Raw genomic sequence first — 72089 nt, 5'->3', positions numbered from 1 at the left:
TCTGAACTGAAATGTCTTATCCTCTCAAAAAGATTCCTTGGTCAACCACTTGCTTATTCAATAAGGAATTTTTGATTGATCTTCATTTTACAATCTACCTCTTTTACGAGAGACCTCTTCTTCTCTTCTTCTTATTTCTGAAAAGGGATTAAGAGACCGTGGGTCTCTTGTTGTAGAGGATTCCTGAACACAAGGGAAGGGTTATCCCTGTGTGCATTGTTAATCCGAAAAGAGAGATTGATAGTTCAATTGGGGAATAGTCTTTGCATCTTAATTCAACCCCCCTTTTTCTTAAGGTAACTGAGGCCATTTGTCCAACATCCTATTCTTGATAACTCACTTCTCTCTAAAAAGACAAAATGAGGTCACATGAACGTCTATATTTTTACTTGAAAACACAGTCAATCAAATGCCTTTTTATTTTTTTATTTTGAAACTTATTTTTTTGAACTTTGCTCGTTGTTTTACGGCACCCCCACCAACGTGCAAGATGAGTAATCTCTGATTGAACAGTCTTGGAAGTCAACACTCAGGAGCGCAGGTTGCTTGAGCAAACAGACCAATGGCTTACACCCACATTCCGGTGAAAGTTGAAAATCCTGGTGAGTCATTAGAGACATCTAACAACAGCTTTCAAAATTGCCCCATGTGTGGCATCTCTTGTCAATGTCAGGATTTACACACAATTCTCCTCAAATTTCAGCCGGCATCAATTAGACCTCGCACCTTACGCTTCAGAGCCCTACCATGCTCAATGGAACGCCCCGGGGCTTCTCCGTGACAAGCACACGTTGCGTTCGAGTTGTATTCTCGGAGAAATGGAGGTTGATGAACCTTGGCTAGGGTTATGGCTACCATTGAATTATCAAGTAGATATGGGAGCAAGTCAGCATAGGACACTGGAATTGGGGTGAATTCTACAGGCTTTCTCGCTGCAAAATTCACTTCTTGGTTGGTGTTTTTGGTTTGTGCTAAAGGTGGTGTTCGTCATTGGAAGTGCGGTAGACAGACTTTGTGGTAGATTTAGGGATGGCCTTTGTGGATAACTGGGTGGTGGGTAAGGAGGAGGTTTGTTATTGGCTGAGTAATGACATTGTTGGGTTGGTGGGAAACTTGGCCGTATAGGAATGGCAGTCACAGCATGGGTTTCTCCCTCATCCTCACCCTCTTTATTTGCCCTAGTTTTCTAGTCGTCCTAGTAGGATGATCAAATTTGCCTCTTTTCGGACCCACATTGATCCTTTCACTGGCGAAGACCAAATCTGCAAAGCTTTGAGGGTGCGCAGCCCACCATTTCTTTCATAGTAGAACACCGGTCACGTGTCTACTATCATTGTGATAATCTCTTTCTCTGTTTTTGGGGGTGCTACTTGAGTTTCCAAGTCCCTCCATCTTTGGGCGTATTCTTTGAAAGATTCGTGCCCCCTTTTTGCACACTTTTTGTAGTTGCATCCTATCCGGAGCCATATCAGAATTGTACTGACACTGCTTAACACAGGCAACCATTAGGTCCTTCCAAGAATGGACTCGGGAAGGTTCCAAGTTAGTGTACCAGGTAACAGCTACCCCAGTAAGACTTTCTTGGAAGGAATGTATCAGCAATTCCTCATCTTTTGCGTATTCCCCCATCTTCTGACAATACATCTTTAGATGGTTCTTGAGACAAGTAGTCCCCTTGTACTTGTCAAAGTCCAGCACCTTGAACTTGGGAATGACCATGTTTGGGTATTAGGAACAACTTTCCTAGGTTAGCAAAGGCATAATCTTCACCTCCTTCAATGGCCCTGAGCCTTTCCTTTAGATGATCCAACTTTCCCATTCCTGCCATAGTCATGAGGGTTTTTAACCGCTGTGGAATGCAAGAGGTGCAGTTGTGGGTGATACTGAAGGCCCTCCAAAGGGTTTTGTAGGGGTATACCACCAACTGCTTGCCCTTCAGTGGTATATCCGAGCCAAGGCTCGAAGTCAGCTAGATTGTGGTGGGGAATTTCATGTGTCTCCCCCATGGTTTGAGAGATATGTGCCTGATGAGGTTATTGGTTCTCAATGAGTATCGGAGTGGAGTTATTGAGATTTTCATTGAGAGTGTATGCCACATTGGGTGGTGTATAGTTGGGAGGCAAGCCATACTCGTTTTGAATTTGCACATCATGGGGTCATCCGTACTTCCCAAATCTTTGCCTACCATATTTGAGGTCGGATGATTCATTTGCTTGAGGCCAGATGGGAGCATCGGGTTCACCTTAGCGACAGCGCTAATAGCGGCAACTATAACCGCATTGGCTTCCATTATCTTCTTCATGCTCATCATGGCCTTCATCATTGTGGTCATTTGCTCTTTTATGGCCTCCATTTTCGGCCTTCATCTTCTCTTGCACCTCCTCTGCTTCACCCATTACTCTAGCTCTAGCACGAGTTCGGTAAGGGCGCCGTAAAGCGTGTCCTTTTCTTTTTTATAACAATGATTAAGTTCATTTTATTTTATTTTTCAAGGAAAGAATGCAACGAGCAATGCAACCAATGAAAAGCATGGATGCATGCGAATGATGTACAGTTGAAGTATTGCGAATTTTTACGCAAGATATGGGGTTGAATCAATTTAGATTTTCAACATGGTCCATGACATCTTTGTCAAGGTGAAACTGGAAGTAACAAGGACATCAATAATCCTAAATATGTTTGGCAGTAGACGAAGCAGTGATGTGACTCGATTCATCTTTTGCCCCAATTTTGCAAGACGGTTACTTCCATATTTCAACTTGACTTGATGAACCTTTTTGTAAAAGCATGAGCTTGGTTCAACCCTATAATCCAAGGAATGGCAATTCTGATCGCCAATACTTCAACAACATCTCATAGGGATGAATGACTCGGGCATACTTTAAGCTTATGCACGGAAAATGTAATTATGAAATTGAGATGCCCGAAGAAACACCATTTCCTAGTTAACCATGCATTAGGTACCATGTTCAATTATTTTGTTTTTAAGTGAAATGGGTTTATGATCCCAACATGGTTGGCTCATGGTGCCTAACACATGAAACTAAGAATGTAGTGTGAAGTTTCACGCTTCCCCCTTTTTTGTTTTTGTTTTGTAGAGGAAAACGCAAGGATGAGCAAACATGAAAACAAATGGTATGCAATTTTGCAGATCAAAAAGTTTGTTGAACGCATATGCATGATGATGCCATGACTCATGCAAAATGTGAGGCTGGAATATGATAACGGACAAATGCAGGAACGATATGTTCATTATGATGTTATGAAGAGATGCTTATGCGATGCATGATATGAATGCATTTTACGGACACGAGAGCCCGGAAAATTATCTCTTCTTACTTGCGCATTTGGGGGCGCAGTGCCCCATGTGTACAATTAAGAAGGTGATATGGACCTTCCGGCTTCCCGTGACAAAGGACGAGACCAACATACAATGCATGCTAGAGATAAAATGCGGGAGTGACTTGATTCGCACTGATTTTGGAGTAAAAACGTGGGATAAACTCATTTTATTCAAAAAAGTTATAACTAGTCAAGATCTGAGCGACAATACAAACTTTCTAGCGATTTCTAATCATATGGTCCATTAAGTCTATCATATGCTGACAATAGCTGAGAAGTCCGTGGATCTCCTTGGGGGTGGAGTAGGTGTCCGCCATTGCTTTGGCTTTGGCTAGCAATCGGGGAAGTTCTTGACTCCTGTTCAAAGTAAGAGCAAATCGGTCCGTCCACCTTGCTGCCTCTTGGTGCCATGAATCAATTACCCTCTCCCTTGCTTCGCTTTCTGCTGATATCTTGGCGTACTCATCCTCTAGCCTTTGCTCGTGAGTCGCCGCTAGATTTAGCTTCTCTTTGCACTCATCGATGACGGCCCACATATTCCCTTCAGTCTCGCTTAACTGTTGGGACAAATTTCTTTTCGACCTAAGGTAAGCCTTTAGCTCGTCCTTCAAGATCATGCCTTTGACCCGTGATGATTCCTTTCACCTCTTCGGAGCTTGAGCTTACTTTGCTTTGGTCGTGTTCTTCCTTTCGGGCCTTCTTGGTTTCTCATTCCAAGGCTTCATCGGTGGCCATATTGACATCCCTTAGTTCATCATACTCTTTTCAGACTTTGATGGCTATGGACTTGAACTTCTCTTCGACTACCCAGGCTCTTTCAAGCTCTGCCTTTAGGGCTTGTACCTCATTACTTTCTTCCAAAGCTTTAACCTCATCGTCTCTCACAGTCTTTAGATTTGGGAGCCAATCCGGTCCTTGTGTTCGGACTCTCAGCCACTTATGATAGCCGCCGATGATCCCATTACTGCTTCCCCTAAGCTCTTTGTCCTTTCTTCACGCCGCATCCCATGCCTTGCGAACTCCTTGGAGTACCCTAAGGCGTGATGCTTTCGTCTGATGGCACTCCTCTCATGGGACATCCTTCGCATGAAGATAGAATCCTGATTCTTCCTTCCTTCTAGCGAGGGAACCATTTAACAGGCGCCCCTCCATGCTAGCCAAGAGTTGGTGCACAACAAACAATTCTTGCGCCGCTCTTTTCACATCCCCGGTCGAACGTGTCATACATGGCCAAAATGGCGACGACCGGGCTTTCCTTGCCATGATGAAAGGCGAGGAAAGCGTCAATCGCTGCTAGGTCCACTAACCCTTCCATATTCGGAAAGAGGACAACTCCAAAGATCAAAAGCGCCAAGATGTCAATAAAAGAAAGCCCATTCGCCTTGATTTGCCAAGGCCTTTGCCCTTTCCTCCAAACACTTCCTTGGTACTCCGACTACCCCATTCCTGTTTTGCTTTACACGGTCCAACTCTTGTGCTGAGATTTTCACCACCTTGGCAACTCTTGTCGTGGAGGGATAGAACCCAGAGAAAAGATATGGCTTCCTTCCTCCCAGTGGGCATCCCAGGATTTCTTCAAACTCTTTCACAGTCGGCACTAGCTGGAAGTCCTCAAATGTGAAGCACCTTAGGGGCTGGTCATAATACTGGGAAAGGGATGCAATCGGTTCCATGGAGACTTCTACCCTAGCTAGGTCCCAAATCTTACCATAGGCTTTGCGGAAGGATTGCCGTTGAAGTTGACCCATTAATTGCCCCAACTTTCGTAAACTGGTGACCTCTAAGCTCTTGATTTTGACTTGATAAAACCTCTTTTTAAGCGAAGGCTTTTGACTTGATCCCATGTTTTACTAAAGTGAAATAAAATCTAGTGCGAATCAAAACTCCGACATCTATCATGGGTGGAATGGATGAATGCATGAAGGAATGCATATGACACGGATGCAATTTATGAATACGAGAGCTCGGGAAATTGTCTCCTTCTTAGATACAACATCTTGGGGTAGCAAAGTGCCCAACGTATGTATTTAAGAAGGTGACACGGACCCTCCGTTGGTTTGCCCAAGAGAGGGGATTAAGACGGAACCCACACATGATGCACATGCGAAAGGTACAATACGGGGATGTACATAGTATGATAATATTCACTGAACATAAGCAAACGGGTATATGATACTTATGCATGGCAGTGTGAAAAATGGCACGCAGCGTGTTTGCTCCGTGCCCCTATTTAAGGGACCTATAAGGGAGAGAACTAACTAGGCTTTTAGCAATAATCCCCAAGGTAGTCATATCTCTCTTGATGGTTTCTAGAGGTATCATCCCCTTCGAAGAACATATTGCAGCAGTAGGGACTACTAGCAATAATAAGTTTTTCAAAGAGAAAAGCTCTAGATGAGGGTTCACTGTAATCAAGCAAGTCGGAGACCTAGCATGATCACAGATTCACCTTGTTAGACAAGTGGCCTCAGATATCTTAAGAAGGGGGGGTTGAATTAAGATATTCCAAACTTTTTCTCCTAATTAAAAATCTATCTTACTTTTTACTTAAGTTATGAATTCCCTTAATGACAATCTTCTTAAATATTAATTCAAATGAAGCAACTTGAATATGAATATAAAACAATAATAAATAAAGGAGATTAAGGGAAGAGAAAATGCAAACTCAGTTTTATACTGGTTCGGCCACACCCTTGTGCCTACGTCCAGTCCCCAAGCAACCCGCTTGAGAGTTCCACTAACTTGTAAATTCCTTTTACAAGTTCTAAACACACAAGGACAACCCTTCCTTTGTGTTTAGAGATCTTTTACAACAAGAGACTCACAGTCTCTTAATCCCTTAGAGAATGAGAAGAAGAAGAGGAACAAATCTCTCTAGAAAGAGATGGATTTTACAGATTGAGCACTCAATTAATTCCTTAATGAATTGCAATTGAATTGGCCAAGGAATTCTTAAGAGGATAAAATGAAATTGCTTTTTGAGAGGATAAACACTTTGTTTTTCTGAAAAATCTCTGAGCAATTTCGTGTTTAAGTCACATATATATAGACCATTGGTGGTCATGAGTAAAGCCTTTGAAAAGTTGTGACTCTTGAAATTATTTTTCTAAAATTCCTGTCTGGTAATCGATTACAGTAATTGTGTAATCGATTACAGCTTTTAAAATTTGAATTAAAACGTTTACTAACTGCTGGTAATCGATTACCAAAATTGTGTAATCGATTACACAGTCTAAAATTTCGAATTCAAATTTTTATAGCTGTTATAAAACGTATTTGGCCACTGGTAATCGATTACATCCTCTGGTAATCGATTACCAGAGAGTAAAACCTTTGAAAAACACTTTTTATTTTAAATCACTTGGCCAAACCTTTGCTAATTCAATTAGGAATTCCCTTCCTAATATTCTAGTGATCATCTTGATGTTGTGCCTTGTAATCTTGAAGTATTGTCTTGAATTTTAATTGCAACACATAATCATGATCATCATCAAAACATCAAAGCCAATTGCATCTACAATCTCCCCCTTTTTGATGATGACAATACAATACCTGAAATCAAGATTCAAGCAAGCAACAAACAATTGTATATAGATAAAAGGTGCATCCGTTTTCTCCCCCTATATTTCGGAATACATGATCACTTGATTTCTAAGTTTGTTAAGCTTTTTCTTAAGCTTTTTCTTTGCTACAACCTTTTTCTCCCCCTTTGGCAACATCAAAAAGCCAAAGAACTCGGAAATCAACATAGTTACAACAATGGAGTAGCAAGATATAAGCATCAGAGTATTAAATACAATAAGCCAAACTCACAAACAAGAAATAATCAAACCAGAATCCAAATAACTGAAAATGTCAACAACCACAAAACATCCAAGACTGAAATTTAAAATCCACAAGATAAATAAGCAAAGTACTTAGCATAATAATGTAAATTCTAAGAAACTAAAAGCCAAAATACACGGCTTATAAAAGATAAATAATCAGAATCTAAAAGCTAAGAAGACGGAGGAGGTGGTGGAAGATCGAAACTCTGACGAATGTATCCGACATCCTCTTCAAGCTGTGTAAGACGAATGTCCATACCGGCAAAGCGTGAATCTAACGAGTCAAAGCGGTCACCAACATACGAACGAAGACCCCGTAATTCGGAGAGGACTTCATTCATGAGAGCGGAATCCTCACGTTGAGGAGGAGGTGAAGGAGTACGTTCATCTTGAGGAGGGAGTGCATCCTTCTTCAGCCATTGTCCATTCCGATCTTTACGATACCCAAAGGAGGTCACTGCTCCAGCACCAATTGCAAAGGAACGCTTGACTTGAACAAAGGGTTCATCATCAAGCGGAATTTGAAAATGACGCAAAAATAGAGTAATCAAATGTGGATAAGGAAGAGGTGCATTGGCCCGTAATGCCTTATGCATTCGGTACCGAACCAAATGGGCCCAGTCGATCTGACGACCGGTTAGAAAAGCCCACATAAGAATCAAATCCTCCTCAGAGGCTTGTGCTAAATTTGAAGACCGAGGAAGCAAAATTCTAACAATGATATAATGCATGATGCGATTATCAAAAGTTAATGACCCGGCCAACAATCTACCGGTCATGTCAGCTTGATCATTGCAGACCATGCGACGAGCATCATGACTCGAATAATCGAATTTCCAGTCATCAACAATGGTGCCCTCAAAAGGTGCACCTTGACTGGGTAAATGAGTCAAAGAAAAGAAAAGTGACTGATCAATGACCATAGAAGTACCATGCACCTCAGACATAATAATACCATCCTGAATTTTTAAATTGCAGTAGAAGACCTTTACAAGTTCAGGATAATATGGCAATTTAAATGACATGAAATCAACAAGACCAGAATTTTGAAACACTTGATAGCAATCAAACGTTTCATCATTAAAGAACTCTACGTCTAGGTACTTAGGGTCTAAGATTATTCTAGAAGAAAACTGAGAAAGGTACCGTAGACGTTGATCATCGGATGAAAACAGTGTTGATGATCTTGGAGATGACAAAGAAGGAGGAATAGGTGCTGTGGGTGCTCCGGATGGGCCGTGACGGCGATGGGCAGCAGCGGTGGCGGTGGAAGATGATCCCTTTCTCTTCTTTGATGGCTCTGCCATTTGATGAAGTTTTTCTGGATTTTGATCGGTGGAAGTGAAAGAGGAGTGAAAAAGAGGAAGATTGGGCTTTACGGGACGTGATTTGGTGAAGAATCGAGTGAGAATCGAAGGTTTGAAGTTCTAGGTATGGAGGAAAACGTGGAGGAAGCTTTGGCTGCGCACGAGCTCCGATTTCGTGAGTATTTATAGAAGATGACGCATTGTAATCGATTACAGGTATTGGTAATCGATTACAGGCCCAATAAGCCTTCTGGTAATCGATTACAGGATGTTGTAATCGATTACAGGCTGCCTGTTCAAGTGTAATCGATTACATTGAGTGGTAATCGATTACCAGAGCCTATCCTAGGCTAGTTTCTAAGAGAATATCTATATTTATGCTCAAATACATCTTATATGACTAATTTTCACTACTAATACACTAAATTCAATCATTCAATTACTATATACACAAGAAATCATAAATTCTATCATAAAAACAAGAATTCAAACAAGATCAAACAAAATAATCTACAATCAAAAGGTAAAAAGTAAATCAACCAATCAATCAACTAATCAATCAACCAATCAATTCCTATTTTTCTAAATCTCTTACATCTAAGAGACCTAATTCTCTTCTAATAGAGAAAAACACTTCCTTGGGGAGAGGTTTAGTGAAAATATCAGCAAGTTGATTCTTAGTATCAACAAATTCTAATACACAATCTCCCTTTAAGACATGATCTCTAAGAAAGTGGTGTCTAATCTCTATATGTTTAGTTCTTGAATGTTTAACTGGGTTTTTGGATAGATTTATGGCACTAGTATTATCACACTTAATAGGTATGCGATCAAGAATGATGCCATAGTCAGATAATTGTTGCTTCATCCATAAAATTTGTGCACAACAACTACCGGCAGAGATATACTCCGCTTCAGCAGTAGATAAAGCAACACTGTTTTGTTTCTTACTATGCCATGAGACAAGAGCCGATCCAATAAATTGACAAGTTCCACTTGTACTTTTTCTATCAGTTTTAGACCCGGCAAAATCAGAATCAGAATATCCTATTAAGTTACATGTTGAATTCTTAGGATACCATAATCCTAAATTGATTGTTCCTAATAGATATCTCATGATTCTCTTTACTGCACTTAGATGTGATTGTTTGGGGTTGGATTGAAACCTAGCACACATGCATACACTAAACATAATATCAGGTCTACTAGCAGATAAATAAAGAAGAGATCCGATCATACCTCGATATTGTTTTATGTCTATAGACTGACCAGATTCATCTTTATCTAAGTAACAATTAGTGCTCATCGGTGTAGACATGTGTTTTGCACTATCCATCCCAAATCTTTTGATCAATTCCTTGCAGTATTTGGATTGATTGATGAATATACCTTCTTGAGTTTGCTTGATTTGTAATCCCAGAAAGTACTTTAGTTCTCCCATCATTGACATTTCAAATTCACTTTGCATATCAAGGGAAAACTCCTTGCACAATGAATCATTAGTGGATCCAAAAATTATATCATCAACATATATTTGAACCAACAAAATATCATTATGCTTTCTCTTTATGAATAATGTGGTATCCACTTTACCTCTGGAGAATTCTTTTTCAAGAAGAAAATTACTTAATCGTTCATACCATGCCCTAGGGGCTTGTTTCAAACCATAAAGAGCCTTTTGTAATTTATAAACATGGTTTGGTTTATCAGAAATTTCAAAACCAGGGGGTTGTTCAACATATACCTCTTCTTGAATTAAGCCATTTAGAAAGGCACTCTTAACATCCATTTGATAAAGTTTAAAGTTCATTATGGATGCATATGCCAAAAGCATTCTAATGGCTTCTAATCTTGCAACAGGAGCATATGTTTCTTCATAGTCTATTCCCTCTTCTTGATTATACCCTTTTGCTACTAACCTGGCTTTATTTCTAATAATAATACCATGTTCATCTAGTTTATTTCTAAAAACCCATTTTGTTCCAATGACAGGATAATTTTCAGGTTTTTCTACTAATTTCCATACATTGTTTCTTTCAAATTGGTTTAGTTCTTCTTGCATGGCAATGATCCAATTATCATCTACTATGGCTTCTTTTATATTTTTAGGTTCAATCATAGATACAAAAGCCATATTATTGCATAAATCTTTAAGAGAATGTCTAGTTGTTACCCCTTTTGAGATATCACCAATTATGTTGTCGAGGGGATGATCTCTTGAAGTTTTCCATTCTCTTGGGAGTACATCATTGGATTTGCCTTCTTCTGAAGGATCTTCATTGTTTCCTTTGTCATTTCCTTTGGAATCTTGTTCATGAATGTTCATATGTTCTAAAGAATCTGCAATGTCATCTAGCATATTCTTTGTTGATAATATAGCATTAGATTCATCAAAGGTAACATGAATGGATTCCTCTATATTCATAGTTCTCTTATTATATATTCTATATGCTTTGCTTTGTAAAGAATATCCAAGAAAAATGCCTTCATCAGATTTTGCATCGAATTTTCCTAGATTATCTTTACCATTATTAAGTACAAAGCACTTGCAACCAAAAACATGTAGATGAGAAATATTAGGTTTTCTACCGTTAAATAACTCATATGGGGTTTTCTTTAAAATAGGTCTTATCAAGGCTCTATTCATGATGTAACATGCAGTATTGACAGCTTCAGCCCAAAAATACTTTGGAAGAGAAGTATCATTTAATAAAGTTCTTGCAATTTCTTCCAATGACCTATTTTTCCTCTCAACAACTCCATTTTGTTGAGGAGTTCTTGGTGCAGAAAAATTATGTTCAATACCATGTTCATCACAAAATAATTCAAAATCTTTATTTTCAAATTCACCCCCATGATCACTTCTAATGGATGCAATCTTGAGATTTTTCTTGTTTTGTATGACTTTAGCAAGTTTCCTAAATGCATGGAATGAATCACTTTTATGTGTAATAAATAATGTCCAAGTATATCTAGAGAAATCATCAACTATAACTAAGGCATAGTAATTTCCTCCAAAACTCATGGTTCTAGATGGACCAAATAGATCCATATGCAATAACTGTAATGGTCGAGTGGTTGAAACAACATTTTTAGATTTGAATGAGACTCTTGTTTGTTTGCCTTTTTGACATGCATCACATAATTTATCTTTTTCAAATTTCAATTTAGGCAAACCAACTACTAAATCTTTTGAAATTAATTTATTTAAGTGATCCATGTTTATGTGAGCAATTCTTTTATGCCATAACCATGGATCATCATCTTTACTAAGAAAGCAATGATTGTTTTCTTGTTTTATACTTAAGTCTATCATGTAAACATTATTGACTCTATGTCCTACATGCTTTATATTACTGTCATGCTTATGTTCTATAAGACATTTTTGAGAATCAAATGATACTAGATAGCCTTTGTCACATAGTTGACTAACGCTAAGCAGGCTATGCTTAAGACCTTCAACAAGTAGAACATTTTCAATGGAGTTTGAAGAATTTGTACCTATTTTACCCACTCCAAGAATTCTACCTTTGTTGTTGTCACCATATGTTACATGCCCGCTTTTCTTTGGAGATATGTGTGTAAAATTTGATGCATCTCCAGTCATATGTTTTGAGCATCCGCTATCTATGTACCACTTCTTTCTCAAAGATACCTGCATAATCAAGTTTTTTACTTAGGTACCCAAATTTTATTGGGTCCTTGCATGTTAGTATAAACTGAGGATCCTTTTGGGACCCATATCATTTTAATATTACTGTAATTTTTCTTGAAGTAGCAAGTTGATATGCCATGTCCTCTTCTTCCACAGTAAAAACAAGTGATGGAATTAGAATTACATTTTTGTGTGGAAGTGGAAAAGTTTTTATAAACCTTTTGTAGTTTTTCAGATTTATACCCTAGTCCATTTTTATTTGACACATATCTTTGTTTACTTAATATAACATCTAAATTATTTCTACTATATGAAAATTTTGCAAGTGAATTTTTTAACTCTTTAATTTCTTTTACATATTTATCACAACAACTACAAGAATCTGTTATTTTCTTGTCATTAATAGTGGAGATATTAACTTTTTCATTTGTTTTAGAGATTGAAACTTCATTTCTAAGAAGATCTAATTCTTTGTTTAATTTTGAAATTTCATTTTCTAAATTTGAAATTGTTTTCTTTGATGATGAAACTAATTTTGCAAGTTTAATTGATTCTTTATGCAAATCAGCAAATGCATCTTGCAATTCATCAAAAGAAATAGATAAGTTGTTTGAAGATGTTACCTCTTCATCACTTTCGTAACTTTTTGCCATAAGGCAAAGATTTATCTCTTCATTTTCAGAATCATCAGAGGATTCCAAATCATTTTCATCCCATGTGATGTATGCTTTCTTTAGTTTCTTCTCACTATGATTTTTCTTTTCAGATTTTTCCATCTTTTTCTTGAAGATGGGACAATCAACCCTCAGATGTCCAGGTTGATTGCATTCAAAGCATTTTAGAGTAGAGGATGAATTTTCTGTCCTTCTCTTTGATTTAAAATTTGGTCGCCTCTGATTTCCTCTTACTTTAAGAAATTTGTTGAATCTTTTTACAAAGAAACTTAGATCATCATCATCATCTGCATCATTATCCTGATCACTTTCTTCTTGAATTGAGGATGATGCTTTAAGAGCAATTCCTTTCTTTTTCTTGTCATTTTCTTCATTTTGGTGCAATCTCAATAGTTCCATCTCGTGTTCCTGCAACTTACCAAATAAAGTGGCAAGAGACATGTTAGACAAATCTCTTGATTCAGAAATAGCCGTTACTTTGGGTTGCCATTCTCTACTTAAACATCTTAGCACCTTGTTTATAAGATCTTCATTTTGAAATTCTTTGCCTAAGGCTGCTAGATGATTTACTATATGTGTAAATCTCTTTTGCATACTCTGAATATTTTCATTTGTATTCATTCTAAATAATTCATACTCATGAGTTAGTGCATTTATCCTAGATCTTTTAACATCTGTAGTTCCTTCATGTGTTAATCGAAGAGTGTCCCACATTTCCTTAGCACTCTTGCAATTTGAAACTCTGAAATATTCATCCATTCCTAGGGCAGATGTTATTATGTTTTTGGCTTTTAGGTTGTATTGTACTCGTTTTCTATCCTCTTCAGACCATCTATCTCTAGGTTTTTCTATGGTTATGCTTTCACTTGATGAACTACCATCTATTGAAACTCTTTCTACTGTGGTGGGTATATAAGGCCCTATTTCAATGGCTTCCCAGATATTTAGATCTATTGCCTCGATAAAAATTTGCATTCGGGTTTTCCAGTAGTGGTAACCCTCTCCATTAAAGATTGGAGGTCTATTTATAGAATTCCCTTCTGGAAACAAGGAATTTGCTGAGGCCATCTTTTTCTTGAAGCTTCTAAACTTTGTACAAGAATGAAGCTCTGATACCACTTGTTAGACAAGTGGCCTCAGATATCTTAAGAAGGGGGGGTTGAATTAAGATATTCCAAACTTTTTCTCCTAATTAAAAATCTATCTTACTTTTTACTTAAGTTATGAATTCCCTTAATGACAATCTTCTTAAATATTAATTCAAATGAAGCAACTTGAATATGAATATAAAACAATAATAAATAAAGGAGATTAAGGGAAGAGAAAATGCAAACTCAGTTTTATACTGGTTCGGCCACACCCTTGTGCCTACGTCCAGTCCCCAAGCAACCCGCTTGAGAGTTCCACTAACTTGTAAATTCCTTTTACAAGTTCTAAACACACAAGGACAACCCTTCCTTTGTGTTTAGAGATCTTTTACAACAAGAGACTCACAGTCTCTTAATCCCTTAGAGAATGAGAAGAAGAAGAGGAACAAATCTCTCTAGAAAGAGATGGATTTTACAGATTGAGCACTCAATTAATTCCTTAATGAATTGCAATTGAATTGGCCAAGGAATTCTTAAGAGGATAAAATGAAATTGCTTTTTGAGAGGATAAACACTTTGTTTTTCTGAAAAATCTCTGAGCAATTTCGTGTTTAAGTCACATATATATAGACCATTGGTGGTCATGAGTAAAGCCTTTGAAAAGTTGTGACTCTTGAAATTATTTTTCTAAAATTCCTGTCTGGTAATCGATTACAGTAATTGTGTAATCGATTACAGCTTTTAAAATTTGAATTAAAACGTTTACTAACTGCTGGTAATCGATTACCAAAATTGTGTAATCGATTACACAGTCTAAAATTTCGAATTCAAATTTTTATAGCTGTTATAAAACGTATTTGGCCACTGGTAATCGATTACATCCTCTGGTAATCGATTACCAGAGAGTAAAACCTTTGAAAAACACTTTTTATTTTAAATCACTTGGCCAAACCTTTGCTAATTCAATTAGGAATTCCCTTCCTAATATTCTAGTGATCATCTTGATGTTGTGCCTTGTAATCTTGAAGTATTGTCTTGAATTTTAATTGCAACACATAATCATGATCATCATCAAAACATCAAAGCCAATTGCATCTACACACCTCCACTCCTTATGTTCCCATGAACCCGGGTATAGGGCCCTTTTTTACTCACAGTGTGTGCAAATAGTGTTAGTGTTTGTGTGCATCAAATGAATAAATATCTACCTCATGCATACATTCTAAAACACACTAAAAGCAACAAATAGTTTATATACACAAGAACATAAAACAAATAAAGGGAAACCAACAAAGGAGAAAGTCATGATAAAACATTGCACAAGATTAAATGGCCTAACTCTCTAAAAAACAGTCCCCAGCGGAGTCGCCAACTGTCGCAACCTACCCTTCGGCGGGAGGGCGACGCGAGACTCACGGGATGCGTGTTCCACGAAAGGAATACGCGCGGAGTCGCCACCAACGTTTATTTGAGGAAAACGTCGGAAAAACCGGAAAAGACGCGATCTACGAACTTTTAAGTGAAAGGTTCGGGAGTTGTATTTACGCACGGGGAAGGTATTAGCACCCCATACGTCCGCCCCAAGGGACGGCAGCCTTTAATCGAATGTGCAAACATGACTTCGATTTTTTATGTTCCCTTTTTATGTCTCTATATCCTTTATACCCCTTTTATATTTTCTCTTTTTGTGGTCGACAAGGGTGTTTCCCTTTACTCCTACGTATTCCTCAATTTGGGATGAGAAAATCAGACCTACGTAGTTCTTTCGGAACAAAGTGTTTGGTTAAGTTGTTTTTGTCTTTTTTGCAAAATATGTTTTTATTGAACAAAAGGTCATTTAAGGTGTTGGACCATTAAACGGTCTTTTGATTTTGAAAGGGGAGAAACGTTAAAGCGTTGGACCATTAACGATCTCTTGTTTTTGAAAGGAGAGAAACGTTAAGGCATTGGACCATTAACGATCTCTTGTTTTTGAAAGGAGAGAAACGTTAAGGCATTGGACCATTAACGATCTCTTGGGGTGGTCGACAAAAGCGGGGCTTTTGCTCCTACGTATCCTCAATGAGGAACTCAGACCTACGTAGTTCTTTCTTATCAAAGTGTTCTTTACTTAAGTGGTGATCATTTTAATGCGTTGGACCTTAAAAATGATCCATTTTACTTAGTGAGAAATTGAAATGACAAACTTCAAAAGCCTATTTTTGTGGACGAGCTTGACTAGGCGAGTTGATTTTAGCCTTAATTTCACTTTAGTTATTAATCAATTCGATTAAGAATGAGAAATCCCAAAGAGAAAAAGTCCGATTGATTTTCCGCTTTATTTTACTAAAAGATGTCTTTTTGATTATTATATTATTTTTTACCTCTTTTTGATTTCCAACGTGGTTACGGCATGACCGAACGGTCGGAATTTATTTTAACCGAAGTTAATGGATAATACAATTCAAACGTTCGGTGGAAATTTATTTTATTTTTAAGTTAAGCGAGAAATGACTTAAGTAAAATGGCTTAAGCACGTCATCAGGGGGTATAAAAAGTAAACAAAACGAGAATAAAAATGCACGAAACACAATGTGGACCACTACGGGTACATAGAATGAATCGAAAAGCTTGGTTCGAGGTACTTACCCGTTGAAGATCGAAGAACGATGAAGAACGAATGAAGAACGTCGAAGAACGGTTGAAACCTTTGCGAAATTCTTCACGGAAAACGTTACGGAAACGTTTCGGAAGCGCCTCGGCTTAGATTTTCTTCACGGAAACAATTTTTCCAAGCAAATTCGAAAGAGAGAGAAGTGCCTAAGGGGCTGGACCCCTTCCTTCTTGCATTCCTCCCCTATTTATAGCAAAATAGGGGAGGTGGTTGCCGCCCAGCTCGCCCAGGCGAGCTCAGCTCGCCCAGGCGAGCAGGGTTGCTTCCTCCAGAAGCAACCGCCTTCTGGAGGAATATTCCAGAGGGCCCAAGTGGGCCTGGGTGCTATTTGCACCCCCATTTTTACTAAGTACACCCCCCTCTGCTGTTTTTTTGGTGATTCTTTTTTCGTAAAGTTACGGAAACTTACGAATTTCGTAACGATACTTGTTTTCTTTCCGTAATGTTACGGAACCTTGCGGATTACATAATCATCCCCTTTTTGACTTACGGAATGTTACGGAACCTCACTTAATTATGCAACAATGCTTCCATTTGATTTCCGGTGTGTCACGGAAACTTACGGATTGTGCATCAATATTTTTTTGGTTTTTCGGCATGTCCTGGAATTTCACAAATTGCCTAATGATGGGTGCCAAGCACCTCACGAGGACCAAAGAATGGTCGCACGTCATCGAGCAAAGGTCCCCGGACGAAATTAGGGTATGACAGCGACCATCAACAATGTAACCATTGCCTAGTGTATTACATCTAAAATGGGGAAGAGGATACATCATGCACTCCATATACTGGTTGCACACTAATTCTAAAACATAAAATTCAGGAGACAGTGCTTCCTTTTGAGATAGATTTGAAGGGAAGTCTATAGTCATAGATTTGAAGTCCTTCACGTGAAGACAATGCTTCCTCTTGAGATACATAGTGATGAATATGCCTCTCGTCTGTTGACCATCCCTCCTGGCAACATCTTGATACGTTTGACCATCGAAGAATGTTCAAATTGACAACACTTAAGAATACTCAGGGGTGGCTCTTGAATCTCATCCATTTGCTCCCACGAATGCATTTGACCATCGAAGAATGTGAAAATCCATCCCAAAGTAAGTCCATCCTACACAAACCTCTCCCACACTAGGTATGAGATCCCACCAAGCAACCCCAAACTTATGTGTGTACTAACCAACATAGCTGAAACTGTCGAATCATAGCCAATATTGTAACAACACGACAAAAGCCACCGACTCATGTACATATGCATCAACACATTACCATCAACAATGTCAAAAGTCACAACATAGATAACTTATATTAAGGTAACAAGGAGAAAAACTTATCCACATTCCATCAACAACTACAACATGATCCTATCTAGAGCAATCCCATATAAGCAAAGGTTCTCCTAGATCAACCCTTCAACAAAAAGTAGAAATAATTCAATTAATTTCTTTAAGGTAGCTTGAAAAACATACAGTTTTGCTTTTTTGTTTTAAGGTTCCGTAAAAGATAATCGTTTGGGTGACCAAAACAATTTACTTTGTACATGTCATATATAATTTTAAAGATTATTGTGTCTATGTTTCAAAACATAACTCACTTATTAATTAAAAATCTATATAAAAAAATAAAATAAAATAAAGAAGATTGTGATGTTAGCCTATCCCTACAAGAGGACTAATCCACTCATCTTTTCATTTTAGCCCACAAAAGTACTTACTCTTAAGAATCTCTATTTCAAAGTTTTAGAGGATGCTTTCCAATTTCTAAAAAGTCAAACCTTTTGAAAATCCAATTTGTAGATGTTAATTTATGGTTTTAATACTAAACAAGTCTAAAAGCATTTTTCTGTCAGAATCTGATACACAAGTTTCAAATCTCAAAAATCATAGCAAATAGATTTCTCACTGGAATTTAACATGTGATAGGTACTTTTAAATCTTGAGAAGTCTATCATTTATTTTTTTAATTTAAAAGATCAGAAGGTTCATGGCTACTTTCATATTTTCAAAAAGGTTCATACTGCCTGCAAGTATTTTCTAGAAAGCATACGTCAACTTCTATGAAGTGTATCTCCTTTGTTTCTAAACTTTTTTTTCGGTGCTTCAAGTATCCATTTTGTATTGTTTTAAGTATGATTTCATTTAAATGTGGAATAAGATCTAAAAAATAAACACAGCTCAATATATAACAAAAACAAGTCATAGTGTACAGGCAAAAACACTCATGCTATATTCAAGAACATAAAGCTATTTCACCATCTTTCATCAAATAATCTTCAAAAAAACCACATATCATGAAATAAACACCATACACAACTACAAAACAACAACAGAAAGCATGCATAACACACAAGGTAGATTTCCTTACAGGTTTCCCCTTAGCCTACTCAAACTAGCAACAAGCACATGGCTAAATGGCCTCATTTTGGCTTCTCCTTCACTTAACCTCAACTAACCATGAGAGAATTGAAACATGGAAGTTTAGAATAGAGAATAAATAGTCTCTGGAGAGGTTAAAATAAAAATGAAGGACTAGAAATCAAGAGGAAATAGAAATATTCAAGAGAAAATGGAAGCTAGATCTAGGGTTTTCAACTTACCCTTCTTCCTTCTTTTTTTGTCTCTACCCTTTGAGTTTGGAAATGCAATGAAGTGGAGAGAGTGTGTGTGCTGATCCGATCCACGTGAATATAAGGAGGAAAATGATGGCATTTTGTGTGAACATCGAATTAGTTTAAAGACGTAGGTGCAAGTAATTTAGGAAATAGCAAAATAGGCCAAAGATTAATGAAGTGGTTGAAATTTGAATTTTGGTGTCTCACAAGGAGATATTTCAGCCAAACTAAAAGTTTAAAGACAATGCTTCATTAAGGAATTATCTGTCACCAAACTAAATCATCAACAACAATGAAATACAAACAAAACATGACATTTACTCTATTCAAGATGGTTCATAAAAGATGAGATAAACTCAACATAGTTTAATACTACGAGTAGAGCAATTAAGAAACTCGAATTTAGTCGAACACAACTATTGTGGTCAAAGCCCGTTGTTTCCATGTAACAAGCCATCTAAGCAGTAGCACTAGATAGAAAAGCTTGTCCAGGTTAATGGCTTGCCAATGGTCCATGGCACCTAAGAAATTGCAAGACCACAATAAGGAACTTGTAAACTAGATAAGCTAATAATAACTTTAAAAAAATCAATTGAATGCAAAATATGCTTCAAACAAATCCAAATCCATGTATAAGAAAACAATCCTACTCCCTGACTTGTACTTAAGATAATCAGCACGACTAAACTTGGTGAAACCCTTGAACAAGTATTTAAAACAACTGCATTCAAGCCAAATATGAAAAACGGTATCATAGGAAAAAGGACCAAAGTACAGAAACTAAAATCAAATACTTGATAAAACAGGTGGTAATCACAACCCAATAAAAATACAAGTTTTTTTTTCTTCAGGAAATATAAAAAATATTGCTCATAATTCAAATCAAGGTATAATGGCTAAAACTCAACTCAAGTCTAATATTTGTTTAAATGATATAGAAGTATTCATGTTCAGATGTCAAAGCTTACTGTCAAAAGAATTAAAAATTAATACATACCATTTTCAGTTGTCGCAACCTACTATCGGTGGGAGGGCGACGCGAGATTCAAGGGTGTGTCTTCCAATAAAGGAAAACACGTGGGAGTCACCATCAATGTTTATTTGAGAAAAACGTTAGAAAAACAAAAAAAAGGTCAGCAAATTTAAAGAATAAAGGTTCGGGAGTGGTTTATGTGTGGGAAAGATATTAGCACCCCCTGCATCTGTCACAAGGGACAACAGCCTTTAATCAAGTGTGCAAAATCATGACTTCAATGGTGAAATGATTGCAAAATCAAGTGTTAAGCAGCTCAATTCGGCTAGAAAGAATCCAAATGTTTGCAAATGATTGCCCCCATATGAAATTAGGGTCTGACACCAGCTAACTATGATCTTCTGACGACTAGGGAACTTAAACTTAGCACCACAAAGAGCCTTTTGTGCATGATGATTGTTGTTCTCCTTACAACACATAAGAAAAAGAACCTGACCAATGGTGACTCTAAGTCCATCCTACACAAACCTCTCCCACACTAGGTATGAGATCCCACCAAGCAACCCCAAACTTATGTGTGTACTAACCAACATAGCTGAAACTGTCGAATCATAGCCAATATTGTAACAACACGACAAAAGCCACCGACTCATGTACATATGCATCAACACATTACCATCAACAATGTCAAAAGTCACAACATAGATAACTTATATTAAGGTAACAAGGAGAAAAACTTATCCACATTCCATCAACAACTACAACATGATCCTATCTAGAGCAATCCCATATAAGCAAAGGTTCTCCTAGATCAACCCTTCAACAAAAAGTAGAAATAATTCAATTAATTTCTTTAAGGTAGCTTGAAAAACATACAGTTTTGCTTTTTTGTTTTAAGGTTCCGTAAAAGATAATCGTTTGGGTGACCAAAACAATTTACTTTGTACATGTCATATATAATTTTAAAGATTATTGTGTCTATGTTTCAAAACATACTCACACACAAGAACATAAAACAAATAAAGGGAAACCAACAAAGGAGAAAGTCATGATAAAACATTGCACAAGATTAAATGGCCTAACTCTCTAAAAAACAGTCCCCAGCGGAGTCGCCAACTGTCGCAACCTACCCTTCGGCGGGAGGGCGACGCGAGACTCACGGGATGCGTGTTCCACGAAAGGAATACGCGCGGAGTCGCCACCAACGTTTATTTGAGGAAAACGTCGGAAAAACCGGAAAAGACGCGATCTACGAACTTTTAAGTGAAAGGTTCGGGAGTTGTATTTACGCACGGGGAAGGTATTAGCACCCCATACGTCCGCCCCAAGGGACGGCAGCCTTTAATCGAATGTGCAAACATGACTTCGATTTTTTATGTTCCCTTTTTATGTCTCTATATCCTTTATACCCCTTTTATATTTTCTCTTTTTGTGGTCGACAAGGGTGTTTCCCTTTACTCCTACGTATTCCTCAATTTGGGATGAGAAAATCAGACCTACGTAGTTCTTTCGGAACAAAGTGTTTGGTTAAGTTGTTTTTGTCTTTTTTGCAAAATATGTTTTTATTGAACAAAAGGTCATTTAAGGTGTTGGACCATTAAACGGTCTTTTGATTTTGAAAGGGGAGAAACGTTAAAGCGTTGGACCATTAACGATCTCTTGTTTTTGAAAGGAGAGAAACGTTAAGGCATTGGACCATTAACGATCTCTTGTTTTTGAAAGGAGAGAAACGTTAAGGCATTGGACCATTAACGATCTCTTGGGGTGGTCGACAAAAGCGGGGCTTTTGCTCCTACGTATCCTCAATGAGGAACTCAGACCTACGTAGTTCTTTCTTATCAAAGTGTTCTTTACTTAAGTGGTGATCATTTTAATGCGTTGGACCTTAAAAATGATCCATTTTACTTAGTGAGAAATTGAAATGACAAACTTCAAAAGCCTATTTTTGTGGACGAGCTTGACTAGGCGAGTTGATTTTAGCCTTAATTTCACTTTAGTTATTAATCAATTCGATTAAGAATGAGAAATCCCAAAGAGAAAAAGTCCGATTGATTTTCCGCTTTATTTTACTAAAAGATGTCTTTTTGATTATTATATTATTTTTTACCTCTTTTTGATTTCCAACGTGGTTACGGCATGACCGAACGGTCGGAATTTATTTTAACCGAAGTTAATGGATAATACAATTCAAACGTTCGGTGGAAATTTATTTTATTTTTAAGTTAAGCGAGAAATGACTTAAGTAAAATGGCTTAAGCACGTCATCAGGGGGTATAAAAAGTAAACAAAACGAGAATAAAAATGCACGAAACACAATGTGGACCACTACGGGTACATAGAATGAATCGAAAAGCTTGGTTCGAGGTACTTACCCGTTGAAGATCGAAGAACGATGAAGAACGAATGAAGAACGTCGAAGAACGGTTGAAACCTTTGCGAAATTCTTCACGGAAAACGTTACGGAAACGTTTCGGAAGCGCCTCGGCTTAGATTTTCTTCACGGAAACAATTTTTCCAAGCAAATTCGAAAGAGAGAGAAGTGCCTAAGGGGCTGGACCCCTTCCTTCTTGCATTCCTCCCCTATTTATAGCAAAATAGGGGAGGTGGTTGCCGCCCAGCTCGCCCAGGCGAGCTCAGCTCGCCCAGGCGAGCAGGGTTGCTTCCTCCAGAAGCAACCGCCTTCTGGAGGAATATTCCAGAGGGCCCAAGTGGGCCTGGGTGCTATTTGCACCCCCATTTTTACTAAGTACACCCCCCTCTGCTGTTTTTTTGGTGATTCTTTTTTCGTAAAGTTACGGAAACTTACGAATTTCGTAACGATACTTGTTTTCTTTCCGTAATGTTACGGAACCTTGCGGATTACATAATCATCCCCTTTTTGACTTACGGAATGTTACGGAACCTCACTTAATTATGCAACAATGCTTCCATTTGATTTCCGGTGTGTCACGGAAACTTACGGATTGTGCATCAATATTTTTTTGGTTTTTCGGCATGTCCTGGAATTTCACAAATTGCCTAATGATGGGTGCCAAGCACCTCACGAGGACCAAAGAATGGTCGCACGTCATCGAGCAAAGGTCCCCGGACGAAATTAGGGTATGACAGCGACCATCAACAATGTAACCATTGCCTAGTGTATTACATCTAAAATGGGGAAGAGGATACATCATGCACTCCATATACTGGTTGCACACTAATTCTAAAACATAAAATTCAGGAGACAGTGCTTCCTTTTGAGATAGATTTGAAGGGAAGTCTATAGTCATAGATTTGAAGTCCTTCACGTGAAGACAATGCTTCCTCTTGAGATACATAGTGATGAATATGCCTCTCGTCTGTTGACCATCCCTCCTGGCAACATCTTGATACGTTTGACCATCGAAGAATGTTCAAATTGACAACACTTAAGAATACTCAGGGGTGGCTCTTGAATCTCATCCATTTGCTCCCACGAATGCATTTGACCATCGAAGAATGTGAAAATCCATCCCAAAGTAAGTCCATCCTACACAAACCTCTCCCACACTAGGTATGAGATCCCACCAAGCAACCCCAAACTTATGTGTGTACTAACCAACATAGCTGAAACTGTCGAATCATAGCCAATATTGTAACAACACGACAAAAGCCACCGACTCATGTACATATGCATCAACACATTACCATCAACAATGTCAAAAGTCACAACATAGATAACTTATATTAAGGTAACAAGGAGAAAAACTTATCCACATTCCATCAACAACTACAACATGATCCTATCTAGAGCAATCCCATATAAGCAAAGGTTCTCCTAGATCAACCCTTCAACAAAAAGTAGAAATAATTCAATTAATTTCTTTAAGGTAGCTTGAAAAACATACAGTTTTGCTTTTTTGTTTTAAGGTTCCGTAAAAGATAATCGTTTGGGTGACCAAAACAATTTACTTTGTACATGTCATATATAATTTTAAAGATTATTGTGTCTATGTTTCAAAACATAACTCACTTATTAATTAAAAATCTATATAAAAAAATAAAATAAAATAAAGAAGATTGTGATGTTAGCCTATCCCTACAAGAGGACTAATCCACTCATCTTTTCATTTTAGCCCACAAAAGTACTTACTCTTAAGAATCTCTATTTCAAAGTTTTAGAGGATGCTTTCCAATTTCTAAAAAGTCAAACCTTTTGAAAATCCAATTTGTAGATGTTAATTTATGGTTTTAATACTAAACAAGTCTAAAAGCATTTTTCTGTCAGAATCTGATACACAAGTTTCAAATCTCAAAAATCATAGCAAATAGATTTCTCACTGGAATTTAACATGTGATAGGTACTTTTAAATCTTGAGAAGTCTATCATTTATTTTTTTAATTTAAAAGATCAGAAGGTTCATGGCTACTTTCATATTTTCAAAAAGGTTCATACTGCCTGCAAGTATTTTCTAGAAAGCATACGTCAACTTCTATGAAGTGTATCTCCTTTGTTTCTAAACTTTTTTTTCGGTGCTTCAAGTATCCATTTTGTATTGTTTTAAGTATGATTTCATTTAAATGTGGAATAAGATCTAAAAAATAAACACAGCTCAATATATAACAAAAACAAGTCATAGTGTACAGGCAAAAACACTCATGCTATATTCAAGAACATAAAGCTATTTCACCATCTTTCATCAAATAATCTTCAAAAAAACCACATATCATGAAATAAACACCATACACAACTACAAAACAACAACAGAAAGCATGCATAACACACAAGGTAGATTTCCTTACAGGTTTCCCCTTAGCCTACTCAAACTAGCAACAAGCACATGGCTAAATGGCCTCATTTTGGCTTCTCCTTCACTTAACCTCAACTAACCATGAGAGAATTGAAACATGGAAGTTTAGAATAGAGAATAAATAGTCTCTGGAGAGGTTAAAATAAAAATGAAGGACTAGAAATCAAGAGGAAATAGAAATATTCAAGAGAAAATGGAAGCTAGATCTAGGGTTTTCAACTTACCCTTCTTCCTTCTTTTTTTGTCTCTACCCTTTGAGTTTGGAAATGCAATGAAGTGGAGAGAGTGTGTGTGCTGATCCGATCCACGTGAATATAAGGAGGAAAATGATGGCATTTTGTGTGAACATCGAATTAGTTTAAAGACGTAGGTGCAAGTAATTTAGGAAATAGCAAAATAGGCCAAAGATTAATGAAGTGGTTGAAATTTGAATTTTGGTGTCTCACAAGGAGATATTTCAGCCAAACTAAAAGTTTAAAGACAATGCTTCATTAAGGAATTATCTGTCACCAAACTAAATCATCAACAACAATGAAATACAAACAAAACATGACATTTACTCTATTCAAGATGGTTCATAAAAGATGAGATAAACTCAACATAGTTTAATACTACGAGTAGAGCAATTAAGAAACTCGAATTTAGTCGAACACAACTATTGTGGTCAAAGCCCGTTGTTTCCATGTAACAAGCCATCTAAGCAGTAGCACTAGATAGAAAAGCTTGTCCAGGTTAATGGCTTGCCAATGGTCCATGGCACCTAAGAAATTGCAAGACCACAATAAGGAACTTGTAAACTAGATAAGCTAATAATAACTTTAAAAAAATCAATTGAATGCAAAATATGCTTCAAACAAATCCAAATCCATGTATAAGAAAACAATCCTACTCCCTGACTTGTACTTAAGATAATCAGCACGACTAAACTTGGTGAAACCCTTGAACAAGTATTTAAAACAACTGCATTCAAGCCAAATATGAAAAACGGTATCATAGGAAAAAGGACCAAAGTACAGAAACTAAAATCAAATACTTGATAAAACAGGTGGTAATCACAACCCAATAAAAATACAAGTTTTTTTTTCTTCAGGAAATATAAAAAATATTGCTCATAATTCAAATCAAGGTATAATGGCTAAAACTCAACTCAAGTCTAATATTTGTTTAAATGATATAGAAGTATTCATGTTCAGATGTCAAAGCTTACTGTCAAAAGAATTAAAAATTAATACATACCATTTTCAGTTGTCGCAACCTACTATCGGTGGGAGGGCGACGCGAGATTCAAGGGTGTGTCTTCCAATAAAGGAAAACACGTGGGAGTCACCATCAATGTTTATTTGAGAAAAACGTTAGAAAAACAAAAAAAAGGTCAGCAAATTTAAAGAATAAAGGTTCGGGAGTGGTTTATGTGTGGGAAAGATATTAGCACCCCCTGCATCTGTCACAAGGGACAACAGCCTTTAATCAAGTGTGCAAAATCATGACTTCAATGGTGAAATGATTGCAAAATCAAGTGTTAAGCAGCTCAATTCGGCTAGAAAGAATCCAAATGTTTGCAAATGATTGCCCCCATATGAAATTAGGGTCTGACACCAGCTAACTATGATCTTCTGACGACTAGGGAACTTAAACTTAGCACCACAAAGAGCCTTTTGTGCATGATGATTGTTGTTCTCCTTACAACACATAAGAAAAAGAACCTGACCAATGGTGACTCTAGCACATGTTCCCTGTGACTTTCTAGATGCACCTCTGATTCCAGACTAAACACTATCAGCTCTAGCACATTAAAGCATTTTGTTGATCCTAAGAACATGGAATGGATGTACTTACACTCTTGAGTGGAAAGCTTCCTTTCCAGCAAATTTTGCCATATATTTTTTACATGCAATTCTAGAAGCTTATAGTACTTCACTTGAAACATTTTCTTTTTCCCAGCTAACCAGATGCACGCAAAAGGGAAAGTAATCAACACATTTCTTCTTCATACCAACATCATAGGATCAAGAACACCATGACAAAAGTGTGATTTGGGGTATGTTTGTTTTTTATCTGTCGATAACACCTTGCAAGCCCTAAAATCATGCACCATTTGTAATTCCCATCATGCCATCAATATGACACATAAAATGTTAATCCATTTCATTCTAACACCAATTTCAATAATTACAGTATACAAACACATATTATCACTCAAGTGATTCAACCATGATACATAGGATTGCACTATAGTCATAAAGAGAATACATTTAAAAAGAAGGACATCCTAATTGATATCAATACTATAAAGCTCTAAATACAAATAAAATTGAGCAAATCATACAAGCCATAAAAGGATTGATAAACAATATACCATTGTATGACTTAGTACTACACAATTCCCTTGATAGTGGTTTTTCAAGGAGAGAATAAAAACTGTGTAAAGGAATAAAAAAAATTACATGTTCTTGAAGCATGAACCCATAAGCAACAATAGACTTATACCAATAGTGTAACTCCTCATGTAGGAGAAGGAGTCTACGAGATGTAACTTTTAGGCAAGGTAACCAAGCAAGGATCCTTGCAGTTCCACAAGCACAATAAAAATCTTGTTCATACTCCTATCCCATTACCCAACACCAATGTATTAAGCAAATAACATCAAAAGAAAATCTGAAATTTCAATTTCTACAAACAAAAAAATATTACATAATAACAATAATCAAATACAAGCCCAAACCTTCAAGCCTCAACAACATGTAACCCTAACAAACACCGAAACCCCCAATCACAAAAACCCTAACCCCCAATCCAAAACCCAAACCATAAAAAACAAAAAAAAAAGAACAAAAAAATAATAAAGAAACATTGAAGGAAAAACCCTCACTAGAATGAGATCAAAGAGTGTGACCTGATCTACCTTGACGAAATCAGCTTCCCAAGCCTTAAGTTCATCCTCACTAGGCTTCTCATCAGTGCAATTGGCATCAACATGCTTCTTGCAATACTTGATAACCTCTGCCAGAATCTTGTTAGTAGCATTGGGGAGAGGAACTTTGTTGTCAACATAGTTGTCCTCGATCATGTGCTTGATCATCTGCGACTTCACTGCCACTGCCTCCTCCACCTCAAATGCCTCAACATCCAAACTCTTCAATGTGATATTCTTTGTCAAAGCCATCTCGATCTCTCTAAAAAAAACTCTTCTTTCAATTTGGTGTGTTTTGTTTCTTAAGTGAATGAATGATTTTGTTTGTTGAGGTACAAGGTATGTCTAGTTCCTCCATTATTTGAATCCGTAAAGGCCAAAGGAACTAATTTTTGGGATTGGGAAGATGGGTGAACGGGTATGGTTGAAGGATTTGAAGTTGGGGAAGAGGGTTGAGAGTTGAGTGAGCACGAGAACAAAAGGGCTTTTTTGAAAAACACAACATCGGTTTGTCTAAAAAAACACATGTTGTGTTTTGAGGTTAACATCGATTTCTAAAAATCCAATGTTATTTACCATCAAACAACATCGATTTTTATTAAAATCGATGTAAACCTCAAAACAAAACATCGATTTTTAAAAAAACAGATTTTAACGATCTTTCTTTATTTACAAGTATGTCACCGTATTTTTTTAACATCAGTGTTGATAAAACTGATGTTAAAATGACGAGGTTAAAAGAACTTTTTCTAGTAGAAGTGCAATTTTGTGCTTTCTTTTTTTCATAATGTAAATATAGTTAATATACTTTTTATTTAAATTAATTCAGTCAACTAAATTTTTTTCAGCCAAAACAATATATGTACGCATTAAATTTTGTTATAATTACTTTTTATTTTATAATAAATTTTTAATATATATAAATTCAATTCAAAATCCATACAATTAATATATATTAACATTAAATTTAATAAATAATTATATGTAATAAATATAACAATTAATACTATATAACAAAAATATCAATATACTTATTGCATATTTATATAAATATTATATTAATAAAAATTTTGTTACATGGTCCAATTTATTTTCAAATTACAAGTCTCTTGTTAGTAAAGATGTTCCTTATAATAAAATAAATCAAAATTGTTTGCATCACATGTTCCAATTTATTTTTAAAACCACAACACAACTTTCTTAATATTCAAGGCGTTCCTTGTATTTAAACAATTTGGTATATCAAACAAATTGGATAATACATCAGTGTATAATAAAACACATATCACCATATGTATTGCCTTAAACACTATCAACAACATGTGGAGAAACAAACTTTTGCTCCTAAAATAAGTTTTTTATAGTTATTGACAAGATACAACTTGAATTAAACCATTTTAATTCAAAATCTTATTTCTATATTAGTTGTTTGAAATAGAATTAACTTATGTTGTCCATTTCTTTGGCAAGAGGGACAAAGAAATAAAACTTAAAAAAAAAATTGGTGTATATGTTCTGGGAAAATAACAAGAGAAGGGATAACTCCGTGATTTTTAATATGTAGTGTAAGGCTCTTCTTATAGCATAGTAGGAAACCTTTTTTTTCTAACAAATTAGAAAAAAACTAATGATAAATCCTTGTTTGTGTGTGACCCCATATATTCAATACTAAACCAGTAGTAATTAATCATAATTATTTAACTAATCAAGGTAGGCGTCTAGCAACACTTCTAAATTGATAACATGATGGTTTGGATCTTGAACATACATATTTATCCCCAACACAATCAACATCTCATTCTTGTTCCATTCCATTTGGATGTTTTTTTCATGCCTAGTTTCACATAGATTAGATGTAGACTTGCACGTAGATAGTGTTTTTTTTAGTGTTACAATTTCTTTATCGATTTTGTTTTTACCTTTGCACAAGTTCGATCATTTTTGAATGCATTCTAGTTTTGTCTTATATGTGTTAGCTTCTTTTTTTTTCTAGGCTTTCCAAGGATATATTGATTCAATGTTTGATTTTCATGTTTGAGTTGCTTTTCAAGTTTCTTTCATTAAAAAAATAAAAAATCAAAAAATGTTTTAGCATGGCTCTTAAGTTGTGTTTGGGAACATTTTAACAAGGTATAATCTATCAGTTTAATATAATTTTACATTTAAAATAAGGGTTTTTTTAACAATATATACAAATAAAAGCTAATTAACAATATATCTATAATTGAACACATTAATGAAAGCAAATAACTTGTACATTAGAAATGAATAAAGGAAAATTATGTGTATGAATGCTTTTGATTTGGTGAATTTGTAATTGAAGTGGCAATCAGTTCACTTGTCTAGTATTTACTCAAAATATCTAACAATCTGTATGATGGATTCATAGGCAGAACATTGATCCTTCAATTGATCGACTCCAATAATAACTACGATCAAGAGCTCTGCCACTCAATTTAGGTTTGTCTCAATTGTTTAGTTATTTTTATTTATATATCTTCAAAATTTGCAACATTATTGTGGCACTCATTTCTGGTTTAGGTTTTTTATAATTATTGTTCATGCATTCCAATTTTCCACACATTGTATTAGTTTTTGCTTTAAGTATGTGTTTCTCTATATATACCATGATCAATAAGTGTTGTCTGTGAAAAAATACGTACAAGTATATCACTAGAAAATAAATTAAATGACTAAAAATAAAAGTTAATAACAAACCAATATATCACTGGAAAATAAATTAAATAACAAAAAAGCAACTGAAAATAAAAATTATAATTTGACTAGTGTACCACTAGAAATAAATTAAATGTCAGGAAATAAATAACTGAAACTAAAGTTAGAAATGGACCAGTTTACTGCTAGAAATAAATTTAGTAATAGTAAAAGAAATAATTGAGACTAAAAGTTAGAAAAAATATATCAGTATATCACTGGAAAAAAAACTAAATGAGATAAAAGTAAATAATCACAAATAAAAGTTAATAGTAGACTAGTATGTCACCCGAGAGTAAATTAAATAATAAACAAACATATAACTAATTAAGTTAATGTTTGTTGTTATCTCATAAAATTGGACTATGGACACCCCATGACTCAAAATAATTATGTTTCTTCTTTTTAAAGGATGATAAAACAACTATATCCCATGTTATACATGGTGTAACATTTGTTCGTCATGGGTATTGGTAAAATGGGACGTTAGTTTGCGATTGGGAGATGATGTGAAAATAAATGTGTGAAATGATCCCAGGTTATGTGATCAAGATAGTCCCTACATCCAAAGTCCACCCAATGAAGGTGTTGAACATCTCAAGATTAGTGAGCTGATTAAAACCTTAACTCTCACTTGGCGCCAAGATACTTGATTCATGCATGTTTTGTTTTGTTCAAACAAAGAGATTCCAAGTCATTCTAACAACAGTGAAGGCCGCTTGGTATGGAGCAAGAGTAGGGATGAGCACTACTACTCAGTTAAATCAGCTAAGATATTTCCAGCCTTTGTGTCCAATGGAGAAATGTTAGCACTACTGCAAAAAATACTTTAAACGATGGTTAATAAACCCCTTCAATGATAGTTACCAAACTGTCTTTATATTTAACGTCGTTAAAAACCAAAACCATTAATGATGGTTTCCATGAAAACCGTCGTAGAAAAGTTGGTGCTTTCTAAGACGGTTCTTTCAAAAGAACCGTCATAAAAATGCACTTTCTAAGATGGTTCTTCGAAAGTGCATTTTTTCTTTTGAAAGAACTGTCTTAGAAAGTATTTCTAAGACGAATCATGTAAAAAAGTTCACTTTCTAAGATGTTTCTTAGGAAAGAAACTGCTTAGAAAGTGCTAGAAATTCAAATGTCTCATTATATTTAGCAGATTTTGAAAGTGGTCATTTTGAAGAAAATTTGATCCTAACTAAATATACAAAATGGCTACCGAATTACAATTACCAAACGTTACCCAAAGTATCCCCTCAATAATTTGATATTCCTAAATAACATATGAAACTAACACATGTAATATTTAAATACAATATGTCGACAAAAAATTAACTATATTCCATAACCAAAGAATTTTGTCGGTTCCTTTATTACATCAAATGCATACAGCAAATCAGTCAGACCTTTTAACATGGTATATGCACGCTATTAAGTGCTTAAGAAATGAGAAATACCTAAAACATTTACAAAAGACATGCCAATGGCTTGAAGCCCATTGCAATCACCAAAGTCACCGACAACTACTTCAAAATCTCCATCAAGTAATATATTAGTTTCCTTCACATCCCTATCAATAATCCTAGGATTGCATTGTTCGTGAAGATATTCTAGGCCACGTGCAGTTCCTAGAGGCATTCGTTTTGTGGTAAGGAAATCTAAAAAGGATTCCCCACTTTTGAGTTCGGCACCAGTATTCAAGCACACAAATTATCACTAAAAAACAATCAAATTATAAAAAGCAAACTTAAAAACAACACAGAGATTCAAGCTACCCTCAAATTAAAATACTGCCAGACAAGGATACAAAAATCATAATGCAAACATGGTTGAATTGTATGTCACATCAGGCTTTCATGATTTTAATATACCACAAATCTGAATATTTAAAATTGGGTACACCAGCAAGATGAAAGTTGCCACATTTCTACCGAGTTTTTGTGATAAAACACATGTCATCATATTCATCTCTCACATTCTTCTTCTATTCCCCAAAGTATAGTGTGAACACAAGAACTACTAATAACAAAAGAACTCTGAAGTTCCAGACAAATTTTTGAAAATGTCACAAGTGTCCTGAATGTTAGATTAAAAGTTAATTATTTAGAAAATGTTAACATGGTTTATATGATTGAAACAAAATAAGATATTAAGCTCAGTAACTATTTAACTACATGAATGACCCCTCTAATGATGCAATCCTCCCTTGGAAGGGACCAGTCGCTAGAGCCATGAGCAAGAGGCTCCAAGAGGATTGGGCTAGAGCTGCTGAAGAAGGCCCTAGGATTCTCAAGAACTTCAGGGTAGATTTTTTAGCCCATGGACCAACATTGGGTCCAATTATCTTTGTACATATTAGGCTAGGATGTCATTATATTTGGTCCTTGTATTTAGGGCTCTATAATGTAGGTAGGGTACCCTAGAAATATAGGATTTTTCAGCCCTTGTATTTTAGGGCACCTAGACTAGTTTTTGTATTAGGGGTAATTTTGTAATTTCACATGCACTAAGTGAATATTTGATGTGTGCAGTTGGAAATAAATTTAATTGAATTGGTTGAAGCCCAATCCAATTAAATTTTAGAGGGGGAGGTGAGCATTTGCTTACTACACCTCATTGCCACATCATATAGTCACACTTTGTGCATGTCCTTCATGCTTTACATGCCTCATGACACCTAAACACGCTTAGTGGAGAATCTTGGAATTGATCTTGGATTAATGGGCTGAACCATAACTAAAATTCACTAATCATAATTAGTGAAATTTTGGCTCCAAAGTTTGGCTCCACAAATTCAATTTCAAATTCAAGTGAAATTTGAATTGAAATTTAAATTTCCCTCCAATTTTGTGTGACACTTAGGCTATAAATAGAGGTCATGTGTGTGCATTTTTTTCAACTTTGATCATTTGAATATTAAACTTCAGATTTCAAAGCTCTTTTAGAGCACAAAATTTCGTGCTCTTCTCTTCCTCTCCCTTCATTCATCTCCTTCTTCCTCCAAGCTCTTATCCATGGCCTCCTATGGTGGTGAGCTTCTTCTAGACTCATCTTCTCCTTGAAGTGGCGTCTTCTCTCTCTCTTCCTTCTCCATTCCGCTGCCATTCATCTTCCAAGAAGCAAAGGAATCCATTGATGAAGAAGATCCTAGGCCTACAAGCTCCAATGGAGCTTACATCATCCAAGTTACAAAATAATGTAATAACTAATAATACTCTCTCTTTTATAGCAAATCAATTTTAATACTGAGCAGACCTCATGAATTCTCATATCAGGTCAACATATGTTACTAATATTTTTTGTATTGACTTTGATAATAATGGATGAATGTCATAATCAAATTATAACTATTTAGTAAAATTTATATTTAGACTTTATAACTTTTGAAATTATTTATCACTTAAGTTACACTATTGATTATCAATACCATAACTTAATGCTAAATATACATGCCAATTTAAAGGATAATATGGAGAATTTTCCTATTTGGTTGTTTTTGCTAGGATGAAATTGTTGAACTGATACGCAACCTTACCATGGTGTGTTTTGAAAGTTATGAAATTAATTATTGATACAATTATCAATGCACTACAAAGTTTAATCATTGAACAATTCAAGTTTAATAGTCATATCACATGCAAAATGCAAGCAATTATGCGACCAAATGATAAATATATTATTTGTTTAAAACAATATTATATTAGTAATAGTATATTAAGGGGATTGATTGATCATGTAAATTTCCTAACACCATCTTTAATCCCCACAAATAAAAATTATCAGTGTAGTATGAAATAATTATTATTATAAATTAATGATAGATAGTTTTTAGATGTGCACCAAGAGTATATTTCAACGTCGACAACCAGAGTTGTAGAATTCATAGATGAATTTCATCTGTTAGCAAAGTCCTTTCCATACAAAAGACTAACATAATATTCTAAATTAATGGTTAAAAAATTAAATATAAATGATTTTATTTTATTTCAAAATATTACATTAGTAAAGAATAAAGTAATTTTAAATTAATGAAAACTTGGAATTCAACAATAAACATCATCGAAATTTATCTACCACAAGATTGTTAATAAATATTTTATATACTAGATATTTAACTAATGTTTGTGAATAGTTACAAGATGTTTCCATATATGTTAAGAGAATAGGGTTATGGATGGGATATTTTACGTATTTAATTTTAAACTATTAAGGTGAATTTTCTCTAATAATCTTTTAACATGTCATTCTTGAAACCACATGCTAAGCATTCAGCATTTGCTTTATATAAAAATATGTTCAATTATTTACCACCAAAGTGATCAAACTATCATAATATGAATAGGGATAGTTGTGCACGAGTGTTCGACTTGGTAGACAATCCATCCTTGTTTATCCACAAAACAAACATTATAATAATGAATATATGTATCCAATAGAATAAATTATTTAGCATGATTACACAATGATATAAGAAGCGAGAAAGGGTAGACGAAAGCCTTAATTTTTGTTAGTTATGAACTTATGATGGATTGTATCAGAAAGAAAGATCATGACTCTTAAGAATTACAATATTACTAGTATATACAGAAAAAAGTAGACTATTCCAAATTATAGGGACAAAAATAAGATAATTTTTGGAAGACTAAAATTGAATTTGAAAATTTTTAAAGGGGCCAAAAATATATTTTACCCTTTTGAAAATAGCATAGAATATTTTACCAACCTGAGCCTTTACGGTTGTTCCATCTTTGGAACCAGCTTTTCCGGTCCCTGCAATGGTGCTAACTCTTTTACTGGTTGGATCTAGCTTCTTGATCTGATAATTTGAAACTTAACAAAGAAAATCAAAATAAGGAATTCAGTCAACGAGGAAAATGGAGCAAAAGTCTGGGCATCCAATCAATTGGTATCTTCGTAAGCGACTTGTATCATATCATGTATGATTCCAATTTCCAAACCTCCAAGAGATAGATTTGATGACATAAATATGAGTAAGCACAAATGTTCAGAATTAAACCATGTATAAGACCTTAACTAGGTTTGTAGAAAAAGAATTAGGTACCTTCGATGCGTTTGACATAAAAAGGTTACTTTAGTATAGTTATCTGATGTTTAAAGGAGTTTATACTGGCAAGACACCAAATATTGATTCCTCATAAAAAGCAGGATGACCAGTCAATCCTTTCCTTATGAGAATAATACATCAAGAATGAGGAGAGAATTCTTGGAAACTTCAGTAATGAAAGGAAATTGGAAATGTGTAAATACAAAAGGAACATGTAAAATATTCTAAAACCCTCTCTCAGTCTCTCTCTCTCTTCTCTATAAGATATACTGCATGCGAGAACCATAACAATTCAAAAGTATTTGAGTTGTCTACCTTGTGATTATAGCTATCTGCAATAAAAATTTCACCATCATTTCCACAAAACAACCCCCAATGGATGTTGAAGAAGTACCTCAGAGCATATTCCATCTTGATTACCAAACTACAAAAGGTTTGAGAATATAAAGGTAGGTTATGAGGAGAAAAAAATCTAAAGAGAAAGGTTATAAAATATATGATAGATCACTAATTATTAAGGATTTGTGTAGCTGTGTTTGAAGATCGAAGAACATTTGTATCATGGTTGAAGAGAAATTAGCAGGGCAAAATGAAGCACTAAATATATAGAACCATCAATAGTCAGCTTGTTTAAGCTTGAAAAAATAATACTTTTATAACAAATTATTTTGTAGTTTTTTCTTTTCAGAAGTTACACTATTTTAGCATATGAGAAAGGCACTAAAATAAATTTTTTTAGGTTTTTTCTTTTCTAAAATATTTTAATTATAATACTGTTTAAACATGTTTTTTTAAAAAGCTAACAAGTATGCCCTTAGTTCACATCACTCACTATCATATGTAAGATTGGCCATTCTTTGAATGTAGTTTCAACTCCCAAGTTACTAAAAGTGCTTGAAGGAAATTAAGAACAACAATCAAATGAAAATTTAGAGCAAATAAATCATGACATAGTCAATATAAATATAAATAACAATGACAAGCTCTCATTTGATTCATGCTAAACACATCATAAAATAGTGACTAGAAAGATCAAATAATCAGAGTGAAAAATATTGAATCAATTTTGATAGCCTAAGAGAAGTGGTAAGTATAGAAATATTACAGAAGCAATCTAACACAATACAAGAGGGATTCAGGAAGATTGTTTTTGAAAACCATACATTTGATATCCAATCATATAGTATTAATATAGCATACAAATATGCATAATAACTATAAAATAATAACATATTCTGAGCATCAGGTTATTAAAAAGTTACTATAATAGAATCCGCAGAAAAAGAACTGAAATGCAAATAAAGTTTGATGTGAGGAGGGGGTATTTTTATTTGATGTGAAACCTACCTTGATCCATTTAAATTTCTTTCATAGCCATCACCACTAAATACTCTTGTAGTTGCATCCAATAAATTGTGCTCCCAAATCTGATTTTGGTCAGCCATATGCTTGGCAATATTCATTTTTTCTTCAAATTGATGAAAGCAGACATGCCAAGGCCATTCATCCTCAACATTTACTAATCAACTTTATCACCTGAGAGTCTCCTTTTCCACCTCCAACATAATCAGAGCCCTTGGTCCTATTTCCAGCAAGAGCCCTAACTTTCTCATTAACAAAATCAATTTCCCTTTTAATACAGAAAAAAATGTTAGACCTTATAACAAAAAACTTTTTCATTGAAGATATTGAACAAAAAGTTATTATTGTATTTTAAAAGTAATAAATTGATCTATTGAACTTACATACAACACCTTAACTCGTGCTCAATATGAACACAACACCCAAGTTCTTTTTATCAAATCAAACAACAACATTTTCTTAAACATTTTAAGAATGAAACAGTGTGCAGATCAATTTTGATATTATGACAAGATGCTGTCACATATATAATAAAAATGAAAATTGGACTACTGATTTTCTAAAGCTGCCATGTACCTTAAAACATGGTTTTCAGTCTCTGCAACATAAAGTATATTTTTTCTTTGCATTATAAGCAAGGCCCTACAAAAAACAAAAGAACATGTACCTCATATTGATGAAATGCTACAATTAAGCAAGAACTAAATACATTAGAAGCTAAAATGTGATCTACTTTATTTTGTACCGGGGGGCGGTTAAAAGTAGCATCATCGAAGGAACCATCCCTCAAACCTTCCTCCCCACTGCTCCCAATTTATACGATAAAATTCCCATCAAGGTCAGTAACCACCTGAATACCAAACATGGCCATATGAATTATTGATAATTTTAGTAAGCAAACACAACTTGCTTAATAATAATGAGAATAAATATTATAGTTGCTTGCATGATTAGAACTCAGAATGCAATATGCCAATTTAGGGTTTCGAAAAAAGGGTTTCTTCTAATTAAAACTCAGTATATGTAGGGTTCAAATTAAACGAACACAATGTCAACAAATTTGTAAGCTTTTTACAAACACCAAATGTAACATCCCAATTTTTCGTAAATAAATTTAAAAAGCTTTTTAGTAAAAAAATAAATAAATAAATAAATATAGAGCAAATAATAGGCTGAGTACCCTAAGTATAAATAGCTATGTTAAGTCAGGTGTCTTCTCTTCCCCTCATTTTCGTTTTTCTCTTTTCTCCACTCAAAATCCTTTCTTTTTCCCGCAGCCCACCAGACCTGTCTCAGAAAAATGCCGATCTCGGATTCGTTCACCGTTGGATCGTCGTGAAATTTGAGCACCACGTTCGTAACCCAATTTCGACCATTCTCACCGTTGGGAATTTTGATATCATGTTTTAGCTGATAGAAATACCTTTCGCATCATAGCCTTTTTCTTTTCCGCAGAAACCCAAAACGGTCTCAGTAAAACTATGATCCCGATTTCGTTAACCGTTGGATTTTCATGAAATTTTGATATGTGGTTCTTGGTTCAGTTCCACACACCTTCACCATTGGGATTTGCAAGATAATAGACATGAGAGAAAAAGGAATCGCACCAAGACAGTACAAGCGGAGGCTTCAATCCCTTCTCTGTCTCTCTGACGTTTAGGAACTCTATCAGAGCAATTAGAGGAAAAAATGGGAGGAATCTCAGGGAACCGCTAGAGATGCTGCTATCGCTAGCTGAAGACACGTGAGCCCGCTTAGAGGTAAGGGATGAGTTATTTACAATTGGGGATTAGTGAGAACATATGTAGCGATCCTTAGAGATATCAATTGGAATGAGTTTTGGGGTATTTTTGCAATTTTCATTTTATCCTTTTAATTATTACAGTGAATTATATATGTTTGATGAATCAGTTGATGTCCCAATGAGAAATTGCTATGAAATTGATGTATTTTTGTGTTGAGTGTGATCCCCTTAGAAAAATTAAGCTCTTTTTATTAACGTAAATTATATTTTCAATAATATTATTCAATGACTTATTTTATATAAATTATTATCTTGTTCTAATTTTTCTACGACGATGATCAACATGTTATGTGTATATAATTATTGTAATACTAGAATAATAAATTAAAGAAAATTGTAAGGTTAATGTCTAGTTGTAATTTCTTTTGATGTAATATTAAATTAATTGTTATAGAAATCCTTTGATTAAAAATAATGTAGTTTAATTTACTATATACATATACATATATATGTTTTGTATCATGCAAATATTATTATTGTGTGATGTGTATATGATTTATAAGGTGTAATAAGTTATTATAATGGTATTATAATATTATAGTGAAGATTGAGTAGTACAAAGTTGAATGTGTTAATTTGTGAGATACATGTAAAAATGAGATGGTTGAGGTGATATTATGAGATGTTAAAATGTGGACATGGTATTTGATTATGAATAAGTATGTGTGTTTGACACTTGATATGACGATAATTATATTGTGAGCTATGAATTATACAATAACCCGACTAGTGTTATCTTGAGAAAAGCGTTGATGCACAGTGTTTAAGAGAAAATATAGATTTCCTATTCAGGAACCAGTGTTAAACTGTAGCACAATGTGTTAAACGTGTTCGAAACACGAGTGTGAGGTCGTGGATATTGTATAATTTATGAGCAGTGCCTATGAATGAAATATGTGATGAATTGTGGAATAATATGTTGTCTTGAGATTATAATATTGTTGAGATTGAGTAAAAGTGTAAAGTAGAACAAGTGTTGAATTGTGAGATACATGAAAACATGTGATGGTGGATTGTAACATTACGAGATGTAAAATTGTGAATGAGTTTTTGGTTGTGAATAAGTGTGTGATTAACTCTTGATGTGTCATTATTTGTATTGTAAGCTGTGAATTGTACAATAGTCTGACCAGTGTTATCTTGAGAAAAGTGTAAATGCGCAGTGTTAAAGAGAAAGTGTAGGTTTCCTATTTAGAAACCAGTGTTAAAGAGAAACTGTAGGTTTCCTATCTAGGAACCAATGTTAAATTGTAGCGCAATATGTTATACGTGTTTAAAACACGAGTGTGAGGTTGTGGGTATTGTATAATTCACAAGCAGTGTCTGTGTGCTAAAATGATTTTAGGGGTTGGACCTGAATCAGGAGGGAGAGACCCTGACGGACTCTTCGGAGTGTAGGCCATGGGGGTCACCGGGTTTGAGTGCTCCTTTAAACCTATGCTGATCCCATATGGTTGGAGCATTCTCGCAAAACATCGTGACCCTGACTGGTCTCCCTATGATCTTACTTAGTGAGAGTGACCTGACAAACCCATTGTGTGGTGTGTCGTGTTATGAACTCCTAAGTGCCACAGGGTGGTTTTTCACTGACATGGTACTACATTGCATATAGGCTTGAGTATTAGCATAACTGTCTCATGCGCTTGCTAATTGTTTATTATGAAATTGAGGTGTCATTATGTCTTGATCAGAGCGTATGATTCTTGTGTAATGTGATTGATGGATGAAAAGTGAACTTTGAATGACAAAGTGATGGAATTACGTGAATTACGTGTAATAAGTTTTATTTGGTAATTGAAGTGAATGTGAACCTTTTACCCATGTTATTTTGTTTACCAATGCATTATATTTATTTATATATATGTCGGGGTAGAGGGTGTCACACCAAACACATATGAATAAGAGCTATAACAATCAAACTAGCAAGAACAACAAACATGCCATCGGACGGCGACAACTGTGACATTGGTCCTTACTACAGGACGAAGGCAGCGGGAAACAATGGAAGCTAGGATGTGCACTAGGTGTGACATGGGATGAGACTGAAGCAGAATGAAGGGTAGGATAGGCCTTATGGCAGACTTTGGACCTCACGAGGGAATCAAAAGTGGTGGTCACAGTAGTCAATTCAAGTAAGGCAAAAATAAAAATGAAAGTGAAACTATTAATTTAAAGTGAAAAGTGAAAATGAATAAAATAATTAAAAATGACTTGGATCAAAGACAGTTTTTATAAAAGCGTCTTCGTAATGTTTACATCAAAGGCGGTTTTATAAAAACCGTCATTAATGGCGTAATATAGTGGCATTCATTGGAAAAATGCCACCACATCATTTACTATATCGGTTTTTTGATAACCGACGTAGATACTGCAACGTGGAAAGACCCTTTTGTAGTAGTGTAGGTTCTTAAATGTAACTTGCTCATGTACTGAGATATCAGCTCCTTCATGATGACTTTATCCATCGCTAGAAAAATTTCACGTTGGGTATTCTTAAATGTAACACTACTAATGCATGACTGTCTTTTCTCTACCCAAGGCTTGTATTAGAAACCACGAAGGTGAACTTGATATAGCAAGATTCTCTTTCTGCCATGGATTGAACTCTGCAAACAATGCGGAGTCAGCCTCTCTCTTAGCTGCCATTAACTGAGTTCTTCATGACAAGAATTGAATCTCCATAATATTGTATTTGAGTTGACTGCAAACAACTTCATGATTGCATTCACTCCAACACTCTTTGCCTAGACTAAAAAATTTGGTCTTTTAGTGAAAAAATGTAAAGAGTCTGTCAGTTTAATTCAAAACTCAGTTGTGATTTTAGTATGATAAGTAAATCAAGTTGCTTAGCTCCCAACTAAAGTGTCTAGATTACATGCTAGTTGTCAGGTTTTCTATGATATATTTGCTTGTATTGAAACCACTATTATGTAGGAAGTAATGTAAGTCGTTTATAGTAAAAAAAATAAAACAATTTTTCCTCCTACATACCTTAGTCTGTTGCAAAATTGATCTAAATCTAAGCTTTGATTTTTTAATAGATAATACACTAAAAATCCTCCAATCACTCTTTTCTTATTTTATCTCTCTATTCCTCTCTTCCTCTCTTCCTCTCTGCATGCTTATCTAGTGAACTAACTTTTCTTGATGAAGCAAAATGATTGAAGAGGTTTGATCTATTTTTTCCCTCAAGTTGGCATGAACGAAGATATGAAATTGCACTTAATTACTAAGTGCATGCGGCACAATTTAATTTGTAAAAAGTAATATATATATATATATATATATATATATATATATATATATATATATATATATATATATATATATACACACTTTAACAACAACCTAAACATATCTTATCGAATTTATTTGGATCAAACCTACTCTACTATTTTTTTGACTTTACTCACTTTATATATATATATATATATATAAAGCACAACCATAGCATAGAAATATTTTTCGCACATAAGTACTTAGTCAAATTAGCAATCAAAGTCTTATCCAAGTAAATGGATAGGCTAACAGCACAAGCTAGTAATCATGTTTGAACATGAATCAACAAAAGGTAATTAGATATTGTCTAGCTAGGAAACATAGTTATTTCAAGCACAAATAACAAGGTTGACGCAATAGTAACAAAGCATATTTTGATAAATTAATGTGTCAGAGAGATTATCTCCTCCTCCCGCCCGATATCCTCTATGGAACGGTCTTCAATGGCTGAAACTTGGAAAAATCCAGGTGCATTGTTACGCTCATACCGGCACTTAAGGCTTTATTCTCCTTCACAATATATAACCTATTTCCATAATCGATGGGGGCAAATCGTTTTCCATATCATGAATATTAAAAAAATTGAATTCATCAGGTGACGACATATCCATAATGATGCTGTGAACGATATTCACTGCCTCCAAATTTTCCAAGGAAATGAGCAAACTGATCAAAGCTTTCATGCTCACTACTGTGGACTGAATGATGAACATCTTCAATTTAGGGGTAGATTCAATCAAGGCTTCTACTGGATTTTCTTTTAAACTGCAATAATTTCATCCAAATGATGTTTCTGCAGAATTCGCAAATTGCAAAAAATATGTCAGATGTAATGGTAATGGACTCAAGGCCCACCTTGACTTCATTGCCATATGCTCTGCTTCTCTTGAAAAGTCACATGTCCTTGGTAGAACTAGTTGTTTCAAATTTGGGGTCCTAACAAAACAAGGCACACGCACCCTTATCAATCCCATATGGAAACAACTTTTATATAAATATTATACGTGGCATTTAATTTAGACTTGAGAACTAATATTGATGAAGTATTTTTGTTTTAAAAGGTTATTTAATAATGCATGTACAAATTAAGGGGTAATTAAGAATAAGAGAAAATGTTACCTTTCAATATCTATGATGAACTACTCATCCGTCAAGTAAACATTGTAGTTAAATACTAAGCAATATGTATTTCCATTACTCAGACGTAGAACATACTTTAAGAGTTGAGTAATTTTTCCACTTGTACGCTTGTAAGCTCTTGGCTGATTATTTGGTATGTTAAAAAATTATGAGCTGTTAAGTTTGGACAAATCAATTTTGCACCAAAGAGACGGATCATGACAAGCTTTGTTCCACATTTTGCAAACCAGTGATGCAACTGCAAGGTCTGCAATGTTAAGGCTCATGAAGATTATTGATAGAATCTCAATTGACAACAAATCATTCCTCTAGACTCCTTTCTTCACAGCTAACTTGCTGTTATGCATTTCTTATTAATGCTTCCTGCAAACATATTAAATGTTTCACATCATCATGTAGGCAAATGTAAATCACAAAAAGGAAACTACCATGTATTTAATTGCATATATGTTAGGGATTAATGAAGTCAGAAATTGAAGTCTTATGAAGAAATACTTATTTTTAATAAATGCTTCATTCAAGAAGTGATCACTATTTGATACGAATCTAAGTGACAAATGCTAATTTTCATATCCTTTTAGCCCATTAATGCTTGCAGTTGCAATTCATATCAAATTGGTTTGTCATTGGTCACCTAACAATGTTTTTGGACACTATGTTATAGGTGTATATGAAATAAAATATCTGCTGGTATTATCTTTTTTTTCATATATAACATAATTTTTTTAAGTAAAATGACATGCTTAAACATCACAATAAGACCCAAAATCCAAACTAGGTTTGCACCAAAGGTTCCACCGATAATATGCAGCACATCAGCTAGACCAAATGAACCACACCACATTTAGAGTGGTAGCAACTAATGAAAATATCTTTGGTTTGAGTAATGCATGCTCTCTTGCAAACCAACAGAAGAGATAAAGGCGTAGGTGTGTCAAGGCTACAATCCAACATTTGACCTAACTAGTGCCAAATCTCCACAACAAAAAGACCATGTAAGGAAGAAAAATGAGTTTTTTCAAAGTTAGTGCCACAATGATCAAACCTAGAAACTACATTAATCAGCCTAACTTTGATCAGCCTCCCATAAGGGAAGGAACTTGATAGAGGGATGCAAGGATGCCAAATGAGTTTTTTCAAAGTTAGTGCCATTAATCAGCCTCCCATAAGGGAAGGAACTTGATAGAGGGATGCAAGGATGCCAAATGGTCTTACTCGACGAAACTAGTTGAGAAGTAGGGATAGGGACGAAGATAGGTCAACTCATGTTTAGTTTAAGCATAACAAAACCAAATTGGGTAAATAGACTCAATCAGGTGAAGTAGATTTAGGTAGATGTGTTTTTCCTCAATTTAAACTTGACTTTGTTCTGTTGAGGTCGAATTGAGTTGATTTTGGGGTTACCCAACAGAAGTGTAAGAAAATATAGGAGAAAATTGGAAAAACTGAGGGAAAATTGGGGGAAATTATTCAATTAGGGTTATTAATTCCTCTAAATTTAAACAAATAGAGCAAACAAGAAATTGAACAAGAAAAATAAAAAACCAAAAAAATACTTTAAATGAAATGAAAGATTACAAACCTGCAACAAAGCTTCGAATGACATGTAAAAGTGCAAGTATTTGCAAGTGGCAAAGGAAAGGATGAATGAGATATCCTGAGAGAAAGAAAGACACTTGAAACTTGAAAGTGAAACGAAGTACTGAGTTAGGACTTGAGGTTGATAATAGAAGAGAGAAATGACAAGAGAAGAGGAAAGAAGAGAGAACTCACTATGAAATCTGAAGATAATGGCTAGCTAGCGGTGGAGAAGATGACTACAAAGGAGATTTGACGCAAAGGATGTTATTTACTTTGCTAGGGAAAAGTGCTCAACACTAAGGTGAAAAAGGAAAAATGGGATTCTCATCAACTCACTTTCTTTGTCTCAATTCAAGTCTAATATACTAAAATAAATACATAAAATTATTTCATATATTAGCTATTCAAGTTAGGTTAGATCGAGTCTCAGGTTAATTTGCATAGGCAGCCAACTTATAATCAGATTTCTCTTGATTGAGTTTCTCATTTTCTGATCTGATTTGAACCATGAACTTGACCAAACAAAATCAACATGGATTGTGTCAAGTATATTTTCTAAGGTTTCTTTGGATTAGTCTGATCCATATATGTTCATCCCTAATTTGAAGTATCATCTTCCGATGAAGTGTTCTAAATTAGTTACGAAATATTTTAAAAAAATTTATTACTTATTTAATATATTTTTTGAAAAATAAAAAATTGTTTTAATAAATTATTTTTTATCCTAAAAAGAGTTTTTATCATAATTCCTTTTACTAAATACTAAATATTAGTTAATGCATTTAATATAGTAAAAGAATATATATATATATATATATATATATATATTCTCCTGGGTCGGAGACTACGGGTTTCTCCTAACCGTCATAGACAAGTTTCGCTCATTATTCGAGGGTAGTTTAAAGGAATTTGTCACACAGTGATAATTGAACGCAAGTTTTTTTTATTAAATATATTATTCTCCTAACCCACTTGTATTTTATGCAAATTATTTAATACCTCTACATTATTTGATATTACTTTTACACTCTTGATCTAACATCATTAAAGATAGTACCATTAACATCCAAGCACAATGGTTGGAGGTATCTACAAAGACACTCTCAAACTCAAGTTAGAGGCACAAAGGTAAAAGACAAGTATCAAGAATGGGTTAGAGTGAACTTGGTTACTTGATACCATTGAGGTTCATAGGCTTAGTTTCATGTTTTAAGCGCCATTGATAATGGCAAAAATCTTAGGGAAATGATAAGATCTTATTAGATATGTTCTTATATGATCTTTTAGGTGATAAAGATAGTTTTTCCTACTATCCTATTTTAGTATGGATGAGTGCTCTGTTGGTTTACACGGGATATCTTCTTAGTCGACCACCTCTCTAGGCTGTGTGTTGAGTCCGAGTAATATATAGAATGGGCATAATGATTTTTCTACCCTAAAAAAATGTAACAACATTAAATGTTTCTAAATCGTTACAAATATTCTCATACTAAAATGAATTAATTGATTACCCTATCTAATAATTGATTAACCAGTTTCTAGAAATGCAAAACAAAATGGATTTTGTTGAATTAATTGATTACCTTGTTTGATAATCGATTCGATCTGTTTTAACTGTCAAAATTTATAAAAACCCCTATGTGTTTTCTTTTAAAAATACTCTTGATTTGTTCAAATTTAGAGAAAAACATTTCAAGAGAGTCTTCGAAAAGAATAACACTGCAATTAGTCTAAAGATTGATCAAAGAATCACTCATTTTATCATCATGAATTGATAAACTTGTGAAGAAGTATTGGAGATTAAAGATCTACAAGCTTCAGGTGTATTCAATCCTTTATCTTTTATTCTTTTAGATTGTGGTCTTTGGTTTGGGTTACTAGGGATGTTAGATAATTGATTACGTTTCAATTCTAGATCTTTCCTTATAGGATTCAAGAGAATGATTTGATTTCTATTAGAGAATTGAGTGTGCATAGTGTTTGTACTTATGTTCTCTATATAATGGAAGCTCTAAGAGGACTTATAATAACAGGATGTAGGTCTAGATTAGACTGAACCAGCATAAACTCTTGTGTATTTCTCTTATTCATTATAACTCTCAATTTTGTAATCATCTTGGTTGTGGAATTGATATCAAGGTCCATCATAATAGTTTATGATTTCTAAAGATCTTTTGAAGAAAATTTAATTGATTTAAAGGGGTGTTTTTAATCGGTGTTAAGAATGAATTGGTAAAGATTTTGAAAGAATCTATTCAACCCCCTTTTAGATTCTCGGTCAGATCCAACAATTGGTATCAAAGCTTAGGTCTTGAAAGTTAATCAATATTTTGTCAAAACTTTCAGATCATGGTTGGGAATCAATTGTCATTCATCGAGGGTGCATCCATTAATAGACCGCCATTATTCTTGGCACGAAGTACCATTTTTGGAAAGTTCAGATGAAAATATTAATGGAGTTGTTAATAGAGGAATTTGAAGTACAATGGTTAATGAATATACCATTCTAGCCCATGTGGTTGATAACATGACTGTAGAGAAACCTTACGAATCTTAGTCACAAGAAGAGATTATAAAAGGTGAATATGATTCCAAGGCAATGAACATTATACCTCATTAAATTATGGTGAGTTTTTCAGGGTTTTCACGTGCATAACTTCCAAAATGATGTGGGATTTAATCCAAGTCACACATGAAGGAACACTAGAAGTAAGGAGAACTCAGAAGAATTCACTTATCTAAGAATACGAAACCTTTAGGATGAAGCAAAGGGAAACTATAGGGGATGTGCAAAAAAGATTTACACATATTGTAAACCATCTCAAGGGTCTTGGAATAATTTTTGAAGAAAAAGACATCAATGTCAAGGAGTTGAAATCCCTCAACAGGACATGGTAGCCAAATATCACAACTATTTCTGAATCAAAAGACCTTGTCACTATGACACATGTTGAATTGTTTCGGAAGTTCGGGGAATACGAAATGGACTTCACAAGAATGACTGAAGATGAAGCTATAGGTAAAAAGAATAGAGGCTTATCATTGAAGACTAGCATTACATCAAGTGATGAAAGTGCGGATGACAATGCAGATGGGTCAGATACTGAAAGTCTGAACTTGCTTGTGAGAAGGTTCAACAAATTCCTCAAGAAAAAGAATAACTATGGAAATAGAACCTTTCATCCTAGAAGAATATCAAGAAAGATGAACTATCTTCCTCCAACGGATTCACTTGCTTCAAGTGCGGAAAGACAAAACATATTAAGGTAGACTGCACCGATCTACCAAAAGAAGCAACAAGGAGAGAAGAAGAATAAGGGTTCACTCAAAAAGAAGAAAATAGCATATATCACTTGGGATGACAATGAATCAACAAATTCTAGCGAAAATAGTGAAGAGGAACAAACAATTTTGTGCTTGATGGCAAACAATGAAGCTGAGAGTGAGGTAATCATTTTTTATTTAGAAGTTAATGATAATAATGATCAACTACTAGATGCTTTCTATGAAATGCATCAACAAGCACAAAAGTTGGCCATTGCAAATAATCTTCTAAAAGGAAAACTAAGGCGGCATGTGGATAATCTACTAGAAATTTAAAAGAGTTTTCGAAAGAAAAAGAAAAAACATGATACTTTAGGGAAATAATAGAACAATTCTTCTTGTAATTGTGCTAACACCACTAATGTCACTTCCCCTTGTAAAGGATGTAAAGTTTTAGAAGTAAAGGTTGAATACTTCCTAAAATCTTAATCCAAGTTCACTATGGGAAGAGACAATTTGGAAGCATTACTTTGTACAACAAAAATATTCTATCGAAAAGGCTGGATTGGGTTTTACACACATCAAGAAGCAAAAGGCTTGCAAAAAATTATTTAACTTTACAAAAGATTCTAGTTCACTCTTCACAATATGTCATTATTGTATGAACAAGGGACATTCTTCTTTTACGTGCATGATAAAAATGTATGGAATTCCAAGTGGGAATACAAGTGGGTTCGTAAGGGAACTAACATGGTTACTAACCAAAAAGGACCCAACACAACTTGGGTACCTAAATCTACCTTCTAAATATGTTTTGTAGGTGTGCTTAGCAACGGATAAACAACTATGGTATCTTGATAGCAATTGCTCAAGGCGATGTGAACCTTACGGGGCGGAACGTTTAATACAGGCTACAGAGATTTGGATGACGCCACTTCCAGTGAAGGAAGATAAGTCTGGGCAGACACCACTTCCGGTGAAGGAAGATAAGTCAGGGTATACGCCACAAGGATTACCTTGATAAGTCTGATATTGGTTCAATAAGGAACCCATAGAGAAGCTCTCACCAAATTTTATCAAAATGCCAAAAGTTCCTTTATTGAAAACGAAAATCAATACTTATAGTGTATCTGAACAAAAAGATAAAAATATACATGGACCTTCTAAACAGTTTGGGCCAAAATTACAACGAAAATAATTATAAATTAAAAATAGAACATATTTATTATGGGCCTTCAAATTAATCTGGGCCTTCAGTAACAATTAATAGTCATGATAGTGTCTCTGCCTCTGGGCCTTCATCCTTCTCCACTTGGGCCTTTATCCTTCTCCACTCAGGGGCTTTGTCCTTCTCCACTTGGGCCTTCGTCCTTCTCCACTTGGGCCTTTAGCCTGTATTTGGCCAGTTTTAGGATTCTCATCATTCCCTCCTTCTTGGAAAACATTTGCCCTCAAATGTCCAGGATCATCACCGGGTTCAAGTACCACTTCCTTCCTTTTCTTGTTGGCTTGCTTGGCATAGCTTTCATTCTTCTTTGCAATTTGCACCTTCACTTGGTCATACAATCTTTTCACATACTCAACTTTGGCATGTGCATCCTTACGATGAGTCTCTTGGGGATTGCTTTTGTAAGTTGGCCTGTTAGGCAATGGAGCTCCGGGAAGGAGATCAACTTGATGTTCTATGCCTCTTGAAGGTGGCAGTCCATGAGGAATCTCCTTAGGAAAGACATTTTTAAATTCCTGCAATAAGGGTTTAACACTAGGAGAAATAGAAATAGTAAACTCATTAGAATTATCAGTAGAAATTTTACTGTCTTTGCAATATTGTAGATAGAGTGGTTCATGAGCAGGTAACACTTTCCTCACTTCACTCGCCTCTGCAAAATAATTAAATTTTCTCTCATGTGTATCACTCTCTCTCTTATGTGTATCATTCTTTCCCTCGGGTGTATCACTCTTATGTGGTGGCTCACTATTTTCTTTCTCTTGTTCTCTCTTTTCTCTCATTCTGATTTAGTCATCACACACTTCTCTAGGGGATAGAGGTTTAAGAATAAACAAGGAAGATTTGACTATTCGCCTGTAGAGCTCTTCATTGTTACGGTTCAACAAACGTTGCATTTGTGTAGTCATTGCATCCAGTAATAAGCGTTGAGATCCGTCTAGTTGACGATATACACCACCATTATCACTAGCTCCTGCCATGATTAAGGAACAAAGAATTTTGTAGTAATTAAAAAAAATTCAGGACCTCACCACACTCTACTCACGTGTTTTTCTCTTTGATGGTAGTTCACTCGTGTTTGATGCTCTCAATATAGGCTTTTGTGTAATGTATTCCCTCTTGCCTTTTACCACTTGTGTTCCCTCTTAAGTTCCTGGATGGACCAAATTAGACACACAAGGTAATATAAAATAAAAGGAAAGACAATATAATTATCACAGATTGAGTAACAGATTTGATTTGGGATAACAACTTGGACTTGATTTGGATAGCAGATTGGATTTGATTTGGATAAAAGATCAGATTTGATTTGGATAATATATTAGATTTGATTTGGATAATAGATTAGATTGGATTTGGATAACAAATTAGATTTAATTTCGATAACAGATAGGATAACAAATAAGATAACAGATAGGATAATAGATAAGATAACAGATATTACAAGCAAACTTCAAATGCTCATAACTTTTGCTACGGTTGTCCGTTTGAGGCCCTCTATATATCAAAACGCTCAAAATTCAGAGGAAAATCCAGATAAAGGGATTTGGTACACGATTTTCTGCCAAAAAAAAAAGCCTTTAACTGCCTCAATTTCGTGTTCAAAGATTAAACACCCACTTTTTTTTCTTCTTTTTTTTTAAAAAAATAAATTTCTGCAACTTTTTTTTTACTTGAAACAGAACTCAAACAGATTTTTTTTTACACAAAATCTGAAAGACACAAGAAACAAGAACAAGAACAAAAGCGTGACAAGAACAAGAACAAGAACGAAACAAAGACACAAACAAGAACGCAATAAGGCGAAAACAAGAAAACAAATAACAGAACAAGGACAAAACACGAACCTGGACAAATTATAAAGAAAAATAATAGGATAGGATAGAACCTGTATCAAGAGCTGAAGCTCTGATACCAGATGATGTGAACCTTACGGGGCAGAACGTTTGATACATGCTACAGAGATTTGGATGACGCCACTTCCAGTGAAGGAAGATAAGTCTGGGCAGACGCCACTTTCAGTGAAGGAAGATAAGTCAGGGTAGACGCTACAAGGATTACCTTGATAAGTCTGATATTGGTTCAACAAGGAACCCAAAGAGAAGCTTTCACCAAATTTTATCAAAATGCCAAAAGTTCCTTTATTGAAAACGAAAATCAATACTTATAGTGTATCTGAACAAAAAGATAAAAATAGACATGATCCTTCTAAACAGTTTGGGCCAAAATTACAATGAAAATAATTATAAATTAAAAAAAGAACATATTTATTATGGGCCTTCAGATTAATCTGGGCCTTCAGTAACAATTAATAGTCTTGATAGTGTCTCTGCCTCTGGGCCTTCATCCTTCTCCACTCGGGGGCTTTGTCCTTCTCCACTTGGGTCTTTAGCCTGTATTTGGCTAGTTTCAGGATTCTCATCACAAGACATATGACAGGAGACAAGTCAAAGTACCTAAATATGTTTTGAAAGAGGATTTGTAATCGATGGTGACAACAACAAAGGGAGAATTCTCGGTGTAGTACCACTTTATGATGATGATGTAGGAAGTCCTAAATAATCCTCTCTTACAAGCAAAAAGGTAGTGAACAATAACCTCTTGAAGGACACTTACTACAACATAATAGCTTTCTTAAGGAGTGGAAAGCACCCAAGGACCTTTCTATTGACAACATCATAGTTGATATTGCAGAGGGAGTTTCTATTGAGCTCATAAGAATGTACAAAGAAGACTATGCTAAGCTAAGGAGTGCTTTGAGTCTATCTCAAAAAGCCTGGATGCTATAGGAGCACCACATGTGGATGATATTTGATCCTTAGTTATCCTTTAGGATCCCCTTAGAGCCTTAAGATAGTTAGCCTCACAACTCATAAGCATATAGTCTTGGTTTGACTTTTGTTCTATGTTGGTTTCTATATTTTGTCTATGTTTATCTATGTTTTGCATTTTTAATCAGTTGTAATTTCATTTTAATTAATCATATGATATGTTTCTTTTCTCTATTTTCGTGTGTCTTGAATTGTTATTGTTTCTATTCATTATGATACACATTCTTTTTAATCGATTTTCCAATCAACACAGATGGAATAAATATTCTCAAACTGAAATGAATTAATTGATTACCCTTTCTAGTAATTGATTAACCAGTTTCTAGAAATCCAAAACAACAAGGATTTTGACTAATTAATTGATTACCTGGTTTGATAATCGATTAGATGTGTTTTAACTGTCAAAATTTATAAATACCCATGTGTTTTCCTTTAAAAAGACTCTTGATTTGTTCAGATTTAGAGAAAAATATTTCAAGAGAGTCTTCTAAAAGAATAGCACTGCAATTAGTCTAAAGATTGAAGTTGATCAAAGAATCACTCATTTACCATCATGAATTGATTAACTTGTGAAGAAATATTGAAGATAAAAGATTTACAGGTTTCGGGTGTATTCAATCCTTTATCTTTTGTTCTTTTAGATTATGGCCATTGGTTAGGGTTACCAGGGTTAGAGAACTGATAGAGTTTCATTTCTAGTCTTTTCTTGTAAGGTTCAAGAGAAAAATAATTGATTTCTATTAAAGACACTACTAGAAAAAAGTGTTTTCACATCGCCATATCTACATCGGTTATAAAAAACCGATGTAATAAATGATACAATGGCATTTTTAAAAAATAAAACAAAGTTTCGTACAAAACCATCTTTGATTGAAGTTTTTAAATATTTTTCCATTTTCACTTTTCAGTCTGAATTAATAAATTAATTTTTTTTTTCATTTTCACTTTTAACTTTTCGTGCCTTAGTGTCGGGCTCCCTAGCTTGATTCTTCCGTGACCTCCGAAGTTTGCCGCAAGGTCGTCCCTTCCTTCAGCTTGAGTTTGCAGTGGTTAGTGTGACCCACATCACAGGTAGCGCATCCTAGCCTCCATTGTTTCCAGCTGCCTCCGTCGTGCAGTAAGTACCACTTCCGCTTTTCTCCTAATTAAACTTTGTTTGTTGTTCATGCTCCTTCATATGTTATAGCTTTCATTCATAGGTCTGTGGTTTTTAATTTAACTTTCGCTTATGAAATTTTTGACATTATGTTTGTTTAATTTAAACCGTACGTATACTGAGTTTTAAACCGTACATTATGTTTTTTATTTTTTGATATCGGGTTTCTGGTAGTTTGTTCGCTTTGCAGAAGCAAAGGTTGAACGGTCATTGAATAGTGCTGCTGATTTTTGTGAGAGTTTTTGTGAAGTTTTGGTTTTAGTTTTCGCAATTTGAGGGTTTTGGTTTTAATTTTCTCAGTGGAGATCTAGGTCTTAGTGCGATTTGGACGTCACTGCGAGAAGCACGAGGTGAGATCTGGACTCTGCTGCGAGAACCTCGTCCAAACCCTTCTTGGCTTCTTCTAATGCCGCTGCTAAGTATTCATATAAATAAATTAGTTTACTGTTCTATCTTCCTACCTATCTTAGTTTTTTACGGAAAGATGATGAAAGCCTGTGTTGTATATGAGGGGTTGAGTTTTTCTTCTATTTTTTTGTTGTCTATGCATTTGATTGAACTCTGATTCTTTTTTTCTTTTTACACTAAGTCTTTGCTTCTTATTGCATATATGTGAGAGTGACTTCAACCCTTTACACTAAGCTCTCTTTAGATTAGGCAATGACAATATACATGATTAGAATAATGTTCTATGTGTTCCTCTTTATTTGTGCATTGTCATTGCATTATTCCATATTTATTGGCTAATAATCCATGGACTATTCCTCTGCTCGACCCCCATTCCTAGATTCTGGAATTGGAAAGAATAGACAAAGATATGGAAGAAAAACTGCTCAATTGGAAGTCGTATCTGGACATTGCTAATTTGTTTGTGTACTTGAATGAATATGTTCTAGAAGAAAGTAGAAATATAATAACCATGCTTAAACCCCTATCCCTATTCTGTTTTAAATGAATTTAGATTCACCTTTGAATCATTGAATAATTGATGCCTATGTATTTGATATGTTATGATGTGGTTTAATATGTGTACGTACTTGCTGAATTTTGAGTCTTATTGTACAAGTCTATCTTTAAAACTCAGTATGACTACCAAATACTAGTTACAGAAAAATAGAGATAGATAGAGATCTCAACATATGTATGGCATTGCTTTGCACATCTTGTCATATCCTTATATCATATATATATATGTTTTGCAATGATGAGAATCATTGCAGCTAATGAGTGCAATTTATGTTGTTGTTTTCAATTTTGTTTTTATGAATAAGTTGCAACAAAAAGGAAAAAAGGAACCACGCTACTTAAACTGCTTTGTTGGCTTTTACCAGTAAGTTTTTATTTGTACCCGATGCCTAAACTTCTTTTTCCTTTTTGTGTAACCATTCAAAACTTTGAACAGGGAAAAAATAAAGTAAAATAAAACAAGAGGGTGTACAACTATAGTTGATTTGCTTTTTATGTAAAGTATGGGTACTTTACTTCATAAGGGAATTTCTTTTACTTGTTTTTTCCAGAATTTCTGAACTTATCCAAACTATGGTTATTTTACTTTGTATTTTATGATTATCATGCTGTGCATCATTTGCTGTTTGCTATTCTGGCCCTTTCTTCAGTGGAATTTAGTAATTTTTTGTATCTGAAGACTGTTCAAAGGGAATTTTAGCGATAGTCGTCTGGTGAAATTTATGTGCAGGATTTACATATTCCATGAACAAACATAACCACCATAACTCAAAGGTTAGAAGTCCTCAAAGAAGACCTCAGTGCCAGAGTTACAAGTCCCGAAACAGGCCCACCAATCAGTCACAACATTTCCTACACGAAGGATGTGGAGAAAATTAACTTGTTCCTGCATGTCTCTGATCGTATCAACCTGCATGCAATAAGGTATTCTAATTTATTAAGGAGCAAGGGTCCATTAATTTGTGGTGCAAGCTGCAGGGAACAAGGGTCCAGCATCTTCAAGTGTCGTGTCATTCGATCCCCGTGGAGTGTTGGTGTTGCCGCTTGCACCACAGACAGAAGGTACCCTGCTTCACTTCTTGGAAATGGCTCATCACTTCTTCTTGGAGTTGTGATACATGGCTTTATGATTGTTTAGCACTTATGTTTATATATATTTATTAAAACTTTCAAATCATTAATTATTTATAAATGTTTATTAATTATATATTTATTAAAACTATCAAATAATTAATTATTTATAATTTTGTATCAGATTTTTAAATTAATTTTTTTTTTCCAAATCTCAATTTCCTCAAATTAATTTTATCATTATACTTATTACTTTCGCTTAAATATAAACTAATTATAATATTTAAATTTTAAAAATTAATTATACATATTTTTATCAAAAAATAATATTGAAATCACAGTCCATTGGGGATTCTTGGCGGTGACCCTTTCAAATCCTTGTGTTGTACGGCTTCGTAGCATTTTATTTTTCTTTATTTTGTTTTGGTCATAAGCTTGTGGCATGGTTAAACATAAAATGGGGCAATATTCCTTTCCTTAATTTGTTATTCACCAAAACGAAAATTAAATTAAGTGCATTACTATTTCGCACCACACTTTGAATGGAACTCTTCACTCTTCAGCTAGCTCTATGACTTAATATAGCATCTTCAAGTGTAGTGTCAGAGTTAGAAGCTGGTGAAATTTATGTGCAGGATTTACATATTCCATGAACAAACATAGCCACCATAACTCAAAGGTTAGAAGTCCTCAAAGAAGACCTTAGTGCCAGGGTTACAAGTCCCGAAACAGGCCAACCAATCAGCCACAACATTTCCTACACGAAGGATGTGGAGAAAATCAACTTGTTCCTGCATTTCTCTGATTGTATCAACCTGCATGCAATAAGGTATTCTAATTTATTAAAGCGATGAATTAATTTTTTTTTCTTCAATTTAAACAATTCACAAATTACGGTTGCCTTTTCTCCTCGTGACTTGAACAATTATTTTTCTATACTGTACTTATTTTTAAAAAGAAAAATATTTAACGTGTCATTTTGACCAATTATTTTGAACTCTCTTTGATATGCATGCATCAAGTAATAGCAACTGATAGGATGGGACCTTCAGCTTCATGGGCAGTCATCATGGAATAATCATTTTTTATTAGGATCAATAGGAATTGTTAATCATGATTTTAAATTTTATTTATTTATTATGAAGCATTTTTAAATTGTGGGTAATTATAAGAAAAAAAAATACTTTTTTCGTCAACAAAACAAAAAGGTCATGTCCTTTTAAAATTCTTTGTAACTTTCTCAAGCTTTTGTCTAATATCTCTTCCGAAACCTCACTTAGACTTAATTATTATATAGATCACTAAACACCGCGAAATCCTCACTAATTTGGGGTTGACGCCTAGCTCACATATTAATTCTCTGTTTGAACGTAAAGCCAAACTCCACCATGATAAAGGATTAGCAAATAAAAATTGAATTCAAAAATTGTAAATGGAGATTTTAGTTTTTTAGTTGATTGTTAAGATAACTTATGTGTGTATCAGTGATATAAGAAATAAAGTGAAAGTAAAATATAGACTCTATAGAGATTGTGATTTAATAACAAAGCAACCGATCGACTAATTACTCGTTGATTTAGGAATTAGGAATAAAATAATAATTAAAGTATTCTTAGAGTATCTACTTTTTTTATCTTAAATTTGTTAGCCCTATAATATCTAAGAGATTCAAGAATGTTACACAAAAATTTACTTTAATACTAAAATTGTTAAAGTAAGTACTTAACTTAAGCAAAATAATTTTTTTTATTGAAAAATTTCTCTTTTTATAATAATCAATTAAGTAAGGATTGCTTATATAAACAATTCACTTAAGTAATACAATGTTAAGTCATTAGTTTCAATGGAAAAATTTGTTAATCAGAATTGATTAAGTTTAAGCAACTTATTTAAGCGCAAGTGTTGGATATTCTCTTATAAATATTAATTTCCAAAAAGAGATATTGCTGTAAAAAAATCTAAAAAAATGTAGGCGGTGGAAAGGAGAAAAAAGGGAGTGGGAAAAGCAGCGGCCATCTCCTTGGTATGGGTCTATGAAGCCCAAAAAAATAACAAGTGAATGCCCATTGTCCCTACTGAACCCGGTTTCAAACTTTCGGACCCCATTCCTTTCGATTCGTCGCCACTTCCTAACGCGTTTCTTAAAACAGTATACCAGTGCAGTGAATTTCATGTGATGTTTTGTATTTGGCTCATTTGGTTGAATTACCAACATATTTTCACCATTGGTAACATGCTTGTATTAAAGTGTTCTTTGTATTGATGTCATCATGTAATTTGTATTTTATCTACTCAATTTTTTCTACTCTTTCATGCATATGTATTTACTCATTTTAGATACTTTATTTTAAGGCAGTGATTAAGTTAAGAAATGGTTGTGCTGTTTAAATTTTTCTTTGAACCAAACTATATGGTTGTGGAAACAATTATGCTAATGCAATAATTAGTTTTCGTTCTATAAATGATTTGTTTTTGTTGATGCCTTTTTCAATTTTCATTCTATAAATGCAATAATTAGCACTGCTCTTTCTATGGCAATTCTTTGCTTTTGGCCCCCTGAAAGTTGGGTGCCACCTTCTCCAACCTGAATTAAAAACAAAATGTCATTTTGCCAATATAACTTTTTTATGTTCAATAACCAATTCATCTCTAGTAGAAGAAAGATATTAAAAAAATGAGAGAGAGAGGGAGAGAGGGAGAGTGAGAGAGACAGATAGAATGGTAGAGTGAGATGGAGAGGGAGATGGAGTGACTGAAAAAATGAGGGGGAGTGACAGAACCTTAACCAATGTTCGTAAACACTACAAGGAGGTTGGTGGGAATAGTCTACGTGAAGATGAAGGGGAATGGTCTACGGTGGTCAGAAGAAAGGTAGTTAAGGAAAACAAGAAGGCATCAGTAGAGGAGAGACAAACACCCATTCGCAAGGCACGGGATAACTCAACTCATCATCACTTCGACTGGAGGAATAAGGGAGATATTACTTCTTATTACTTCACCCACTTCCCTGAAGAAGCAAATGAAGAGCTGCTCTGGAAACATTTCAAATGTTGGGGTGACGTGCGGAAAGTCTTCATCGCCAAACGCTGTAATAAGGAGGGTAGAAGTTATGGATTTGTGCGGTTTAAGGGAGTCTCGGACGCTAGAGAACTGGAGGTGAAGCTGGATAACATATTCATTAATGATTATAAGTTGTTTGTCAAGTTGCCTCGGTTTGCAAGAACAACAAGGACTCAACAGCTGAAACAGAAAGGTAGCCTCGGGGGGAAGCTAAATGAGGACTTATACAAACCTCGAGTAGAAACCACTACACCACCTCGGAGAACATACGCTGAAGCAACGGCCAAGGGAGCTGCTCCAGGTGTCAACATGAGAGGTGAGGCGGCAACACACACCATTTCGATTACACCTATTTAAGACAGGGGCTACTGGTGTAAGGATGCTTGGGTAGGGAGGTTGAAGAAGGTTATGGCGGTGGAGAGTATAGAAGATCGAGTAGCATGGGATTTAGGATATAATATCTGCACCAAATTCCTCGGTGATGATATGATCCTCCTTATGGGGTTGTCGGAGGAAAAGGCGCATCACATCATCCAAACGGAGAAGAACAATGGTAGTTCATTGTTCTATTCTCTGGAGAGGTGGAGGCCGGGATGTAGGCCACATAACAGGGTCGTTTGGCTGCAAGTATGGGGGTTCCCGATAAAGGTGTGGGGCGCGGACCACTTCAGGAAAGCCGCTTCCTGCATCGGCGACATTATCGAACTAGATGACGATACTGAGGATCGACGCAGACTGGACCGAGCCCGTTTACTCGTTCGAACTCCTCTCCCGCCGTCGATATTAAAGGAGATCACCGTTCGCGCAGGTGAGCTTGACTACCAGGTCTGGTTCGTGGAGGAGACATGGAGTGGTGAAGCGGTGAACCAGAAGACCAACTCTCTGTCCGACGTCTGGTCAGATGAGGTCACGTCGGAGGACGAAGGTATCGCCGGAGAAGACGACAACGACATCGACGATGCTTCCTCGTACTCGCTGGAGCTCCCACCGCCGAACCCGGAATCCCCTCGAAACCATTAGGTAGAAGGCGAATCCAACGGTCACTGCGATGAACACGGACTGATGGGTAAAACCCATTCTGATGAAGATCACAGAGATGAGACAGTGATCAGAAAGGAGGGAACCCAGGGCCCTTTTACGGCAAACGTTGACCCTGGAATCAGAGAAGCAGAAACGAAAGTAGGGATTGCCTTACCTAAAGAGTCAATTGAGCATAGGTCTCAAGCTGACTCTCGAAAGAAGGGGAATCATTCTAAAGGCAAAAATTTGAATGGTGGAGTAAAGGTGTTTGGAGATCAGCCCCGTTACGGGGTATACGTGGAAGATACACTGCTAATGAAACCCCACGCACACTTGAACCCCCTGCAGACCCAATCAGATATTGGGCCAAGTGATAGCTCGGGCCCATTGTGGAAAAATGAAGGGAGTAACAAGGAAGGCCACACTTCTGTAGCCCAAACCCCCATTGACAAGCCTGAAAAATACTCTAAAGTCTATAGAAGACATAGAGTTTCTCATCCCAAAGCCCCCCAGCTTGAACCCGTGGCAGAAGAACCTCAAGTGCCAGAAGGAGTCAAAGACATGCCCATCACCACTGATACTCAGAACCAGAGTAAAACCCATGAACAATTGGAAGCAGATGGGAAATTAAAAAGCATAATTGTCTGCAACAATCAGGTGTTGGAAGAGGCGCAACAATTATGGGACTTGGGGACACATATGGGCCTGAAAGTAGACAAATGTCACTCTGATTTTATCCAAAGCTTTGCAGATATGGAGGCCAGGGACAGAAATGAAGCTATGGAGTTGGGAGAGAGGAAAACTCATAGATGAATATCCTCTCCTACAATATTAGAGGGCTGGGTAGAGGCATTAAATGGGCCTCTATCAGGAAATTGGTTGGGAAGCATAAAGTGGATGTTCTGTGTTTGCAAGAAACAAAAAGGGATTCTCTTTCTAAGGCAGATTGTTAGGTTTTGTGGAGCCATCCAGATGTTGCATGGGAATGGCAACCTGCTGAGAATACTGTAGGGGGGCTGCTGTGTATTTGGGATAATAACAACATTCAGGTTGATTTCAGAATCTCTGAAAAGGGATTTATCATGCTGGGTGGGACTTGGTTGGCTGAGATGCAGAGAGTGATTATGGTCAATATCTATGCTCCTTGTGGTAGTGAAGGTAAAAGACAGCTGTGGCAGAGCTTGAGTAGAAGGAAATCTCAAATTCAGGATGAATGTTGGTGTCTGGTAGGGGATTTCAATTGTGTTAGGAATCCCTCTAAAAGATTGGGAAGCAATTGCAGCAATTCAGATAATGGCCTAATATCTGAATTCAATGATTGGCTTGTTGCAATGGAGGTTGATGATATTCTTTGTGTGGGTAAACCCTTTACTTGGGTTAGGCCTAATGGTTCCTGCAAAAGCAAACTGGACAGAGTGTGTGTCTTTGATGGCTGGTTATCCAAATGGCCTGATAGCTCCCAATTTAACCTTGAGAGGAATTATTCTGATCACTGTCCTATTATCATGCATTCTAAATGCATTGATTGGGGCCCTAAACCTTTTAAGGTTTATGATGGATGGCTAATGAACAAGCAATTTCAGAAGGTAGTGAGGGAATGCTGGATAGATTATCAGCCTATGGGGTGGGGTGGTTATGCTTTAAAATGCAAGCTTCAGCATCTTAAACAGAGGCTGAAAATCTGGAGTAAAGACAACATAGGAGACCTGTGCAGCAAAGTCAAACAGCTTCAACAGAAACTAAATGCCTTGGAGAATTCTATGCCAGCTCAACCTTCTGAACAACAAGTCAAGGAGCTCAAGAAAACCCAAGCTGATCTTTGGGAAAAAGCAACTATGCATGAGTCTATTGTGAGGCAGAAATCAAGATGCAGATGGATCAAAGAGGGGGACAGCAACACAGCCTATTTTCATAGAGTTATTAATTTGAGGAGGAGGAGAAATGCTTTGAGGGGGATGCAGATTGGTGACACCTGGGTGGAAAATCCTAACATTATCAAGGCTGAAATCCTCCACCATTTTCAGAACAGGTTCAATGAGCCTCACTTGAGCAGACCTAACCTGGATGGGGTTGCATTTAAAAGTCTGACTTCTACTCAGAGAGAAATTATGATTGAACCTTTTTAAGAGGAAGAGATAAGGTGTGCTGTGTGGGCCTGTGGCAATGACAAAAGCTCAGGGCCAGATGGCTTTAACTTCAGATTTATTAAGCACTTTTGGAAGGAATTGAAGCCTGAATTCCTAAGATTTATAGCAGAATTCGATGTGAATGCTTCTTTCCCCAAGGGTCTCAACTCATCTTTCATTGCTCTTATCCCTAAGATTAAGGACCCTCAATCCTTCAATGATTTCAGACCCATCTCCCTCATTGGATGTGTCTATAAAATCATTGCTAAACTATTGGCTAATAGGCTCAGCAAGGTCATGAACCACCTCATTGATGAAAGGTAGACAACATTTGTGAAGGGTAGACAGCTGCTCCATGGTGTTTTAATTGCCAATGAGGTGGTTGAGGAGGCTAGGAGGTCTAAGAGGCCTTGCATGGTGTTTAAAGTGGACTTCGAAAAAGCTTACGACTCAGTGTCCTGGCAATTTTTGTTCTATATGATGGAAAGAATGAAGTTCCATGATAGATGGATTGGTTGGATTAAGGGGTGTCTCACATCAGCCTCTATATCTATCCTAGTCAATGGAAGCCCTACTTCTGAATTTAAGTCTCAAAGAGGCTTGAGACAAGGGGACCCTTTGGCCCCCTTATTGTTTGTCTTGGTGGTTGAAGGCTTGACAGGAATGATGAGGGAAGCTTCAATCAAAAACTGCTTTCAAAGCTTCTTTGTGGGGAAGCATAAGATCCCAGTGAACATCCTCCAATTTGCTGATGATACTATCTTTTTTGGAGAAGCTTCTATGGATAATGTCAAATCTGTGAAGGTCATTCTTAGAAGCTACGAGATGGTTTTAGGCTTGAGAATTAACTTTGCCAAGAGCCACTTTGGAGCAATTGGACAATCTGAAGAATGGTGTTGTTCTGCTGCTGGCTATCTTAATTGTGCCATGCTCCAATTCCCCTTTTGCTACCTTGGGTTGCCTATAGGCATTAATCCGAGAAGAAAGATGGTATGGGAGCCTATCATAAAAAAGTTTGAGGCTAGGTTGAACAAGTGGAATCAAAGGAGCATCTCTATGGTTGGAAGAATCACCCTTATCAATGCTGTTTTAACAGCATTACCCTTGTTTTACTTGTCCTTTTACAGGGCTCCCTCAGCAGTGATCAATAGATTAAATGCTATCCAAAGACACTTTCTTTGGGGTGGCAATTCTGAAAGAAAGAAGATTGCTTGGTTAGCTTGGAATCATGTATGTTCATCTAGAGAAAGGGGAAGTTTGGGTATTAAAGATATTAAGGCTCTCAACAATGCTCTTTTAATTAAATGGAAATGGCTGATGTTCCAGCAAAGTGATCAGCTATGGAGCCGTATTCTGAATTCTAAATACAGAGGCTGGAGAGGCTTGGAAGGGGGGCCACCAAAGCCTAACTTCTCTCATTGATGGTCTGACTTGAGATCCATTAACCAACATGGGTGTATGGCTGAGGTTTCTAAGCAGTTTATTTGGAGGCTGGGAAGAGGTGATCAAATTCTGTTCTGGGAGGATTATTGGATGGATGGGGGGATAGCTCTTAAAGATAAATATCCAGAGCTATATCGTATTTCCTTGCAAAAACAACATACAGTAGCAGAGATGGACTCTTCCTATGAATCGGGGTGGGAATGGAAATTCTCTTGGAGGCGCAATCTGTTTGACAATGAAATGGGGATGGCCTTAGATTTTATTGACCAAACTGCAGACATCAATTTAAATGTTTTGGTTAAGGATAGCTGGGTGTGGGGAGCTGCTTCTAATGGAATATTTTCTTCTAAATCTGCTTATCTTTGCATTAAAGCTGAGCAGTCTTCTGAAGATCATCAGCTTGGTTTCTGCCAACTGTGGGATACCAAAATTCCTCCTAGAGCCTTAACCTTCGCGTGGAGATTGCTTTGGGACAGGCTTCCTACCAAGGAGAACTTATCTAGGAGACAAGCCGATCTTGCCAATGATTTATGCCCCTTCTGTCAAAGCAATTCTGAATCTGCTTCTCATCTGTTTTTCACTTGTCAAAAAGTTCTGCCTTTGTGGTGGGAATTTAACACCTGGGTCAAGGAGGCTAGAGCTCATCATTGCAGGCCCATGGATCATTTCCTTCAGCACTCTTCCACAGCAGGTTCGAAGGCTTTGAATACAAGAAGGAGAATTTGGTGGATAGCAGCTACAAGGTCCATATGGAAGCTCAGAAATGATGTGATCTTTCATAATCAGTCTCTCCACATTTCTAAGTTGGTGGATAACACTAACTTCCTCACTTTGTCTTGGCTGAGGGGGTGGGAAAAGGACTTTAATGCCCCTTTTCATCAATGGTCCTCAGCCATGCCTATGGCCTTTACTTAGTTTGTGGTCTGCTGGGTTAAGGGTTATGGGGGTTTCTTGTAGGGCATTTGTGTTCTGTATTTTTGGACTCATGTTCCTGGAGACATTATCTCCTTCTTATCATGTAGTACCCCTGGTACTATCATTTGATTAATATATATATATATATATATATATATTATCTTTGCAGTTCAAAAAAATGAAGCTATTGAAGGTAATTTATTTACACATTTCTACGGGTAAAAAGTTATGGCTTTATCCTCTTAAGTGGAGAAGGTACCTTAGCTTAATTTAATTTTGTTCTATTTTTCTGCTAAAATGAAGGTGGCTTAGCTTAATGTACAGAAATGGGATATATTAAAGTAAAAAGTGTACTTGATCTTAGTGTCCATTGATTAATTAATTTGTTTTTTGCAGCAACTTTGGTGCACAGATTGTTACCTGGATGAAGGGGGTTGAACAAATTGGTGCATTTGTGGCTTCAAGGGGTGACTTTAGCTTTGATAATCAGCAGAGATATTCAAGTAGGGAGTAGCTAAGATAATACTAATCTTTTTAACTTTGCAATTTGTTTTTATTTATTAGTAAAATATTACCTCTTGTGTTTTTATAGGAACTAAAGCATACAATTCACACCACCAAAGCTGGTATGCAGTTCCTACAAATGAAGTTTCATGAGGAGTTCTCCAATCTAGGTAATATTTTGCTTATGATTAATTTATTTAAGTTCTTTGCTATGTTGTTTCATTCCATTCTACTTTGCATTACATTGGTGGATGGGGTGTTGCATCTTATTTGATTTCCTAGATTTGTTATAGCAATAGAATTAAGCTTAGTGTATAATAGCAAGGGACAATGATCAGTCATCAGTGGCAAGAGGCATGCCTTGTCGTCACCAGTTTATGATGCTTTTGTCCTACTAGTTGCTACTTACTAAAAGTGACAAGTTTAGGAAGAATACGTTCAATTTCATGTCATGATTACTTCTAAGCAAGAAATTTGTTTACTATTAGTTTGTAACTTGGTATGGTTGTGGTACAACAAATGTATTATGTTTTTTGGTTTTGTAACGCATGGCAAGCTGATATGGAGGTGATTAGCATAAATGGAGTAGATTAACATCTTGAAAAATTAAAGAGAAAACGGGGGGGGGGGGGAGGGATAAGCTTACAAATCTTCTTGTTTGGTCCATCCGTAGTTTCTTTGTTCTTGCTTCTTGTTAACTCTAATTTAGACTAACTATAAAATAAAATATATAATGAATGATCTTATCTTCATATTGATCAACTTGTTTAATTTGAATTTTGATATTTTTAAGTTGATCTATTTTTTAAAATGAAACTTTGAATAAGATGCACATTTCTTAAAGTGGTTTATTTTAGGATTTATAGATGTGCTTTTTTATTTTTTGTATTGGTTGCAATTATGAGTATTTTGGTCTTATTTATTCATGTACTTGTTAGTCCTGTAAGCTTTATTCCTTTTATTTTTTTATTCTTGTAAGCTTTATTTATTTATTTTTAGTCTTATAAGTTTGTGTTTTTTTGAATTGTAATTCTTGTTCTAAGTTTATGTTTTTTTAATTATAGTTTCTATACGCTTAAAGTTAAAAGGACTAAAAGAAAAAAATTAAAATATTAAAGGATGTCAACTTTCTAAGATGGTTCTGATGTAATAACCGTCTTAGAAAGGAGGGTCTGACAAATTTTCTAAGACGATCATTAAATAACCGTCTTAGAATGTCAGTTTTCTAAGACGGTTATTACATCAGAACCGTTTTAGAAAGTAAGGTTTAACAAATTTTCTAAAACAGTTTTAATGTAATAATCGTCTTAAAAAGATGACATTCTAAAACGGTTATTTAATAATCATCTTAGAATGTTAGCTTTCTAAGACGGTTATTACATTATGACCGTTTTAAAATATCTACTCTTCTAAGACAGTTTTATTATAATCGAAAATTCGTATTTTTTACGACGATTTTTTTTTGGAACCATTGTTAATTGAAATTCACTTTTAACAACATTGACTATAACAACGGTTGAGAATCGTTGTTAAAAACCCAATTTAACCGTTGTTAAAAAACTTTATTGTAGTAGTGAGAATTGTGTGTACATTGTGTTTGTACTTATGGTGAAAATTCTAAAAGGACTTAAAACAATTGAGTGTAGGTTCGAATTGGACTGAACTAATATAAACTATTGTGTATTTCTCTTATTTTCTATAACTCTGAATTTTGTAATAATTTTGGTTGTGGAATTGATCTTATGGGTGATCCTAATAGTTTTTTTTATTTCTAAAGATCTTTGAAGAAACTTTGATTGATTTAAAGGGGTATTTTTAATCAGTGTTAAGAATAAATTCCTAAAGATTTTGAAATAATCTATTTACCCCCACCCCCCTAGTAGACTTTTGGCCTGATCTTCTATCCCTTTGCCTCTAACTTGAACGTTAGAGTGTCGTTGTAGATACGTCATAATCATGCTTGGAAGTGATATTTGTAAGAATGATGCCACAACCATCATTCTGCCAATTTTGGTGGTAACATTTCATTTTCATTTCCTTTTATGTTTCGTATTTGTTTGTATGTACTCATTATACTTGGCTGCAATTTCTCTTTTCAAATTTTTTTAGGCGGCTGTATTTTTTGCTTTTGGAGCTTTTAATAGATTCTAAACAAAATGAGTAGAATGGACATTGAAGTGGTACATTGCTTGGATTTGTAAAGGAGGCTGAGATTGTTTATCAGCTATTAATAGATTAATTACAGCACTAACAACTAGGATAAATATATTTTTAATTTTTTGTTCATCTAGGACCCGTCCAACATCATTGGAGTTCGCTAGCCACAAATTAATAGTCCTATTAAAGAATGTTATCTACAATTTTTTATTTACGTTTGATTTTATTAGCTTTTCGTCTGTCCCTTGATTAGCCTCTCGAACAAAAGGACTCTTCCCTTTTTCTTTTTTAATCAGCCAATTATTAATTTTTGTTAGAATATTATTCAAATATTAAAAAATGAATGCATAACTTAAGGAGATGTATTGCTACCACGTGAAGTCCGCAGTTGTATGATTATAATTTATTTCAAATGTTCTTCCATTATTCATCTTTGTTAGTATTTTTTTCTTAATAAATAAAAAAGATGCAGTTAACTGGCATGTGCTATTAAAATTTAGAGGTGAATACTAACATTACATAGGTATAATTTTTTATACAAAAACATTACTATCTAAGTCAGATGTAAATATAAACAAAAATATGATTAAGCAAAATTTGAAATATATGTGAAATAAAAATGAACATTTATATAAGAATATATTAATATAACTAAATTACATTAGTGTCCCTCTGCTTTTTTTAAATTATATGTAAAATAAAATTCATGGGAAATAATTTTTATTTATTTTTTGCAAAATTAAGTGGAAAAGTTTGCACTTAATTCACAGAAAATACTAATTTACGTAAAACCACATTAACATTTGAATAATTAGGGTGAAAATAATTTTATTTAACTTATTATAATAATAATAATAATAATAATAATAATAATAATAATAATAATAATAATAATAAAATTATATAAATAAATTTAATATCTAGAATCAATTTTGAAGCAAATCATTTTTTTAATGTCTAATATATAATCAATGATTTGTAATAGTATTCAAATTTTATTATATAATGTATAAAAAACTATGACTGTATATAAATATACGTAAAAATTTTATATTGTCATGCGACGCACGGAGACACACTAGTACCTTAATATTACGTGTTATTTGAGAGTCTAACTTTGTCTTGTATATAAAAAACAATTTTAAAACCTTACTTTGACTATATAGATCCATAGCCAATAAAAATTAAAAGAATAAATATAGAGTAAATTGGATTGGCCCTCCCTAAGAATTTGTAGAATTGCACAAAATTTTCTTACTTTTTACTCCCTCTAGTTATTATTATAAGGCCTAGTTTTTTTGAAGTAATTGGTAGTCTTTTTATAAAGTATTTTAGAATTTAATTTCTTTTTTCATCAGTTATCCTCATTAAATACTATAAGTATTTGTGATTTTCTTGACAGTGGTGCATAATACTCTTGTACTAAAATGTTTTCATATCCATCATGACAAGTTAATCATTATTAATAAGGGTAAAATTGGTATATTAATAACTTTTTTACATTTAATCAAATCAACTGAATTAATTATTTTTATTGGCTTGTATGATTAATGTCCAAAATGTCTTATAAAGGACTAGAGGGGTAACATTTATAGGTACTTCCCTTACATCGGGCACAATCTTATGTATTTTAAATAATTAAGGAGATTAATGTATTGTATAAGTGTTGTCAATGTATTTTATGTCAGACAATCAAGGGAGTTTAGTGTGGAGTAGAAAATAGGACAATTTTGTGCAATCTCACAAAATCTCAAGAAATTTCAGTGCAATTTAATCATAAGAATATTATCGATGTTAGAGATTAAAAGAAATAAAACTAATAAAAGTATTTGAAAAAGAATAAGAATATGTATTATTAATATTAGCGGTAATTTTGGAAAATTTGCAGGCCAATATTCTCACCTTTACAAACCATTATATTGAGTTTAGAACATGTAGAGGTTGACAATTTGTAATTAGTTTTCTGAACTATTTGTTATTTTTAATTAGGTACCTAAACTATTTTTTCTTTTCAATTAGATTCATGAACTTGTATTTCTTTTTAATTACGTCTGATAGGGACCTAATTCAAAAACAAATGCAACTTCAAGGATCCAATTAATAAAATGGTTTAGAGACCTAACTAAAAATTGTTAAATAGTTTTGGACATGTATATTAGTTTAACCTAAATTTTAAATTATGGTTTTTTGTCCTTAGTTATAATTTGAAAATTATTTCATTAATATGAAAGGCCATATAATTTAAAATTAACTTACATGTTTTTTTTATAACCTTTAAAACAAAAAGATATTATTAGAAGAAGTAATTAATGGCAAAAAAGTAATCTTCCTTATGAACCTTGAGAAGATCAACAAAAAGATTAAAAAAACTAATGTAATGATCTTATAAAGACAAAATATTTTTGCTAATAATTTAATGTAAGAATTTAAATGTAAAAAGCATTTTACTAACTAAATATCAATAGGATTGATTTTTTAGTATATACCTGAATTCTTTACCGAAGACGATTGTGCTTGAACATGACAATTTACAAATGGTTTGAGTTGTTATGAGATAAAAAGAGTCCGTTTTCATTTATGTAAAAGAATACCAATTAAATTGGAAAAAATATCCCAAATTTTAAAATCAATTAAAGCTTTATCCAAAACAATTATGTTGCAAAAAACTTACCATAATTTTATTGGTAGTTTGTATGCGGGTTTCACTTGGTGGGATTTCATTCTAAGTTTCACATTTGAAGTCATTTTTAGGGATCAATGATCTCTTCCAAATTATCGCTTTAACTTATTGTTTTTCATGGGTATGGCCTAGTCTTCCATACTTATTTGTTTCTTTTTATCTGTTTAATAAATTAGGTGTTAGTAGCTAACAAGTTATTTTTATTTTCATCGATGTCAACCTAGTTGGAATTAATGAGAATATTCTGATGTTTGCTAGTTGTCCGCCTTTATTAAAACAAAATAATCTAGTTAATATCATTTTTTTAATTTTATATATATATATATAAAGTAAACACACAATTCCTTGTCCTCCACCAGATATCAAATTCATTTAAGCATATATTGACGAGTTGCATTGTGACACCATAACATGTCTTCCTCAAAGGTCCCTCATATGGTGCTTTAATTCTCCTCCAACAATTGAAACATGTCAATTATTGGATTTGGCACTGCTTCATCTCCCACTGATACCAAAGTGTGGCAGCTTTGGAGGCTATCAAACTTGGTTATAGACACTGTGATATTGCTTTGATATATGGGTCAGAGCAATCACTTGGAGAAGCCATACTTGAAACACTTCAACTAGGCCTCATAGGCTCTAGAGATGAATTCTTTATCACTTCCAAACTTCGGTGCACCGATAATTTTCCCCAACATTTTCTTTATTTTATCTAGAAAACACTTCAATAAGTGGAAAACTTGTTAATTGCATGTGCACATGCATATAGATAAATTACTTTGGTGAGAATTGTTGGAATATAAGTGTAAGGTGAAGTCTCACATTAAATAGGAATGAAAAAATTGAGTACTATATAAGTGAGTATAAGACTCATAAATTCGAGTCTTAAGGTTTTAAGTTAAAGTATGGTGTTACGTTAACTTATGTGATTGCTTATGAGTTCATAGATTTAAATTTATCTCCCTTAGATTTCTCAAACAATTAGTATCAAAGCTTATGGTTTGGTGTGGTGACCGACACAAACAAGTATAATAGAGTTGGATAGATAGTATAATATTTTTCAAACATCTCCTTAAATTTCTTAAGATGTCTCATCATTTTACATTTTACATTCTTTAAACAATCTCCTCTGAGGTAGGTTAGATAGTATAATATTTTTCAAACAATTAAGGAATGTTACTATTATATTTTCAAAACAATTAGCGGGTGTTATTGTAATGTTTTTCAAATAATTAAAAAGTTAATATAGAGCAAAGATAAGGAATATCGAGTAAAATTTGACAAAATCTCATAATTACTCAATTCCTTTTAATTATTTATTGGGGGAGATCATTTTTACTTTTGTATAATTGAGCACATGCATCTAAATAATATACTGAAGCAACTTGCTTGCATGGGCCCCAAAACTAATGCTGGTCTCTGAAGTTGGAGTATTTGGATCTTTATTTGGTCCATTGGCCAATTGTTGTGAAGCATGGAAATTAGTAATTTCCTTATCGTGAAAAGGCCCCTGCATCATTTGATTTAGAAGGTGTGTGGAAAGCAATGGAGAAATGCCAAAAAAGGCCTTACAAAATTTATTGGAGTCAGCAATTTTAGCAGCAAAAAACTTAAAAATCTACTCTCTTTAGCTACTATTCCTCCTTCTATCAATCAAGTAAGCCAAAAATATGTATTAGGCGTCTTTTACTTTTCAATTTACACAAATAAAAAATAATGATCCTACTTTTGGTTACTTAATACCATCAAGAGTAAATCACACATGTTTCTTCTCTGTTTTGAGACCTAACAATTACCCCCCCCCCCCCCCCCCTAATTGTTCGGCAACCATTACACATGTTTCCCCTGACCCATTAACTCCGTTAATGTTTTAATAGAAGGAAAAAGCATGCTTCCCACATGACCTTTTATTTAATCTTGATTCCCAAACTATCCTCTCCTTCAACATCATTAAATTTGAACATTAAACAAGAATAGAACACCTTACTATTTGTGAACACTAAGCAGTCTTTTAAATTCACTCAACCTAAAAATAAGGCACCACATAAATAAACAAAACTTACAAGATTTTATCCATTCAAAATTATCAAAGGATGTTGAATAATATTCAATGAAATGAAAAACTTGATATAATATGGTTCTTACAAATTGATCCCATCAAGTTGCATAGTGTGTAGTAAAACCAAGGTCGATCTTAAAAGCAACCATGGACTAAATGTTCTAAGAACAAGCTTGTTCTCCAAAAATAGAAGTCCAACAATATATTTGATAATAAGTTAGTTTTGAACAAAAAATCAACCCCTACACTAGTAAATACACCTTTCATGGCCAACTTGGTTAAATTTGGAGGACCAATATCAGGATAATCTCCACTATTTGAATTAGCATCAATTTTGGGCATAGGATGGATAATCTCCACCATAAGCAATCAATAATTAGAAGTTGTAAGGGCTTCATCATCATTATAATTCTCAACATATGTTGCCTGATACACTGTGCATGCACATACATGTTTGCCTGGAAATCTGGTGAGGTTCCATTGATTAAACCCAAACATCTTATCATTTAATTTAACCATAGTATTTATGTACTCAACTTTCAATTGAAACTTATCATTTCCAGCATATTTCACAACCAAAGACCTGTTTGCATGGTTTTATCCAAATAGTTATTCACTCTAGGTGGCACATGATTTTGACTAGTGGTTGTTGTCTCATATCTCTTCTAAAAAGTTACAATGAGCCTACAAACTATAGATTGGAGCATGAGCAATATTGTTTTCTTCCTATCATCACCCAACCAAGAATCAAATATTTCACAACAATCATGTAATGATTAGTTAAAAAAAAAACTATTATGTAATGATTGTTTACAGGTTTATAACACTAATTTACTCTATTATATTTGAATTT

The 72089-nt window shown here is 34.8% G+C and overlaps 1 protein-coding gene, 1 long non-coding RNA gene and 2 pseudogenes across 5 annotated transcripts; 2 read left to right on the top strand and 2 right to left on the bottom strand.

Moving 5' to 3' along the window:
* Positions 1-19614: 19614 nt before the first annotated feature.
* Positions 19615-26987, bottom strand: LOC114404107 (annotated as a pseudogene).
* Positions 26988-27435: 448 nt separating this feature from the next.
* On the bottom strand, positions 27436-28062 carry LOC114404106 (SKP1-like protein 1A). The gene is made up of 3 exons (XM_028367216.1): positions 27763-28062; positions 27612-27646; positions 27436-27502 (listed from the first exon to the last, which is right to left on the bottom strand). The coding sequence occupies exons 1-3, from the start codon at positions 28060-28062 to the stop codon at positions 27436-27438; spliced, it is 402 nt and encodes a 133-aa protein (XP_028223017.1).
* A 24942-nt stretch (positions 28063-53004) lies between these two features.
* LOC114404094 lies at positions 53005-64470 on the top strand. Of its 4 annotated transcripts, none has more exons than XR_003664812.1 (6): positions 53005-53196; positions 53536-54565; positions 54932-55263; positions 55908-56101; positions 64233-64339; positions 64429-64470. It is a non-coding gene; the product is annotated as an uncharacterized LOC114404094 (long non-coding RNA). The 4 variants fall into 4 exon arrangements; XR_003664813.1 differs by having other exon boundaries at positions 53016-53196; positions 53536-53654; XR_003664814.1 differs by having other exon boundaries at positions 53017-53196; positions 53536-53585.
* Positions 64471-69588: 5118 nt separating this feature from the next.
* Positions 69589-71879, top strand: LOC114404105 (annotated as a pseudogene).
* Positions 71880-72089: the final 210 nt, after the last annotated feature.

This window comes from Glycine soja, unplaced genomic scaffold (assembly GCF_004193775.1).
Source record: "Glycine soja cultivar W05 unplaced genomic scaffold, ASM419377v2 Super-Scaffold_81, whole genome shotgun sequence".
In the NCBI taxonomy this organism is placed as follows: Eukaryota; Viridiplantae; Streptophyta; class Magnoliopsida; order Fabales; family Fabaceae; genus Glycine; species Glycine soja.
This window is presented reverse-complemented; position numbering and strand designations above follow the sequence as displayed.

Bases quoted from the DNA above. Each gene is read 5' to 3' on its own strand.
- LOC114404106 (XM_028367216.1), bottom strand. From the start codon at position 28,062: ATGGCTTTGACAAAGAATATCACATTGAAGAGTTTGGATGTTGAGGCA. The intron at 27,647-27,762 runs GTTTTTCCTTCA...GGTGTTTGTTAG, and splicing joins TTGATCTCATTCTAGTGAGG to GGTTACATGTTGTTGAGGCT. The intron at 27,503-27,611 runs GTATTTGATTAT...GTAATGGGATAG, and splicing joins AGGCTTGAAGGTTTGGGCTT to GAGTATGAACAAGATTTTTA.